This window comes from Thalia democratica, chromosome 2 (genome assembly GCF_965202585.1).
Source record: "Thalia democratica chromosome 2, ktThaDemo2.hap1.1, whole genome shotgun sequence".
NCBI classification, from domain to species: Eukaryota; Metazoa; Chordata; class Thaliacea; order Salpida; family Salpidae; genus Thalia; species Thalia democratica.
The window spans coordinates 28340860-28412948 of NC_139166.1; the positions used below are offsets into that span (position 1 = coordinate 28340860).

The window sequence follows — 72089 nt, forward strand, 5'->3', positions numbered from 1 at the left end:
ATAAAAAGATAACATACAGTGTGATCCTTTATTTAAGAAAAGTTCCTAGTAGCGTTTGTTATCTATCCAAGCTGATATCATTTATTGGTGTCGGTTGTGAGATATTTTTACTTTTTTGAACATGTTAGTCAAGTTCTTAAAACTTAAAGTTCGAACTATTTTAATGAAAGTCTGAAAGTTAAAAAGCGAGTCACTTTGCAAGATTTGCAAAGAATTCATAAATGCTCAAACAGTGAGTTAAATAATTGCGGCTTTTTATTGTTGGTAGTAGATGCCTAGTGCAGAATCAGAGTGTCGATCATCCACTGAAAGATAGGAATTGAGTGATAAAGGGCCGCTACCAGACGAGCAGTTTAAGACAGAGTCGTGGTTTATGGAGAGGGTGGCCGAGGAAAATCAGCCTGAAACAGTTGATCAAAATATTTTACAATCTTTATAACGATAGGTTTGATTTTGGGAGTTAAGTAAAAAATCGATTAATTTTAGCGACTTTAGATTGGTCATTACTCGCAGTTATTTTAGTCTATTTAGCCCGATAAAGGTTTTTGTTATTCATTCGTAAAAAGTAAATTAAAACACTACAAAGTTTTTACTTTGTATATATGTCGACTAGGTTTCGAGCGTATTTAAATTTTAACTAACACAGTTTTTGATGTTTTCATTAGGACCCCTTCGCCTCAGAGCTAACTTTTTTAAGTTATAAGAGACAAAAGTAAGATTGTAAAAGTACAAATTTTAAGTACTGTTTGTCTTAAGTTATTAACAATTTGAATTGTTTGTGTTGTAATAGAAAAAAATAAATAAAAATAAAAGCCGTATTAAAAGTCTAAGAACATATTGTAAAAATATTTAAAACTAGACATCTCAAATTTTTTTAAAAACAAAAAATATTTATTAAAAGGGCTATTTGATTCACAAATTGTTGATTTTGAATAGTGTTGAAACTTTGTTGCACAAATTTAATTGATAACAGTTTTTACAAAAAGTGTATTTATAACAATTTTACCTTGCAAAGTTTATTTTTTTTTTATAAAACTATACTGTAAACCAAAAATACCCTTATTTGAAAATTAACTCAGTAGATGAAAAGACCAATATAATACATCTGCTGCTTTGGTACACTATGAAATAGGAACAGGATGAAATCCTATAAAATAAATGGAGAATTGTTAAGTTATTAATTCATAAAAACTTGAGCATACAATAAAACAATGAAGTATTAATTCATAAAAACTTGAGCATACAGTAAAACAATGAAGTTTTAAATTTAGGTTAGTGATTATCAAAATTGAAATGATTTACATATAATGGAAGGTATATTGTTCAATTTTTAAAATAAGTGTTTTAAGAGGTCCTAATGACTACTTTAAAACTATCTGAGTTGAAAAAAGTAGGTAATTACCTAGCATGATGTTGCACCAATATCAAACTGAAATTATGTTTTATTTAAGGTCTATTTTAACCATAGTTTTAGACTAAAATCTATGTTTAAAGCCTAAAATTTTTTTTTAAAGGTAGAAAAACATCAGAAGAAACCCACTCTCCCCTCTACAACGATAAACGTTTTCTGAAGGTCTTGCAAGTGAGTTTCAGCTCATCACGTGTTATTCCACCTGCCCTATCTTTTAAATTTACTAAGAAAAAAAAATTACTTTTTAATTAAAAATAGAACTAAATCTGTCTAAAAACAAAAAAAAAAAAATGTTTAACTAACCAAAAATAAAAAACTAATCCTAACCCTTATTCAAAAAACAAAACCCTTGGTGACACGCCATTTGGCAGACACTCACAAGGCTAAAATCTCAACATCAAAAACCACAAAGTGTGGGAAAACGATGAAGCTCAAATCCCCAAGTAAGTATTCACCAGTGCTACAACAAAAAACACATCAACAATCCAATCATGTGATCACTGCCACCAGTGTGAACTCACAATGAGCTGTTGCAAACTCAGATAAACCAAATCTAATTAAGTATTTAGTTCTAGAAAAAACAAGCTAGATTAAAGAAAAACTGTAAGTAGGAAAAAAAGTAACTATTTGTATTAAAAAATAAAAAATATATATACATTAACACTAAAATCAATAAAATAATAAGTGTTTTACAACTTTTTTAGTATTAACTTAAATATTCATTATTCTCATTCATATGAATATATTCATTCATGTCAATCTAAAATGATACTTTGTTATAAACAAGCTTAATGAATAGATATAAACAAAACTTAAACGTTTAATTGCTTTTATTTTACAGATTTGTAGTCGATATAAAATACTGTATTGATATAATCAATTTATATTGTAAAATGAAAGCAATTAAATATTCAAGTTTTATTGTTTTATGATAAATAAGTTTGACTCTATTACTTATTTCTTTAAAAATGTCAGTTTTAGCCTTAAACTTTTTTTTAAAATGGACATTACATAAAATATAACTTCAGTTCTATATTGATGTGACATCATGCTAGGTAATTACCAAAAAGTAAAATAGAAAATAAGTGGCCAACATATATATTAGAAAAAAGTTAGTAACTCTAGAACAAGTTTTTCCAAAAGGGGCAATATTGCTCTCTTTTTGTCCCCTTACCTTGGGAACCACAGCAGTCTAGAATATAAATTTAGTTAGATTTTCTTAGACTACAATTTTTCCAAGATGTACCATTTGAATTCTATACAATAATTCTCTATATAAAAAACTAAAAACATTGGTGTATATTGTTCAATGATTAATATAAATGACACTTTTTTGATTTGTTTCATGTACTTCTGATTTAATTATAGTTACAGTAAAACACTTTATTTAACAAAATTACAGTAATTGCAACTATGAAAATTCATAAGCGTACTGATAAAAACATTTTTCATAGTTTTTAAATTTCAAGTAGATACTTTAGTATCATGACATCTCAACAAAATTTTTTTTTAGCTAAATACTTAACTATTTCCAAAGTAACTGCTCATATGGTTATGAAAATCTGTATATGAACTACTGATAATCTTTATTTCATATTGCAATGTCTAAATTTCAAGTTACTTTGTTTAATATTCATAAAACAACAACATTCTAATTGTTCAAAATTACACTCTAAATAAACTTTTAACTAAAATCTAATAAAAAGATTATTTTAGTTTTAGTTTATATCTAGTAACTTTTCAATTAGCCAATTACAGTAGTCTACAAAACTGTAATCTAAGAAAATTTAGCCCAAATGGAGACCGATCTATTAAATTTGGGAACAGGTCAAATATGCACAAAAACAATTTCCCACAAAGGGTCAAATATGCAATAGAGACAGTTTTGCAAAAAAATTTTTTGCACATATACTCTTTTGCATGGAGGGTCACCTTTGCACAAGGGGTCACTTTTGCAAGACCGCTTAACAACTTTCAAACACGCTTAACATAAAACAAAGGAGTTTTGTTTTCTTAAACATAATTAAAACAAGTTTAATGGTAGTCCTATTAGTGAATAACTGCTTGAAGTTTTATACTAAAAGTTAAAGTTGTTTTTTCATTAGAATATATTGATAACTAAGAATATAACTGTTCAAAATATAGGTTTAACCGTTTGCTAACAAAATTTAGAAATTATTTTATTTTAATGAAAAACATATATACACTTTTTTACAGAACCCAGTTGAAGTGTGTTGATTCGTTAACACACATAAACATATGTTGGTACAATAAAGGAAGATTACTGTACAATTTGTTTTTATTAACTAAGAATATATTGATTTTAAACTCAGGCTGGCTCAGGCCAGTTTATGAAAATTGGATAGTTTTAAGGTATCTGAAACTTAGGCCATTTATTTCATAGATTATGAATATATATAGTTGATTTAGTTATATTATTTCGATATTCCATGACAAATTTTATTTATAATTAATTAATGTTGGAAGTTTTTAATTTTTGTAAGTATCTGAAAAAAACTTAAGATGACTCAGGACAGTTTAAGATCATTCAAGACGATTTTTTTGACTAAAAGAGTTGCAATCCTATTTGTTCAGATAAAAAAAACATCATATGCACTTCATTCTAAAAGTTTACACTAAATTTGGTGTTCACTGCGTTACAAAGCTGGTTGATGTGCTTGATTTACTCTATTTGCATTGTTACTATTATTGGATACATTGTTAATGAATAATATTTAATTTTCAAAAACTTTTGTTGGGTTTTTATCACTAGTTTTTTTATTATTTACATAAATAAATCAGCTTACTTTTTACTGTTTATTAAAATTCAAAGTAACTTTTAAGATATAAGCAGTCAAAGCTAGAGAGTTCAATAGGTTTTTATGGGAAGTACAAGCTTAAAGCGCAAAATAGACATTTTTACAAAAAAATTCTTATTATGTTTTTTGAGATAAATACCTTAAGTTTTTAGGAAATGTGTCTTGGAAATGTTTCTTTCTAAGAAATTTTTTATTAATTTTTTTTTTTTATAAAAAAAAATGTTTTAATTTTAAACAGGGTTGCCTCACACTAAAATACTCTGGATAATTCAGGATATTCTGAAGTTTTTGAAAATATCAGGAGGCTCAAAAAAAGTTGAGGATAACTCAGGGTATTTTGAATTTTATTATTTAACTAAGGCTGACTTACGATAGTTTTGTTATGAAAAACTAAGGTTAGCTTTAGTTTTTTTAGATAATCTCAGGACAAATGAATTATTATAAAAAAAAATTTAATACAAATATTTTTATTTAAGTTATTAAAAACATATATAAAGTACTTTCAGAACAGTTTAAGGTCACTCAGGTCAGTTTTTGACCACTTGGAATAGTTTTTGACTCAAAATAGCAACCCTGTTACTGTTATACTTTTGCTTTTCTTTGTATGTGAAATTGCTAAAAGCAAACATTTCATATAATTAGTAAGATATAATAAGTGAAACAAATGCTTTCGATATAAGTATAAAGTATGTTTAACTTTCAAAAAAAGTCAAGTCCAAAAAAACTAGTATTTGTAAAGTTTAAAACTTCTACATGACATGATTACTGAAGTTTTCTTTCATTTTTATTAGAGATAAAAAAAATTTGATGTAGTTTAAAAAATAATAACAAAATATAGCAGTAACAAAATGTTTTGTTATAATAAAGTAAAATTTTTATTATTATCAAAATATTTATACCTTAATCAGAGAGTTTTGGATTGCGTAAGTAAAATTTTCAAAACAAAAAAAGTTATTGACCAAATCAAATACAACTATTTGTAGATTAAACTATTTTAGCTTTAAGTTATGAAAATTAAGTTTTTTTAATCAATATTTTTAACTTTAAGTAACAATTACAAAAATTTTCCTTAAATATTATAACATTTAAAAAAAGTAAAATATCTAATATATAATTCTATATATGCTAAAACAGTTATACATAGTTTATTTGTTCAAATACTATTTAACTAGTTTTATACATAATGTATTAATTTGTTTTGACGGGTTATTAGTTTAAAATGCGTTTTAACAGTAAAAGGTTGAACAAGACATAACAGAAAAAAGTTTAATTAGAAAATAATGATCTTTGTTGCATTCAGTTATATTATCATATTATTTTAATTACCTGACTTATAAGTTTAAAATTATTTAAGTTTATTTATTTTTGTTATTAAAATAATCCGAATTGAATGTAAAAAAAAAATGATTTAGTGTGCTATAACAAGCTTCTTATGTATTAAACTTAATTAAAAAGTTTATTTTGCAAATATTGTTAATTGATTAAACAATTATTTAATGCCTGTTATTTGCAAACAGTTGTTATTAAAATGTTAAGTATAACCACTGACTTGTTTAAAAAAAATTGTAACAAAAAGTTAATAAATAAATATTTAGAACATTAGTATTTAGTAAAATAGAAATAATTTTCCACAGATAATTTTGTACTTGTCTTAATTAACGTCAATTAACAACTAACATGTCTGAAGTCAAGTAAGTTATTTGTAATAAACTAAATGCATGAAGTATTAATTAAAATTTGTAATTATTTTTTTAAACTACCTTTAAAATATTGAAAAATGTTTTGGAACTGATTTCTATATAAACTAAGTTATAAATTGAATTTGTGTTTTTTTATTAATAGAAGTTATCTTATTTTTTTTTAAATGAAATTATTTATCACACAATAAACTAAGTTTACTTATTTTTAAATATTTAATAAAGTTTAAAGTATTTAAAATAGTTACTACTTGGTTAAGATTTGTTTTTGTAAATCAGTTAACTCAAATGATATCTAATTGTTCTTTTTAATAAATGTATATAATTTAATTAAGCTTACTAGCAAGCCATTACAGGATACAAACACAAAGGTTTAAGATAAGAAATGTATACTTAAATTAACTTGACTTTTAGAAATATTAAAAGTAATTCTCTAGTTATTAATAGTAGTTATCAGTTTAGTATAATAGCTTTAACTTTTTCCAATTCTTTTTGTTCTATATTTCGTAACTTTAAATAAAAAATGATATATTAAATGTTTTATTAATTTTTTAATAATGTACATTATTGAATTAAAAAGAAAATTGTATAAAATTTATTAATATTTTTTAAGTGTGTTTGAAACAATTTTTTTTTTAATATATTAGTTTTTTTAATAGCATATTTTTAAGAAAAAGCACATATACATTATAATTTTAAACCTCTGTTAAATAAATCATTAAATTTTCTTTACCATTTTTTTATTATTTATTAAAAATATATAATGATAATTAACATAAACTAAAGTTTATAAGTCTAGTTTTGTTTAATTATTACTTATATTTTGACTCGAAATTCTTGAATTCAAACTTATATACCTAATTCAAATTACTGTATGGAATAAGCTACTTTGTTCAGAAGCAATTTTTTAAATCGTAAAATTCATCTTTTGTTCTAGTTCTTTTTGCCTCGGGGTAAATTAACTTCTTTTTAGTTGCAATTCAAGTTTTCTCAGTTTCAAAAAATTCATTAAATAAGTTATGTCTTCGACCTTTCAGTTTGAAGTTTTGTATTATTTGTTGGGTAAAAGACGCAAAGATTAATATTAACTTTTAAAAAGTTGAATTAATAAAGCTGTTTTATTATTCAGATGGTTTTACTTTACAGTTCGTTTTTTGTTTCGTTTTAATAAGCAGCATATTAGTGTTTTAGCAACACAAAGCTCTCACAATGGGCCTTGTCCTGTCATCATCAGATGACGAAGGTATCGATTCATTTGATGACGCCATCAGTAACACTTCATCATCAGATTTTATGTTATCTAGCGATGATGATGACGACTTAGATTTTAGTAGTTATATTTTTGGCCTTGTAACGTCTTCAGAGTCAGAGCTGAGTGAAGATGAAAGCTTTCTTGATAAAAAACCTTTATCTTAGTAAGATTAAGATTTGAACTTTTCTGTTTGAAATATGATTATGGTTTAAATTTTTGTATACTTGCATTTGGTAAACATAGCAAAGATTTTAATAAAATTATTTTTATTATTATGTTATTAAACCTATTTGAAATAGCTCAAAACAAACACAAATTAATAGTAAAAATTAAGCTTGTGTAATTATAAAAATTAAAAAAGACAGTATGTTTAAAACTAAGTTAGTTTATAACTAAAACTATAATGTAAATTTAAGCAAGCATTTAAGTTTATTTCTGTTTTGTGTAAGTTTTGTTTGATCTATTGTTTATGGTTTTCCCTTGAGCCATCTAAGCTTAACATGTATTCAATATGTGTTATTGTTGAAAAATTGAAAATTAAAATTGTTGTGTCAATTAGCTAAATACTTTTGGTAGTAAAAGATATACATTACAAGGTCGTATAAATCTACATAATTTGCTGTCGTTTTTTTGTTAACGAACTGCATTATAAATAGTTGTACTTATTAAAGTATTAGAGATAGCCTTACATAGGCAATAGCTTTGTTTTTTTTTATAGTGTTAATATAATGTTTTTGCTAGTTAATAACGTAAGCTTAAATAATTAGTCTAATTAAAGATGCCTATCAATTAAACTTAGTAAAACCTATTTTTATTTTAGTGAAGGAGTTCTTTTTGGAATGGGAAACCCTCTTCTTGACATTACTGTAAAAGTAGACAAAGAATATTTAGCCAAGTTAGTTTCAAAATTTAATTTACTTAAATTTGTTTGATAACTTAATGTTATTTTGGTTGTGTGGTACCATTAAATTGCTTATTGAACTCAGCAAACAAAATTGTTTTAGTTGATCATTTTTAATTAATGAATTTGCAATCGATAACGTTTAACTTTGATACAAATTAGTACAAAAATATTGTAATATTTTATTAATTTAGTTCTACGTAGTATTAAATTAGAAACAAAATAAAATTATTTAAACATATATATAAACTAACCCATTAATAAAGAATGTTGAGATAACTTTAAATTTTTAAATTATATAACAATTTTTGTAGATACAAGTTGAACGCAAACGACGCAATTTTAGCAACTGACTTTCACGATGAGTTGTTCAATGAAATTGAAAGCAAGTTCGAACCTGAATACTTTGCTGGAGGTGCAACTCAAAACTCTATCAAAGTTGCACAAGTTTGTTATTAAATTTTTATTCTTTACAAAATTGCAGTTGTAAGGTATTTAACTATCTACAAGTGTTTCTATGTGAGTTAAATAATTACTTAATTAAGTATTTGGAACGTGTTTTATCACTGAGTTTAAAAGCATTATGGTTTATTGTTAGTTTCTCAACCAGCTAATATCAAATAGCATTTTTTATTAATTGTGAAATTAGAAATATATGAGGATGTTTTGTAAATGCTCTATATAAAGAAAATTATTTCAAAGGCTTTTTTAATATCATTATTAGTCGAAATGTTTTAAATAAGATAAACGTTTCAAGTACTTTCCTAACGTTTCTTTTAAATGCTCAATTTTTTATAAGTCTACTCTTATTAATATGTAAGTTTTTTGTAATTTAATCTTTATCAGATAAAAAAACGTTTGACTGCTTTACAATAAACCGCTAATTTAAAGAAATATCTCTTTCGTTTTATATTTGGAACAGTTTTAACATAAAGGTGATTTTAAGTTTTGCTTTATATCTATGTAAGTATACTAAGTTTAAGTTCAAAGACAAACATTAAATAGTTGGAAAAATAATGATAATACAACTTAATTAATGCTTAAGTTGTAAGTCTGTTGACTATGCAATATTCCAAGCTAAACAACAAAAACTAGTTTTAGTTGGTTTGAATAACTAAAAAGACATTTTTTTAATCAAATTTTTACCGCAACACTTTAAATACTTCATAGAATTTTTAAGCGCGTAATAATAACTAAATTTTATTACATTTGTACAAACCTATTGCTAATAAGTAGAGTATTATTAAATATTATTATTAAAAGTTCTAATTTTGTATAACTATACATGGTAAAATATAGGTGTAGCTCTTGAAATATCTGTATTAACTAAGTGCTTTTGTAAAAGAAAATCATTCAAAATTGTAATAAGTTGTACGAATTAAAATAAAACACTTATTTTAAATAAATTGTAAGACTGAAAAAAAATCTTCTTAAGGTTAAATTTGTTATTAAAAATACAAAATTAAAAGTTGTTTGTAAAATGTAGTATTTTTATGATTATATTAAAGTTGATAGAATCGCATGAACTTTTTAATGCTAATACAATACTGAATGTACTGCAAAAAATATTTTAATCTTAATTTTGTTAATGACAACAAACTACAATAGTGAAAAATTACGATTAGAAAGTAACCCTTGGATTATTAACATTCTATTTATTCAAAAATTACCTTTTATTTCTGCCCAAATATTTTAACCACAATGTTACACTAAATCAACAATCATTATAAGCATACTCTCCATAACAAAATTCTAACATTTAACAAGAGTGCACTGACAAACCTTACTCATATTTGCAGTGGATGTTGGGAAAGCCGAAAGCTTCCACATTTGTGGGATGCATTTCAACTGATAAGCACGGCGACTTGCTCGATGAAAAAGCGCAGGAGTGCGGCGTTGAGACGAACTACTTCAGAATCACCAAGGAAAATACTGGAAAGTGCGCGGCACTCATCACCGGCAACGACAGGTGAAAGGAGATTTTGTTTAAAAATTGTATGTTTTGGGATATTAAGTAGAAATAAGTATTAGTTGTTTTTTTTTCTATTGTGTAAAAAAGTCTATTTGAAAAGTTTTAAGTTTATATAGTTAATTAGAGAACATTTAAAGTAGCCAGTTTTTAAAGATATAAATATGTTTTAATGAAATTAAAAAAAAAATTTATAACTATGATATTTTCAGGTAATAATTTTTTAGTACTATGTTTTCTTTGAATTGTAGAGATATTAGTTAATTCATTATCATAAGTATTATTAATATTATTTGTAACTAATGTTATTTTCAAAAAATTACCTCTAAGCTTATTGTATAAATTTATATATTAGTTTTATTAAAAGTTGTTTTCATGTTTTTAAGATCGCTTGTTGCATCACTAGCTGCTGCGAACTGCTATGAGTTTTCGCATTTGGAGAAGAAAGAAAACTGGGCTTATGTTGAAAAGGCTAACTTTTACTATGTTGCTGTAAGTTTTGCTTGATATCAAAGTACGTTTAAGCAATATTTTTTTAAAGCATTTTGTTTTTAAAGAAGGCACGAAATGTAAAAATTATAATCTGCATACGTTTTTATGGTATTCTGTCTAATAAAATTAAAGTTTTAGACTTTAAAGCCGAGTACAATATATGTAAAAACATGTCTTTTTTCATTTCAAAAAATGTACTTAACTTATTAAAAGAAGACTTTTTGCAAGATAAGTGAAAGACTAGTGCTAAACTATAGTATTTTAAAGTGTCAGTAAAAAGTACATATTTTGTGAGATAAACTGTATCAGTTTTTTCGAATAGACTTGCACTTTAAAAATTTTAACTAGTTCAATTTAGTTTATGATTTTACACTAAATAAACTTTAGCTGACATCAAGTACTTGTTATAACAGCACATGATGTTGCGAATTTATTTTTTATTTAAACATAGTGCTACGTCTGTTATATAGATGTACATGCAACGGTTTAATTATTTTTGTAAGTGGTGTACTCATTTAAATTTGATGTACAAAGTTATCTTTTTTAATTATACACAGTCGTAACTAGTAGTACTAGTAAAATAGCAATAATGAATAATGTCAAAAATTATATTAAACATAGTAGATTTGTTTACTGTAGTTGCAAAAATAGTTTGTAATTAAATAAATAGTTTTACCAAGGGTAAAAAAGTTAATACTATTTTTTAAGGAAAGTCATCGATCAATGCTGTAATTAAGATAATCAAAAAAAAATTTTAATTTTTGTTCAGGGATTTTTTTTAACTGTTTCTCCTGAGTCAATGTTGGCAGTTGCAAAGCATTCAAGTGAGAACGGAAAAACTTTCTGCTTCAATCTTTCTGGTAATCATTTCTAATCATAACATTTTAAAACTAAAAAAAATACATAAATGTAGTTGTTTTATAATACAACGAGCTGGTTAGTTTTTTAAAGATATAATTTTACTTAATTAGTTATTAAAAGTTTTAAGTATAAATTAAAAGTATTTTAAAATTTTATAACTTTTGCAGCTCCATTTTTATGCCAGTTCTTCAAGGATCCAATGATGAAAGTTATTCCATACGCAGATATTATCTTTTGCAATGAAACGGTTTGTTATTGTTTCTGACAAATGTTAATTGTTAATATTAATTGATACAGCTAAATTGAGTATTTATATTGTTTTATATATCAAAACTTTAAAAATTTAGTTTAAAAATGTTAGTTTTATATATATTATTAATAATTGTGTGTTTTCACAAGAAAAAGAATTAAAAAAACTATAAAACTATTAAATCTTATAGTATCATTCTCGAAAATTAGTAAAATGTTTTAAGGTTGTTCGACTTATGAAAAAAAAATCTTGTCTGATTCATTGTTGCTAAAACCTGTTCATTGGATATTTAGATGCATACTGTAAAAATAATTATTTAACTTTGTAAAAGCTCAAATTGGTCTTTATACTAACTAGCCTTCGCAAGCGTCACGAAAAAGACTTGATAAAAAAATTGTTCTGTTATGATATTAAATATAATTCAAATATGTTTTCGATTTATCTAACAAAATTTATTACTAATTTGTAAACTCATACTATTTCAAACACAACTTATGCAATTATCAAGCAAAATTATAAGCACCGCATGAATCCTAAATATTTTTTTCTGTTGCTTTAGTTTGAGTGCTGAATTCTATGACTTTAAATTTACTTAGCTTTAGCATTTCTTATCTTTTAGCAAAATATGAAAATCTTTATAATTTATTTTTAAAGTTCTTCAAAATTATTTATTTTGTTTGTGAAGTATTTTACTAAACATATTTAATGTTTTTTAATTTGTAAAGACAGATGAGAAACTCAATATATTTTTTAAAGTACTTTAAAGTATATATTTTTTTGTCTTCAAATATGTTATTTATAATTTTGTTAAAAAATTCTGTAACTTTGCAAAGAATGTTAGATTATTTATATTAAAGTCGATTAGAAACTATTCATTTTTGAAAATTTTTGCCGTTATAATTTTAAGTGTTTAAACTTAATTCACGCGGCAACATAATTTTTCCATACTAGATTAAATATTAGTTCACTTGTGGGGATGTATGTTTATTAAAAGCTAATATTTGTACAGTTAACGACTGTTTAAAAATACTTATCATGTGGTTGCGCCTTGCTACCACGATGACTATTAGAGTTTATTTGCTAGTTATTTTTGATCTCTTTTTTCTATACTGACATTGAAAATTATTTCCTCTTTGAATGTAATATTTACAAAAACTACTTATAAACATGTCATTTCTATGTCTCTTAATTATTATAACTGTGATTTTAGGATGATTAACAATATTTATTTTAAATTTTATTTGCTGTAAGATCTTACTATATTCCAAATAGTTTAAGACGTTCACCTCAGTAACAATTTGACAGGAAGCCGAAACATTTTCCGAGCAGAACGATTTGGGTACAAAAGATTTGAAGGAGATTGCCAGCCAGATAGCCAACATGCCGAAAATAAACACGAACAAGCCAAGGACCGTAGTCATCACCCATGGATCAGAACCCACTGTGGTTGCAGTTGGTGAGTTTTCGTTAATATCAAGTTTAATGTTTTCAGATAACTAAACTAAATAAAGTTCAGTTATTTTACAGTAGTTTTTTGTTATGATTTTTTATTATAACTTCGTATAATAAAATACAAATTCTAAATAATTTGAATAAAAGTAAAACAAAAGTATGTAAAACTTACTTTAACTTATAGTGACTTTTTTTTCATTAGTTATCATAAGGTCGTATTACTAAATTAAAAGCTAAGTTCATAATAGTTTTAGCAATCCTTCTATAAGTTAATTCAACCACGAGATATTATTTAAACACGCCTTAAAAATGTCTTGGAGGTCACATTCAAGACATGGGCAGTTGTTTTATTAGCAAATATTAGCAAACGTTGATTGCAGACATATTTTGTTTGTTTAAAGTTGCTATTTGATTAACTTATGCTGTTAAAAAGGTTCACTGTTTGGTAAATTTTTATATTTCTGTTTGGTTAAAACATTTTTATAAAACTTTTGTCTAAAGCATTTTTATACATGTTTAGCAATTAGCAAATAATAAACAGACGGTTTGTATTATTGTCATAACTATTCTTTTAGGAAGTACGTTTAACTGTTAAAAATTTTAGTTTTCAGTAGATTTTTTTTATAAACTAAAAAATAAATACTTTGATATTAAATATGTAAAGTTTTTTATTTCTATCATAATTAGATTTTACTAATTAACAAACTAAACTAATATGGTATTAATAAACAACTGGCTGATAGAAATAAATTTGTAACCATTCATCAGATTCATATTCATCAGATTTTTTAGTTTTAAAACATTTAGTATACTACCATATTTCCAGTTTTGTGGTCATACGCAAATATACTTAAGTGTTTTTCTATGACACTAGTTTACATATTAACGAAAAACAAAGTAACTAGAAACAAATCTTTTTAATTTAAGGATCAAATGAAGTGAGAAGCTTCCCAGTTATATCAATCAAGCCAGAAGATATTATGGATACCAATGGAGCTGGTGATGCCTTTGTTGGAGGTTTCATTTGTTTTTAGTATTTATAATACTTGTATAATAATTATAATGGATCACGTGGTATAAGAAATTAGCGACTAATTTGTAAATACAGTTTCAGTTTTTAAAGTGGTAACAAAATGATTTTAAAATCGAGCAGGTTTTATTTTTAATTTTATATTTTAAATAATTGTATTTGTATAAAACTTGCCTGGAAATAGGCTAGTACAGTTTTAGATTAAGTTGAAAACCAGTAACACAATACTGTTTTACGTTGGTATAATGGATGTAACATTAAATCGAACTAATTTTTGGCTGAATTTTAACCGTATAATTATTAAGGGAGTTAATTTTCAACAAAATAGTTTAGTGTACATTTTTTCGTAATTTTTCATAACCTTACCAATTATTATAAATCATCAGGTTACTTGTCGCAACTGGTCAAGGGAAAATCGATGGATGCTTGCATTGCTGGCGGTAACTGGGCGGCAAACCTGATCATTCAGCGCAGCGGCTGCACTTTCCCCGCCAAGTGCAATTTCCAGCAGTAAAATGCCTCCTTCAAACCATTTGTACATTTTTATCATTGTGTTGCAATTTTAATATTAAATTATAGACTAATTCACCTACTAAACCAAATAGTCAATAATTTAGCGCAGTCGAAGTTCTATTTTAATTATTTTAAGCTTCTAAAAGTAGTTTTACATGAAATCAAAGATCAGTGGCATTTATTAATATATTTCTCATAACATACTTATAAGTTTATATTTATATTCAATTAACAAAGTTTAGATGAAACTAAATATTTATTATCTGGATTTAGCATATTTTGCTATGAAATTATATTTGTTTGGTGCTTTATTTACAATGTAGTCCTAATAAATAAAAAAAGAGCGTTAAAACCGACTTGTAGTTTTCCCTATAGCTCTTAGCTTTTTCATTAAATACATCTTAATAACTAAAGGGTATACATCTAAGTTTATCAATAAAGTATTTTCCTAATAACTAAAATGATTGTTTAATGTGAAGACAAAATCATTGATTTAATTAACTAAGTACAATGAAAAATCTATTAACATAATGCCTACCTAACTCAATAATTCCCCAACATCATTCAAATTTATAAATACTACCTAGACAGATTTAAATTAGAAACACATTTCTAACATTCAAATTTGAAAAACAGAAGTCTTGATCGAATAACTATGAGAACATAAATAAATTTTGAATTCCATGCTTAATCCTTTCTTGCAATTCGGAATCCAGCAGCAGCATATTTCTCAGAACCAACAAATATATTCATCAGTAAAATCACGAAGCTTTTAAATAGAATAGATTATTTTCCGTAATAAGACAATCAAATATACAACCCTTGCAGTGGCCACTAACATATTCCCAATTCATAAAAAAATATTTCGTCCATAAAGTTCATGGTAGTGTAGATTTTCCTAACTAGTTTGACCTTATAATCGTTACTGGTTAAAGCGTTTTGTTTCTTTAAAAAAAACTATTGGTTCTGAACAAACATTTATCGTTTGTAGCTATAACTTCTTGTCAATTTTCGCAGAAGTGATCCGCTCTAACTCGGAAGCAAACATTTGTTTAAAGGGTTCACCTCTCTGTTAAAGCTTTTCTAAATTCTGATGAAGCTCATCTTTGTTCAGCTTAGATATTTACCATCACATAGTTGAATTACAAAATAGGAGGGATTTGTCTAGTTTATGAAAAGTTCTATTTCATGTTTACGACCGGATATCTTAACAGTTTTTATACTCTTGTATTCTTGAGATAAAATATTTTATGTACTCCGAATGTAGGAAATAAATCATAAAAGTCTTGCAACCAACAGGAGTAAGAAGTTCTCTTTGATGTGGAAAAAACCGCTGACTAACTAGAGATAAAAATATGAAAGCCAAAAACAAAAAAGTTGTTTTTGGAAAACTAAAAAAAAAAAAAACGGCAAATATATTTATAAAAAGTGCTAAAGAAGGATCAGGCACTTCTTGTAGCAAATTGCGGCTGTAGCTCTGACAGTTGGTGCGCTGAATGTAATTTGTTGAGGTTGCGAGATGTTAAACTGATAAGCACCATTAATATGTACTAGCAAAGCAGAACTCCATCATTTAAATACAACAAATCATCATACTTAAATTAAGCTAACAAAAACTAACCATGTTCCAAGATTCAATTTTCCTTAATACTCTTAAAAGAACTTAATTGTTAAATGTCTCCTTTATAACTTCCTCCTAATAGGTTACTATCGAAAGGTAAAGATAGGTTTGAAAGTATTTTTATAAATAGTTATAAGTCAAGTTATGATTGCTAAAATTTTACAATAATAACAACCCGCTTTGAAATCTTTCTATCCGCAGAGGTTCAAATGGGCGTCAGTGTCAGCCAATGCCGACTTAATCCTGCAGACTTGTTTCTACTATGTTTAACTGCTTTGACCTAATTTGTCTTGGCTATACTAAACAATAGTTTTAGAGAATGATGATAGCTTATCTAGGTATCAGGTAGAAAAAACGAAAATTATTATCTTGCATACAGTTTTAAACTTATTTGATTGACTGCCCAAAATAAAACTTGAAATGTTTTTTATTTTGGGAACATTTTTTATTCAATAGTTAGAATATCGTGTCACAGCTCTGACAAAAAACATGATGAGAGTTATCTTCTACATTAAACCTTTTTTTAACGTAAAAAGAAGACACTGCTGATACACTGTCCGAAAGTTCTCAGTTGCATGGCAGCCTATTTTCTTGCTTCAGAAGAAGCAAATGAAAACAAATGTTAACTTAAATAATATATTCCCTGTACTAAACACTTTTATCCTAATGTCATCGTCCTCCAAACCTGTAACCATTACGTATTTTATTTCTTCTTTAGTGTAACTTGCTACAGTAGTAAATTTCTACTTTGTTTCGTACTTGAATGTAAAACAATTTGAAAGGTCCATGGTCCTAGTGTGTGCTCATACACAGTGGGAAATCAACTTGAGACGAGAGAAAACTTTTTTTTCTTAATAAATCATTAATAGCTAAAAGTCATGGTCCATTGAATGGTGGCATTTAAAGCTTAAAACTAAACCCAAAAATTCTTATAACAACATAACTTAAGTTATCACGAGAAAGTTTGAAAAGTTTTTGTATAGATGAGTTTTTGGTGTCTTTAAAAAACAGAAAATAAACCAGCAAAGGAGGAATCTTTTGAAAACTTTTTTTAAACGTTTTATTTTACTGAAAATTAGTTTAAAGTTATGTATTTATAGAAGTTATTTGAAAAATTTGATATTTTATGTAGAAAAAAAAGTTTTTTTATAATTTTTTATCCCTTACTCACTTAAAAATTTTTTTTTGAAGACTCTTATATGTTGATATGTTTCCGACAAACGTTGATTTAGTAGATATTAAAAAATTTATAAAAATATAGTAAAAAAATCCAGAAAGTATATGTCAAAATTTTTATAGGCTACGTGTTCTTCGATAATACCTTATAAAACTTAGTTTTTTTAATGTTTCATTTATTAACTTTAGTCAAAAATGTTCTTTTTTATTATCAAAAAAAATAAAGCAAACATCGGCGTAAGTCTATTAGAGCCAAAGTATGGACTTAAACATACCGTGAGTCAAGCTCAAGTTACAACAGAAGATTAATCCCACCATTTCGATCATCAGGCGACAAGATTTCAGTAGACTGAGACCCGAGTTTCAACTTTTCAAAAGTCTGTGGTTTGATGATCGAAGTAGTATGATAAAATCTTTATAGTTATCAAGATTTAATATTTAGAATATACTAAACATTTTCAAGCTGTAACAACATAAACTGATATGAGTTTAATTTGTCATATTTCTAAGTTTTTTTAAAATATCATGCAAAAAAAATATTTTGCTTATATTCTGTTTATTTTTAAGATTTTTTTATTGCTTAAAAATTTCAATAGTTTAAACTTGGGCTCCATTAAAAAAGATATTTAAAAGGATTAACAGTCAAATATTGTGTACAAAATTTACTCCAAATCTTAAGTTAGCGCAATTTCGGCCAATGCATAAGCTCTGCTCTTTTTATAACAATTGCATTCTAATAGAGTCTACAAATTTTGCTACGTAGATTTCAGACTTTTTGTTAATCGAGGATCATGCATAAGATAAACTTGTTTGTCTTGCGCAAACTGCCAAGTTCAAGCTTTTTCGGTGCTTACGTTTTGAACGCCTGTTATCTTTTGATAAACGCTAGCTATTTCTCTTGAACGGCCCTCCTTAGCAGAGATGCATTATTAAAATCTTCATGACTTGATGGACTAGTCATGCTTAATTTTGTTGATATTAAGATGTTACATAGAATAAAAGCTTATTTGTACGTTGTTCTATACTTTAAAATTCCGAACTTTATTGCAAACCATGTTACTCAGTTTTTGGACAAGATCGTTGATGAAGAACCAGCTCTTGTTTAGGTAAGTTTATTTAGTACTTAAAAAATGAACAAACTATAAATAAAACAAACAATAAATTAGAATATAAACAGCAAAGTAGCAAAAAATAATATTGAACTACTAAAAAGAGATTTCAAAAAGCTTGGTCCGAGGATATGGTGTGCGATAAAACCTTTTGATTATCGGTATATTGACTTCTTTGTTTGATGATAAGATGTTATGCTTAAATTAGTTTACAGTAGTGTTCGTATGTAACAAACTAATAGTCTAAACAAACAAAAGTAATGTAACACCTAAGTGTTAAAGGTTAATAAAATTTTATTAATATATCAAAAATTTCATTTGTTCTACAACTTGTGTCTTGGTTTTCTAAGAAGATTAAAAAAACTGTTTTTATGTTTATTGTACATAACTTGTAACTTAAGAACAGATGCAGTTTTACAATCTAGGTATTATATTGTTAAATATAGATTTTTAAGATATTTAAGTAGTATATCATTAATAATGTTTAAATAAAAAAAAGTTCTCTACTATCTAAGATAAGTTTTAAGTCAATCTGCTTAACTTTTATTATAAGGTTTTTTCTATAATTATGTTATAAAACTTGGTTTCAAATACGCTATGTTACTTTTAAGGCTCATTCACATTTAGGTAAGTTATTTAAAAATTAAAAGTTAATTAACTTGTTCTTTCTAGTTAAAGCGTTTTGATTTAGTTACAATAATGAGATTATAAAACCAAGTCTCTAATGACTAAATTTAAAATGTTTTATAAAAATTGTTTGTAATTTTTATAACGTTGATAAATTTAGGTATTGTTAAAAACCTATTATATAAAACTACTCTTTTTCTACTAATAATGAATGAAAGAACCAAAAGTTTTCTTCATTTTTAATATCTTTGTTTTAACTAAACTATAAACAAATTTTGGTACAAGCTATCTGTTTTTTTTTAATAAATAGTTCAGTAAATTTAAGACATATCTACGTTTGATTAGTACAAAGTAGCTAACTTCTAAAAATCTGAATAAGTAGCCAAAATCATTAAATGAATTATATCATATGGCTTCAAAGGAAACATACTTATGTTCTTAGTTTATTGAAAATACTGACCGGTTTTATTAATCAATACTAAATATTTAATTTGAAAATTTATGGTAAAAGTATAGTAAAATTTTGTAAGCAAAAATATAAGTAAATTATTTGTTGTAATAAAATTTTTATCCATTTCTTGAATTTATAGCTATAATCAATGAGTATATTTTGATATTCTTTTTATTTTACAATAACTTTTTTTTTATTTTGTTGTTTCTTTATACATATTTTTTGTAAGTCTTGAAATTAAATGTTAGATAATTCGTACTAACTATTTAATATTAAATTCGATAATCTTAATTCTGTTAGAATTTTTTTTATTACTTTATTATCAACTGATAATCTATTTTTTTAGTGAAACATTGATTTGCCAATAAAGTTCTAAAATGTTTGAGTTATAATATTCTTCTCATCAAAAAGTTAAAATCTTTAATTATTATTTATAATTTAATAAAAGTTTTACATTAAGTTTTAATAAATTAATGTCTTTTTTAGATGTACACACTTTTGTACAAATTTTAGAACTAACATTCTTTTTAATAAGTTTTTCAAAACTATTCTAATAAAAACTTTTAAAATAAAAAAAATAAAAAAGTGATATGAAACTACTTTCGTTTAACAGACTTAAAAAAAAATAGTTTTCAAGGCATTAAAGTAAACACAAGCGTAAACCTAATCCAAGTTTTACTTTTAATAGATCTTAATAGTTTTTTCTTACTTTTTAAAGTAAAATTTAGTATTAGATTAAGTAAATTCTATTATACTTACGTAAAAAATATAAGTATCTTTAATTGGTTGGCTAAAATTTTAGACATTTTGAAATTAATTTTACTGATACTTTAAAAAGAGGCCAAACTTATTAAAACTATATCAGCTAAATTGAAACTTTAAATAGCTTTAAAAAATCTTGTAGTATTGTAGCTTCTTCAGGATAGCTAAAAGCTATGCTAATTTCTTCTTAAGTTGTATTCATATGTTCATAGTAGTTAAAAAAGTAAAAACTCTATGAATGAGTTAGACCTAAAAAAAGTATTGCAATAGAAAAGATAAAAATCACACTAAAAGAAGTTTTTCAATTTGTGGAACAAACAAAGAAAATTTAAAATCCAGACTGTATAATTAACCTAAGTTCTTACAAATTGTCACTAAGTGAAAGATCAGCATTGATGTTTTGTTACAAACAAAGCATTATGCCTAAATATTGATATAATAACTAAATATATATTGATATAAAAACTAAAGCTTCAATCGAGAGTTAAACCAAAAAAATATGTTTCAAAGAAAACAAAACTCCAATTATTGACATGCTAGAAAATCTAAGAATTAGTACCGCAAAGTTTTTTTTTCTTAGAGCAATAAAGCATGTGCTACCAACAGGAACAAAGCTATACACATAACATTAATAAATCTCTCTTGAAATAAACACATCAGGTGCCTAACATGGAAAAATGAAACGAAGTTGTGATAATGAACACAGGTGATTACACTAATAAAATAAATGAGATTCTCAAAGATATCAGTAAGTTCTATGAACTAGACTTTATTGCGCTGATAGACAACTTTTCGTAAGAATCAAAGAGCATGTGACTTCAACTAATAGTGCAGTATTTAAACATATCGAGCACTGTGCATATTGTAAAAATTATAACAACATTTATAGCTGTTTTGAAATAATTAAAACGTACAGTTCTTATAACGATCTAAAATTTGCAGAGCGGTACTAATTAAAAAACTCCAACTAAATTTTAATAATCAGCTTGGTCCTGATTACGGATCAAGAGTAACTATTAACATAGTTAATTAATCCATTTTGTTTAAAAAATCCATTTCTGATAATTACTTGTCGTTTTAATAAATTTTATCTTATCATCTATTTTGTTTCACTTTATTTATATTGTTTTTCGTTAATTTGTTATTGTTTAGTATTTTTGACAAGGGAATTTGTGAGTTACGAAAAAGCGGTTAAATTGTTAATAAAAGTTATAATTGAAAAATTATTGTGTATTGCAATAAAATTGTTTTTAAATAAGTTACAACAACTTTTGACTATCTTAAATCTCTCCAATTAAAAATTTTTAGCACAACTCTGATTGTTCACCAAATGTTTCGCAATAAATTTTTTTTTTATTACATTCATAATTTTATTAGAATTCCTTTCTATTTATTTTTCTTTTCTAGCCCAATTCAAAAACTTATTAATGCAAGCAGATATACATACGTCTTTGACCCTCTTCTTCAGTTGTAAGACCGATGCAGCTATCGTCTCAATAGCACTTGAATTAGTATATAACCATGCTTTTATTAAATGTGGGTATCAGGTATTTGCCTTTAGGTTGCCAACATAGGACTTGAGGTAAAAACTACTCTGGGTTTTGCAGCTGAAAAGATAGAACTTATTAGTTGCTTAATGTTCTTCTTTAAATAAACAGATATTTTATATATGTATAGAATATCAAGGTGATTAAACATTTTTTTGGTCCAATTTCGTTATCTCTTTTTAAACCATTTAGGTGATATTTAACACTTCTACTTACTAACTCAGGAGAATATCCATTCCTATACAACAAAGTTTTAATGTAATTAACTTCTTATTTAAAGAATTCATATGTACAGATAAAATTTTTCTCCTTTAGGACTTACCTCAGCCAACATTTTTATCAAATTGATGGTGTCGCTATGGGATCTCCTTTAGGACTTACCTTAGCCAATTTTTTTATAGGCTTCTTAGAGTCAAAAATCATCTCTCAGGTTCAAGATAGAATGCATTACTTTAGGTACGTAGATGGTTGTTTAGTTATAGCAAAAAATGAACAGGAACTGGATAATTTCTACAAGTTATTATATGAACAGCATAATTCAATAAAGTTTTCTATTGAAAAAGAACAGAATAATAAGTTATCCTACCTTGATGCACTGGTGAAAAAATACTTAATTTGTTACTACTGTTTTCAGAAAAGAAACTTTTACAGGTTCAAACAAACAGTCTCATTGTGGTCTGAAACGAAAATTCAGTCTAATCAGGACACTGTGTCATCGTGCACATTTAATTTGTTCACATAAATTTTTTGAAGAATAAACTTTGAAGATATGTTTTTCAATAATAGTACTAATTTGCATAATTTAAACTAAACTTTTATAAGTTATTAAACATATAATCGAAACTTAAGTACTATAAGGATTTTTATGTTTGGTTTAGGATTGTTTATTTCGTTATACAAGTTAATCTTTATGCCTACAAATGTTTTCTTCTACTTTTTTTTAAGTTTTAGCCTTAGACTATATTTTAATTTACATATTATTAGAAAAGTTTTTGTGTACATTTCGAATACAAAGTTTCAAAGTAAATCTATTACATACTTAGTTTATTTTTGTTTAGTTTTATTTTACATCTTTTTATCGTTTGGTTTATTTGTTTAAAACTTTAAGTTGTGAAATTTGCTTGTTGTTAGCGCTTGTAATAGATTGTAAAAGCATCAACTAAACAAGATTCATAGTACATTATTATACACAAAGCTCACTTAACTTTTGTTTAGTTTTATTTTCTTTAATTTTTCATTTCGTTTAACTAATTGTTTTATTACTAAAGATTTAAATATTTAAATGATAAAAAAACTATGTTTAATAGCTCGTAAGAAACTTTATAAGCATGTTGTGTACAACTCGATAACCGAAAGGTTCCTTTGTACACCAGGTCCTTAGGCCAAACTTTTTGAGCGCTTTTTTATTGTTCAATAAACAATATATATATATATATATATATATATATATATATATATATATAATAAGGTTAATGTTTAAACTTAAACACTTTCAACTGAGCCCACTTGAAGGGCTTTTAAATAATTTATTCAAATGGCGATTTTAAAATTTCTGAGCATATGTTTCACAAAGCTTTAATTTTTCATAAAGCTTTGATCTTCAGCCAGTTAAATTCAAAATAAAAAGCACTGTACTAAACAAAGATACAAAAGTTATGCAAAAAAACAAAAAACACTATGACGTAATATTGTACATTACAAATATTCAGTACAAAAATCGATCTACCTTCTAACTAATCAAACAACTAAAATTAACGAAAACAACAGTTAATTGACTATAAAATGCTTCAAAATTTGTTGTGTTTTAAGAGAAGCTTTTTTATATGTCGACAAGACGATATAAATTCGCTTCTCTTATTTAAACAACCTTCCTTTTTTAACGCATACATAACGGCTGTTGATTCTTTTAAGCACAGCCTACAAACAGGGTTGTTACCATCTGCTATTGGCTGTGCTCTTTTTATCACCTCCCAAGTTAATTTAAAATCAATGTTTTTGCGCTTAAGGCCGCAAACATACTTCGAAAGCTCAGTTTCATTTTCGTATACACCACCTTTAAAGGATTTTTTATGGTTGGCATACCGAAATCTGAATTGAGTGGAGCATAAGCCGATGTAGAACTTCTTTTCAAGGTCAGAGTTAACTGTTGCCTTGTAAATAATGTTCTCTGACCGGCAATTGCCCCCCTTCAAATTGTATTTACAGCCACCGGCGCAATTACACTGATTTTTGATTGAATTACTTTTGTTTAAAATCCTTTGATTATGTGACTTGATTAATCTCTCCAAATTCGCCATACATGAATAACTGATTCGCATATTATGTTTGTTAAATATCTTTGATAATGGGTTATTTTTGTTGAAATGTTTTTTTACTAGATTTATAAATTCTCTGCCGATGTTTGTTTTAACTGAAGTACAGAATGGGGGATTATACCAAATTATATTTCGCTTTCTTTTACTTTTATTGGTCGTTTTGTTTTTTTGCTCCGTTGTTTCAAAATTAAGTTTATCATTGTAACCGCATTTTTTCATTATTAGTTCGTAATCTTGTTTTGTCTTTAAAAAGTTTTCTTCGTTGCTTGATCTTTTATTTAAACGTTTATTAATTATTTTTGGTATTTGGTTTATAATATGTTTTGGGTGGCTAGAATATTTATTTATATACATAATTTTTGCGTTTTGCTTTTTATAAGGCATATAGGAGAGATCATGCAAGTTGAGCTTCACATCCAGGTAGTCAGTCGTCAACATTGGTGATTCAATAGTGACTCTTAACCCCACAGACTTGAAGAAGGCGTGCGTTTGTTTTTTTAGCCTTTCAACTATAAAGCCAGAAGAATTGGGCAGTACAGCTAGACCATCGTCCCTGTACAACCCAACTCTTTCTAAACCAAAGATATTCTTCAACCCATCTAACAAAAAAAGACCTACTAATTCACATAACTCTGCACCCATGTAACCCATCCCTGCGCTACATCAAAAAGAGAGCTGGTGTTATTTGCTCTCTTCTTTTGCCACAGGTTTCCTTGTTCATAAAGTACTGATTTACATGCGTTTTTTATTAGACTTAAATCTTCAGTAGGTACGCTAGTATAAATACCAGCAAATTTTAGTGATTTTATTACCAATTCTTCGCTGATAGAAGGATAAAAATCGACTACATCAAACTTAAAAAAGCTGTACGTTTGTTTTTCCAGACCAGTGAACCAATTTAAGACTTGGTCTGTATCAGTCCACTGCATAAGTTTAGATTTTAAACGCACAGCCTTATTAATACAGTCAATCTTAACCTTAACTATGCGACCTACATCGGACTTAGAAGTATTAATCAATCTACATTTGGGATGTGTCAAAAAGTTATCTTTATGGTCTTTGACCGTTATGTATGCGTTTTTTAAAGGCAATTTTTTAATCCTATCGTGTATTTTTAAGTTTTTAGTTAAATTTTTAGCTTCTACATTAATATCATTTAAAGTTTTATCAGTACATTTTTCGTAATCTTTAGTAATATTGTCTTTTAATAATTTTTTATAGTCATTTACTGAAATTTCGTAAAAATTAGAAGTTTTATCAGAATGCACAATCAAATTTTTGCACTTACTTATGTCCTGCACAATCTTTGAAAGTTCATTTTGGAAACGGCTTCTACTTGTTCTGAACTCCACGTCTTGCACCATTTTTATTAGGTCTTCTTCAAAGGTTTGTGCACCATTTATTTCAAATGCCTGTAGATGAACAAGGTTTGATCATACCAACTCGATCATCAGACCACAAGCTTTGTCTCAGATCTCAGTCTACCAAAAGCTTGTGGTCACGGCATATGAAAGCCCAGGCTTCGGTTCTATAGACTTTCGCCAATGTTTTTGTTAACTTTTAAGTGATTAACTCTTAAAAACAGATTATAGTTTATAATAGGTAAAATAATTTTCTTTCTAAACACAAACTTTAGTACTAATGATAGTTAAATTTCTTTTAAATTCGTACTAGATTCCCATTCAGTTATTTAGGTTTTGATGGTGTAGTTCAGAAGTTGCTAATTTTAAAAGATATAAATTATCAATATTTTTGATCGAAATGATAACGATTTAATTTAAGTACATTTTAAGTAAAATTTCAAACTTATTAAAGTAGTTCAACGTTTTTTAAAATTGTTTTTCTAATATGTAGATTAATTTATAACATAACTTAAAAAATATGGATGAAATTTTAAAAACAGTATAAGTGACCATTTATACCATGTCCTGGGCATGACGTTTAACTATTATGGTGTATGACTCGATAACCGAAAGGTTTTTTGTACACCAGGTCTTCAGACCAAACCTTTTGAACGTATTTTTTGTAGCTCAACTAGTTCAATTTTTTGTAGTTAATTATAGAAATTAAAAGAAGAAAGAAACAGTGGCTTTGTAAAGTAGTCTTTTTAATAAAACTAAAAATTCGCTGGAAATTTTTAATAAGCAAAAGTTTGCTGTTATTTGTTAAAATTTTATTTTAAAGTGAATCACTTAACAAGATTTTGCTAAACCATACTAAAAATAAAACGCTGCGTTTTATAAATAAAAATAGTATGTATTACTTACTTTTTTTTAAATTAATAATAGATGTTTACTACTTTTTAAATGAGTTGATTTTCGGTGCTGTATTTCTGGTTTGTTTTAAGAAGCTGCCGCATAACCTCACATTTTGAACCAAAAAGGCAGTGATCACATGGTTTGATGTTTGCTTACAGCGCCGTTGAACACTTGCTTGGGGATTTGAGCTTCAGGATTTTTCCATACTTTGTGGTTGTTAATTATTATATTTTAACGTTGTGAATGATCTCTAAATGGTGTATCACCAGGAGTTTCATGTTTAAAAGATAGACTTAATTGTTTGTTCAATTAAAAGTCAACGATGCAGGTAAAATTACACACGATGTAACACATTCGCTATTGCCCACAAGACTTTAACCATTAAACCGATAATTTTTTACCTTAAAAAAATCAGGGTTATATATGTAGATATGTAGCAGGTACAAAGAACCATGATAAGTTTGAAGTTGGGCTTTGAAGTATGCGCAATAGGCCTTTTTGTTTTTAAATGTACAGCCTATTATTTTGGCTAGAATGAATGTTGTTGACAAAATAATATTATACTATTTAATAGTAGTAAATACATAAATAAAATGTAGATCACTAATTATTAAGACAAAGAACAGACTATCAAAGCTGCATCATTATACGCGGAAAGTTTAATAAGTAAGTTTTTGTTTTAAAATCACTAGCATTTTTTTAGTATATTCAATTTTACTTTCAAAAGTATACTAAATAAATATTTTTTATTCAAACTGCACGGGTGCACGAAAATTCAAATTTAAAAAAAAATATTTAAGTGCAACAACTTAAAAAGTAATTTATATATGATAAAAACTAAAAATACGTATGATACTCTTATTAATATCTACAAGCCATTTTTCCTTTTTGTAAAATATCAAATATTTTTTTCAATATAGCTAAAATAAGTTTCAAAGTATACTTAGTTTTGTTATTTTTCAATATCTTAAGAAATATCTAATATTTTACAAAACGAAAAAATGGCTTGTAGATATTAATGAGACCAACATACATGTCTGTTATTCTTTTCAAATATACAATACTTTTTAAGTTGTGGCTTTTTGAATTTTTTTTAAAGAATTTGAATTGTCGGAATTTGAGTTGTCCGAATTTGAATTGTCATGTAACCAAGCTGAACTGCATAGTTTTTTTAAACAAGAGAAGTTATGCTGGTTAAATTGCGCAAGAACTGTAAATTAAAAAATATACACTAAAAAAAATTTGCTCTACTGAATGGTTAATTTTAAAATTAGTTAAGTATAAAAACTAAGTGGTTTCATATTTCAAACAGAAATTTTTCTAATAAAAACTTTCAAAATTAAGAAAATAATTTAGAATTACTTTCGTCTAACAGACTTCAATCAAAATAGACAATTTTTTGGTTAATGAATAAATATTAATTTCAGAAAACCAGATGAGTACTTCAAAAAAAAGAGCTATATAAATACTTAGTAACAAGTAGTAATTATTTTTAATTTCACTTTGGAGTCTTGTACAATGTAGAATATTTTTGTGTTTAAATTTATACTTTTAATTGGTATTTATATTAATTGAACTTTTTAATCAGATTAAAAATACTTAAAAGTTATATGAGATTAATTACTTCATATTGCATGAAATCAATTGCAAAAACTTTATGAAATATATAAACAACTAGTGATGTCATTCAAACTTAAAGATTTTGAATAAAAATATTTTCAAAGTACAGCACCTTACATACTTGATTATACTTTGGTCAAAGAACAAACTTCGTTGAATTACTCTAAAAATAAAACTAAGTTTCTTTATATCACAAAAGAAAAAACAACTTTTAAAAGTTACTATAATACATAAAATAAATTGTTACTTGCCAGAAGATATAGCATCACAGTTGTTAATTTAATTTATTAGTTTTTATGTAATATACCTTTTTGTAAATTTATTTTATTTACAATAGTGACCATATTTTTAAGCATATAAAAAAAAATTTTTTTAATATGTAATTATTAACTATACACTAAAGTATTTAAATTTGAATTTAATTTAAACTAATATGTTTAATAGAGTGATATATTGTTTTATAATGGAACTCTTTGAAATAAAACGTTTTTACTTTCATTTCTTTTTAAATATAACTTTAATTTGTATGCATTTATTATTTGCTATCAAAATTTCACTCAAAATCTCACTACGTGTCATTAAGCAGGAACAATAATTTAACAAAAGTTGTGTCATTTACTTTCAAAACATTGTCAAAATTATAACTGTTGTTTGAACAATTTATGGTTATGTTTTAATTAATAAAAAAGATATTTTAAATTTATCTCGATTAAAGAAATAAACATTGCACAATAGTATTACAGTACTTGTAAATTTCTGCATTTGAAAGTACAAAACTGTAAAAATAGTCATCAATTTTACTTCAATGCTTTAAAGCAAATACTTTAGTTAAACAATGAAAACTTTAAAGTTATAAATATAGAAATTCTACCTTTTTTTGTAGACTTTATAAACTAATACAAAACTATATTTAATAGAATTAATTAAAAAACTAGCTACGAGTTTAAAAGCGATTTATCAACAGAAAGTCATTTAGTTTAATCCACAGCATGACAATGTTACTGAGATTTTTATCATAAATACTATGAAGAATATAAAAGGCAGCTAAATTGATTTAAACATTTTAAAAAGTTAGTAATAAATTTATAACACAAAAATAATTGTTCCGTGCTGAAAAAAAGGGCAGGCAATGTAATTACAGCTTCCAATATTATTTTCTTAGTTCAGACTATAACTTTTTTTTTTAATAAATTACTTGCTTCTCCAATCTACAACTTGTGCATTTTGCTCTTTGGTGACAATAACATGACTGCATTCCTGTTGTTTATTTTTTTGTTTATTTGGTTTATACTACAAATGGAATAACAAAAAATGTTTACAAAAGATGTTAATTAAGACTCTTGTACAAAAGGTAAACAATCAGTTATATTTATAATAACTAAAATTCACTGGAGAAAATTATACTTTTAATTTGGTAAGAAAGATAAAGTTGTTGTTAAATAAAGTTTATAATATTAAAAAGTATTTTAAAAAAGTTAAAAAAATATGTACAGTCACCTCTCGCGAATCTATGCACATTTTGTCCACAGCAAAAGTGCGTAACTCAACGAGAGAACGTAACTAAACGAGAGGTAGCAAATGTACCAACTATACTAGCTGTTGTCTTATAATGTATTTGATTAAATGCAGTTTGAGGACTTTCCTACTTTTAATAACATTTTTACTTAAGTTCATATATGTATGTAGTTTAGTGCTGTAATAGCTATCTTTCTTTAAAAAGACACTGATGAAGTAAAAGATATAAAAAGTTGATAAGAATTGTAAATACTTTTACAAAAACAATACAGAAAAATAAATAAATAACTTTTAATAGTGTTTATTCCATATATATTAACTAGTGATTTCTTCATTTTTCTAATTGTAATATTAATTAATTTTATTTCCCTACGCCTCCCTTTAACAGGCTATTAATTTACTTTTATAAATTTTGTACAAATGTGTTTGTATGTACTAAGTTATCGCCTTTTATATCTAGCAAATAAGTTTAAACTTGATAATGAGTTTTTTTATGATTCTAACTTTGTTTAATGCTTTGTTTATGTTTATTTTTTGTTGAATATAAATGTATTTTATCTTATTTTTACTTTTCTCATTCTGTGTCCTGTTTAAGTGGCTCAGGTTTTGATGCCTGAGTCCAATATTGCACAATAGACAATATAATAATAATAATAAAAATAACATTATGTATACAATTTTGTTTTGTAGTTTTTTCCTTGCCCACAAAAATTTAAGCTTTTCTTGAATAGTTTTAAGGAAAGATTAAGGGATTCATTGAGTTTGAATGAATGATGAAACCTTGTGCGGAATTCAGTATTATACCTTGTTTAACTTAAAGGGGTGTTAAGACATCTAAGATATTAAGGGCAAAGCCATAAAGCTCAATAAGATTCTTATGGAAGGAACAAACTAAAAACTCAAAAATCTAAATTTATTAAAAATCTATCTCCTCTTATCTTAATCAAACTATTAACTTAAACTTTTCGATTTTTTTTTGTGTACTCTAAAATACGTAACTAAATGAGTGCGTAGATTCGCGAGAAGTGACTGTACTAAAAACTCTGATCTATAAAATTGTTATCACTACGTATTATAGTACTTTTTAACTATTAATTTAGAGTTAACATTTTTTTTCAAAGTAGCTAAACTCTTGATCAACCTCGAACAAAGGTGGGTTGTTTTGGTGTGGATGAAACCCCTTTAACCTGCAATTTCCAATAACTTTCATCCCATGATCTGGTGTAAGCATGAAGTAGCCCGTCTAAATACATTACTTTTTATTATTGATAAGTAAAATCTGAAAATAAACAACGTTTTTGATTTATTTATTATGAGACAAGCATTATAAAGCGTTTATGCTTTAATGTCATCAAATTATCAATAAACAAAACTAAAACAACTCATTAATACAAAGAATAGTTAAAGGAAGTTATTTCTGTCATAAAAAGTAAAAATCAAGGTTGCCAAACCTTAAAGCAAAAATTTTAAACCTGAGTTGGCTTGGGTTTAGAAAAATATTTAAAATAACAATTTGAGTCAAAAAAAAAATACAGTTTATTAGTCTTAACTACCTAAAAATACCAAAGTTATAACATAAATTATTAACGTAAAATAATAAAACGACTTAATAAATAAAAACGGTGTTTAAAAAATAACAAAAAAAGTCAAAAATACTAGCGTGACATTTAGGAAGAATATTCTAACTAGACTGAGTTTTGAACAAAAAATAATAAACTAGCCTGAGTAATTTTTTTTTACTCAAACTAGCTTCAGTTGGCCTGAGTGTGAGGCAACCGTGGATTATTTGATTGCAACTAACAACATTTTAGCCGAACATTCATAAAACTGTATTGATTTTTTGCAGTTTGTGTTAAAAAATTAACTTAAATAACTTATTACAACAACTATTTCAAAACACTTGTTAGGTTCATCGCAAATACGCACCTCTTTGTATTTATCAGAACACACAATGGCCACACTTTCAGGCAGGATCAACTGGTTAGGGTAGTGAGTGTGCATGTCTACTGATGATAAGAATGCTGTCTGGCTAGGGTGGGTCTGTTTACATCATTCTATTGATACTTTTATACACATACACTAAATTAGTTTACTGTTGAACAATTTTTAAAGTTTTTTTAATACTGTTAAATAGTAATATGTTTAATCATAAAAGGTTAAGTTGAAAAACATTAAGTCTTGTTTTTTAACTTATATCACCCAAAAACAAAAATAAGGTATTTAATGTAGAAAAAGAATACGTAAGTCTTGATCCGGTAACAGCTGAGCAATGATCTACATAAAAAAAGTAGTTTTTTTAATGTGAATATACTTAAAATATTTTTTTTTGATCTTTTTCATCTTAAGCAAAATAATTTAAAAAAAATTGAAGTTTAATTCCGGATATTAGGTAATTTAAAAACAACTAAGATGTGCTAAAAATACACAATCGAACTGTTAAAAACTTACATGTATCCATCCAAGACACACGCCTTTGCAATATTCTGAAAACTCAAACAAGTCTTCATCTCTTGTGACGTCACAAGAGTCTGGTTTTCCGGTCTGATGCGGAACTAAAACGTGGGTTATCACAAAAACACCATTTTTCTGTTATAAAATTTTTACTAGTGTGAAACGCTTTCCATAAAATATTTTTTTACTTGAAAATGTTTGTACAGGGGCTAACTATTGAGCTTGATAAAAATGTATAATAATTGATCATAATATATTGTTTTCCATAAATCAGGATTGACTAAGGTTTTTAAGAAATTTCTTCCACGTTTTCAAAAGTACAAGTTTTTGGGTTTTCTAAAGTATAAAATTAAATTTAAGGTAAAAAAGTTTCTTAACTAGTATTAAAAAGATATTATAAAGCTACTTTATATGTGTTAAAAATATAGTAAAATTATCAAAAAAGAATTATCTGTATGACGAATTTTCTGTATCAAATCGAAATTTCATAGCTTTACAAGTAAAAGTTGTTTAAAATTCCAGGTTTATCCAGGTTTTTAGGGATTTCGTTCAAAATTTCAGGTTTTTTGGCAACCCTAATAAATGGACTAAACAGTTCACAAGGTAATACTTCGGAAAAACAAATAATTGAATTTTTTAACCAAATACAGTTTAAAGGAAGTACACAAAATTTATGAATTTAAAATATATATATATTATATTTGCTCAATTCAGTAATGTCTTTATTTGTACGACTTTTTTTACTGCTGGTCCAATACTTTTATATATTTATTCCAGATTCAAGGTTTTATGTACTTATTAGCTAGATACAACTTATAAATAAAAAAGTATATAATATACTAATGTTTTTAGAAACCATAAAAATAAATAGCAAAATAATACAAACAATATTTCCGAACAATAATCCACAGGTTTCTATATTTCTAGCAGTGTTGTTAACAGCTATCCGTCTGAAGTCTCGGTCGATATTTGCCGGACAGAATATTGTCCTCAGTCCGTACTTGTTGTCAGTTTTTGTGAAGGAACTGTAGACGTTTAGAACTACTAATTAGATTAAACTAAGTTAAAAAATAACATTTGATGTATTTTTTGTTCTGTATACTTAAAACTAAACATCATAATACGTTTTTTAGTTTCTTCAAACTCATTATACAAATTTAAAAAATTACAAGTGTCTAGAAAAGGGGTCGGCAAACTGCAAGCCGCGATGTAATTTCTAGAATAAAAAACTGTTTTTTAAAACAACATAAAAGTACTTTGTGGTAAAAACTTGCAAACCGTAGGCTCTTAATCTAATAATTAGTAACAGCTTGAATATAAATTATAGCTTTTATTGCATCATATAGTTAGTTGAAATAGTATTTTTTACTAATTACTAAATATTTTTCATAAACAGCTGCGGCCAACAAGAGGATTTTTTCTATATTGTACGGCCCAGAAGCAAATTTCTCTAGAAAACATAATTCAATGGTATACAACAAAGTTTTTTAAAGTGGGTGGTTTTAAAAACACTTTATGCAATAAATCGTAATTAGACAAAGAAAGGCGATTTCGAAATTTTTTTTTTGGATTTGTGCTACCAAAGCCTGATCTTACTAATTTTATGAAGTAAAGTATAAAAATGGTAAAAGAAAAATTTTGTGTAGTAAAATTTACTAATACATAATGTTTTTATCAACAAACTAAGTTTGTAGCAAGCGTAAGCTTTAAAAAACAAGTATTTCTTGATACTTAGAAATGGGTTGTCTTTTATAAATTATCAGCCAATTAGAATAGAAAAAGAGTTGCAAATGGTTTTATTATCGTAATAATTTCTGTCTGTTTTCTATTCTAAATTGTTTAAACCCATTTTTTAATTTTAGTATTTTTAATTAGATATGTTTTTTTAAGTCAAACCCAACCAGCAGTGAGTACCTAAGAAAATTTTGGTCTTTAATTACCTACATTAAAGTCTAATACAGACATGTTAAAAACCACTAAAGTTTATAAATGACTCTTAAAGCTAAATATATCATGGGCTATGTAAATTTCAACTGCACAGTACATTATTTTGTTAGTCTAAATTTTGTTTCAGTTTTTTATACGTTTTTTACATCTATGTTTCAATCATTTGGTATGTAAATGTTAAATTTACTGTTTATTATTTCTCTTTTTGAATTTTGTATGACTTTTAAGTATTTTTTATTCCTCTAATTCAATCATGGGGTACTTAAATTTAAATTTCACTGTTCGTTATTTTCTTTGAATAAATAAATTGTAATATGTAAGATATGCAATTTGTAAGTTTGTAACTTATTTTCTGGTTCATTTAGTTTAAATTTATATAAATTTAATACAGTACAACATATTTTAAAATATAATGCTTCTTTATTACTAGTTATAGATTTGTTTCCAAAGTTAAAAAAAATTGTATTTTGGACACAGTCTAAAAAAAGCATACCATACTGGCAGTTCGTACCTAGAAAGTGCGTACCTAGTTGGAAGGTTACTGTACTTTAACCTGAAAGTTGGCAACTTTGTTGATGAGTTTGGAAAATTTATTTGTAAATAATAATAGAAAAATTATATACATTTCTTTAAACAAGGTTGTCAGCAATGATCTTATTATATTTATTCAAAAATTAAAATAGTTTATTACAAACTAGTGATAGCAAAAAAAGTAGTTTTTTCAACTTTCAAAAACTAGTGAAATAAGATTAACTTTAAAATTATAATTTAAAAGAAGCATATTATTTTGATAAGTTATAAAAATATTAACAACTTTTATTTTTAAAATATACTAAACTTTTTATTTGTAGGTTCTACTTAAAAATGTTAATTATACATAAAATTTATAAAGAAACTTTAAAACATTTAGTAAATTTTCTTTGTGGCATATGATTTCGAGGGAAATAAATAATTTCGAAAGGTGAATTTCGAAAAAAAAATTTTAGAAAGTGTTATTGTAAATGGTATTTGAAAAAAACCTTTAATTTATTTAATATTTTTCTTTGTGGCATAATAAAAACTTATGTTTACCACAAAGTAAAATTTAGAAAACTGTAATACAGCTATGCGTATTAGACTCATTTATATAATAATTCAAGAATAAAAAGCTTAACTTACGTTTTTATTTATATATAACTTGACAGACATGGTTTAAATCTATTTAACTAAAAAGTGCAATTTTGATCGTTAAAACAAGTTTTAGAATACAAACTAAAACAAAATTTTTACATTGTACAAGTTTGTTCAACTAATTAAGTAATACAAACTAACGCTCCAAAGGCAGCTGTGCTTGGTGTAGCATCATAAACAGGCTTCAAGTTTCTATCAATTCCTGGTTTGTTATCTGAAATATTAAGTTATTTGTACTAAAACTGTATACAAAAACACAATAAATTTAATTAATATTTGCATTAACAATTTATTTTTTACAGTTTCTAGGCATAACAAAACTTGGTTTTATAAACTACAATTAATTATATAACAAGAAACTTATTATTTTTATAAAACTTATTTCACAACTTAAGAAAAAAAAAAAAACATTTTTTACAAAATTAATAAAAATACTGACAAAAGAAACAAGTAGAACATAAACTAACCGAACTAAGTGTAATTAAGTATTAAACCGAGACATAACTACTTAATTTAAACGTAATCATAAAAAGTACTAAGCACTAATCCAGATGCCTTATCAGGAAAAAAAGTTGTTATTATTTGTAGTTGAATTCAAGTATTTAATACAGTAAGAATTTTTATATGAGAAACAGCATAAATAAAATAAAGCATCAAACTCAAAAAAAGTAAAAAACTGTGCTAACAAAACTAGTATTATCAATTAAAATTAAGTACTTCTTTTATATAGATCTCAAGAATAAACAAGAACCTACAAACAACTTTAGTAGTTTCCATAATTGGTTTAGTTGTTGATAATGCAGGTTTTGAACTTCTGGAAGGAACTGAAGGATTAATTTTTCTAGGCATTGGAGTTGGTGGCGTAGTATTAATTAAAGAACTGGAAGAACTATGTTTAGTTGGAGGAACTGTAGGGATCTGAATCGCAATGTCTAGGGGGACTAAGGGGCTATCTTCGTCTACTAGCTTAGTTTTAGGCCCAAACCTAAGAACGTGTTATTTAAATAATCAACTTATATATTTTTTAAAGCTTATAATGTCTGTGAGCTTTTTAACGGAATTTAGTAGTTAATGAAAATGTAACAATATTTTTTCTTTTATTGCAAATCCTTAAGTCATCAAAACTAACTCAGCTTCAATGGCTAGTCTTTCCAGTTCGAGTTTCTTTTGTTCCTGTATTCGTACAAATTCATCCATTTCTTTTCTCTCAATCTCAAGTTTTCTTTCTTCCAGATCCTTTTTCGCCTTTTCCTCCTTTTTACTTCTCTGTTCTTCTTCAAGCTTTCTATTTGCTTCCTCTTCAAGAGCAAGTGCAACTGCTCTTGCCTGTTTGTAATTTGTAAGAATAGAATATATCGTAGTTGACACAAACTTTTTTTTTTCAAAGGTTTTAATTTAAAAAATATTTTAGTTAAATCAAAAGCTTAAAACTTAACAACAATTTAAATTACATATGTTTAATACATTTCAGTTTTTGGTTGCAACAACAAGCTTTACATTTGTTGTTGTTAAATATATACTTTTTTATTTAAACTTACCTAAATAAAGCAGTTTTCTTTAATTTACGAAAACTTAAAACACACAAACTTGCTGTTCAAGGTAAGTTTGGTATTCCTCTTGGTACTTCTGCTTTATTTTTGGTTTCAGTTGTTCAGCTCTGTTAAATGCGACCTTTAAAAGTTTTTTATTTGCCTTTTTATCAGCTATTGGCACAGAGGAGTAATCCGGATGCAGTTTTAACTTCTCAAGTGATAAACTAAATAAATATTTAATCATGAATTAAGATTTACTTGAATATTTATTAAAACTATTATTTTTAACGGCAATAAATTTGAAATTAAAGCTATATAAAATTACTTTTTATTTTTTGAAATATCATGCACTTAATAAAGTTTCTTACAAAAACTACAGACTGCTTTTTTTTTATTTAACACCTTATCAGTCAAAACATAGAATAATAAAATTTTAAAAAATTGATATACAAAAACATGAATATTTGGTGATGTTCTAAATTGCAAACACAACTACTTTATAAATTTAAATAAATACAAGTAAAAATTTAAAATTATAATAACTCCATGAAAAAAACAAATATGAAAAACTAAAAATAATACATAAACTTTTAATTTTAAACGTTTTGTAAAATAAATAAAAACACTATCAAAGTAAAACATGATTCTAATTAAGGGCTTTGATACTTTTGTAAAAATATTTTTTATTTCAAATAATAAAATATAAATGATGATCCACTTTGAATTACTAATTAAAGGTAGGTAGATTAATATTATGTCAGAGGCTAAACTATTTTTGGTAAAAGTACAAAATTGAAGTAAAAGTTTAGAAGACATATTTTATAATAATATTTGATAACTTTGATGAAGTAAAAGATATACAAGTTTGGTATGTGTAGCCTAGAAGGTATTGCTTAATTTACTAGCTGTAAAGAAGTAATAAAAAAAAAACACCCTAAGAAAATCAGAAATAATTAATACTTAATTTGTTTTTAACAAAAATCATAAAATAACTAGGAAAGAATAATAAAAATTTTAGTACTCATGTATCAATCAATTATATTTTGTTTAATTAAGTTTAGTTTTTTACTTTATCACACAATTTAACTAACACAATTACTTTAGCATATAAAATGTAGGAATTTTCCAGGTTGTTTTCATCATAATAAACTCCCGCCTAAATTTAAGATTATTCAATAAGATTGAAACTTATTTAAAAAGTTAATTGCCAATGTGAAAAGCATTCACTGCACCATACAGCAAACTGGATGAAACTAAAAACATAATTACAAAGTTCATAGTATTAAAAAAAGTTAAATAAAATACTAATTACAATCTATTCTTTATTAACCAGTAGAAAAATTACTTCACTATGTGTCTGTTTATTAAACTATCTATAGTAATTTTTTAAATTGTTATTGTTAGCTAAAAATACTTTGAAAAATACTTATATTCATCAAAAAGTAATTTTTAGAAACCATTCTCATAAGTTCTTGGCAAGAGCGGTAGTACCTTCTAATTGGAACTCCAAATTCAACACTCACAGACTCACCAAGAGCAAAAAGTTCACGTATCCTTTGGTCTGGATCAGCATCACTCATAGTTGTAATTATCAAACTCTGTAAAATGTAACAAAGTTGATTAGAAATTTAAGTATAAACAAAGAATACTAAATGAAGTAAATAAAGTTGAACCAAATAATTAAACATAAAATTTATTTTGAAAATTATGTTGCATTTTTTATTGTTCTTCACAGTAAAATGAAAACTTTAAAATAAATACAAGTTCTTTTCTATTTCTCTATTTTGAAATCAAAATATCATGCAAATAAAATAATTTAAACTTTATTCAAATGGATGAAATTATATGTGTTAACAATTAAGTAAACTTTTGAAACTTTTTAATGCCATATACAAAACTTAAACATGCTCAATAAGTTAATAAACAACAAAAAACATCTTTCAAAATCATCTTAGTTTAATTTGGAAGTAAAACATTTTCTAAACAATTTTTTTTAACCATTTCACTAGATAGATCTAAATTGGCGGTTGGAAATGAAAAAAAAAATCCTAAGTCAAGTTGGTAACTGGTTTATTGGAAATTATTTTTCAAGGTTTTCAAATTTCTTCTCAGTATATTTAAGTCATACAAGTTTTTTTCTCCCTCTTCTTAGTGTAAAATTATTTTAATGGTAAAAATTAAAAGTATATAATTACTAAACACTGTATTTGTGTTTAAAAGTGTTTTATATAAAATATAACTCTAAATAGTCTTTAAATTCCTTATTTTATATGTAAGTTATTTCTCATCTTAACTTATTTTCATTATTTAACTTATAAAAGTTGATCAGTAGTCTAGATCAGTGCTTCTGAAATGGGGTTCCGCGAAACCTTTCGAAATTTAAAAAAGAACATTTATTTAATTAAACATTTTATGTAAAATTAAAATTAGGGGTTCCGCAGAAAAGTTGAACTTTGGAAAAGGGTTCCGCCACTAGAAAAAGGTTCAGAAGCACTGGTCTAGATCTTTCCAAGTTTGTTTCTCAGTAATTTTTTTATGTTAAAAAAACATCAGTGTTGAATTCTACTCCTTGCAACTATACACTTTTCTTGGGAGTTATCTAAATTTTATGTTTTTTTTCAAGAAATATCAAATTTAAAATTATTTCATTTTAGATAACAGTTAATTATTTTTATTTTTGGCAAAATTACTACAAGCATAATTATGCTACCTTATTCTAATTTTAGGTTGATCCTTTTGGTAATTATGATTTCATACAGGGTTCCCAAAAAACTGGGAATTTAAGAAGTTTAGAAAAAAAACCTGGAATTTTGAACAAATATCAAAAAGAAACCTGGAATTTTAAACAATTTTTACATTTTAAGTAGAAAAATTTTAAATTGACTAAAATATCTACCAAATAGATGAAAAAAAATTGTTATTATCAAATAAAATTTATATTATAAAAAAGTAACTTTTTTCAATCAATTAGTCTTTTCAATCTTGTTGTACTACTTAACAGTTTTTAACTTTAAACTAAAAACAGACCTAAAAGAGTTTACTTTTAAAAACCTGGACGAAATTTATCAAAAATTTTTTGGCAGCCCTGTTTCATAGCAAAAACTTTTTTTTTTAATCCAGACTTATTTTTTTTATGGATGCCTCAAAAACTGATTAAGGTAAAATAACAGCTTCTGATATTAATTTTACAATTATATTTCAATTTGCAATTACAATTATATTTTGTTGATATAGTTGAAGTAACTTTGTCAGAAATAAAGTTCTTAGTCAGAAATGCACGAGCATAAAGTTAATTTTATAGACAAATTTATAAATTTTTCAAAAAACATAAAACTTTAATGTCAATTATTTTCCTTATCTTAAAAGCTATCTAAAAAAATTTTTTTTTATCCTTGAGAACGCACCTTTGTCTTTAATTCAAGAAAAAAAAATTTGGTTTGGGGTTTGAATTATTTCATGGGGTCCCTCCAAAAATAAAGGGTTTTTTTTTGTTTTTTCTATTAAAATTGCTTTATAACCAAAAATAATTTTTTTTTTAATTTTTTTTTTTTTGATTTCCCTTAGTTTGCATGTTATTTAAACTCTTTAATAGTTATTTTATAAATAATGTTAATATCTTTTACGATTTGGCCCCAAAACAAAATGATGTATATTACACTATCATTTGCCTTGGCCATTTCCTAAATAAAAAATTGATAAAAGGAAAAAAACAATTAATAAGAATGTGAATTACAACAAATGCAATTAAATTATTATAGTTTAAATAAATTTGCTGTAATTTACATTCTTATTAATTGTTTTTTTTTCCTTTTATCAATTTTTTATCTATGAAATGGCCAAGGCAAATGATAGTGTAATATACATCATTTTGTTTTGAGGCCAAATCGTAAAAGATATTAACATTATTTATAAAATAACTATTTAAGAATTTAAATAACATGCAAACTAAGGGAAATCAAAAAAAAAAAAAAAAAAAATTTTTTGGTTATAAAGCAATTTTAATAGAAAAAACAAAAAAAAAACCTTTATTTTCGGAGGGACCCCATGAAATAATTCAAACCCCAAACCAATTTTTTTTTTCTTGAATTAAAGACAAAGGTGCGTTCTCTAAGATAAAAAAAAAAATTTTAGATAGCTTTTAAGATAAGGAAAATAATTGACATTAAAGTTTTATGTTTTTTGAAAAATTTATAAATTTGCCTATAAAATTAACTTTATGCTCGTCAAAAATGCACTATAACTGTCCTCTTATGATATAATTTCCAAATGGGAAGATAGTAATTTTTGTTTTTAACTAGAACAATTTTTGCTTAGCAAACTTACTGCATTATGTCAATTCAAATTTGGATACCTACTATTGATGACCAAATTAAACATCTTTTAATTTCAAATTAATTCATTCAGCAATAACAACATCACAAAAAAACTAGTATAGTTTATTGAACAACAACAAAAATGCTCAAAATATTTAGTCCTAGGACCTGGTGCACAAAAAATATTTTGGTTATTGGGTTGCACACCACTTGGATACCTTTTAACTTCTTGTCCAGGATAAATCTAGGACAAACGTTAAAATCTCAGACAAGACATAAAAGAATCTCATCTACATTTAAGTTTAAAAACAACTTGTTTGACAAACAAGTTTATAAATGCATTTATAGCAATGAAAGGGCACAAGCAACCTTGTGGGTTTTTATTTTGAAGTTATTTTTGTTAAGTATTTTAAATAGTATTTAAACAAAAATGTTTTGGTCAAAATTTTTGACTTTAAAGTTATAGTTTAAATTATAAAATAACTATAAAATATTATAAGTAAAACAATTCAGAAACGCTATTTTTGGTTATTACTAAAAAAAAGTATAAAAATTTGTTTATGAACTTAGATAGTTACATTTTAGTTTATATTTTATACATATATTCTTTAGTAAATATATTATTAGTTTATAAATATAGTAGCTTTAGATCTTTTAAAGTTTATTTTTAGATAAATTACTTAGCATGTAATTTGTATTTTACTGAAATAAAATATTTATAAATACCCATTTCTAAAACTTGTAGTTTTAAACAAGAGTCATTTTTTGTTTGTTTTAAAATTAAAACTTTTAAGCTTTTCATAATACTCTATTTTAATTAAGTCAATTCAATCTTGGTTATTTAATTAGCGATAAGTGACATTTTTATGTTGTTAACTTTTTTATAATTTTTGTTAGCTTATTTTATAGCTTAACAGTGAAACTTAAAAAAAATTCTTATAAGTGTATACAAATTTTATATTTAAAGTAAAAATAGCTTAAAGTTTAGTGTAATTAAACAGCAGTAAAAGTATTAAATTAATAAAACTAAAAATCTCAAGCAAAGAAAAAAGGTTTATTTAATTTCTACCCAAAACCTGTCATAATGTTTATTTCCTTTTACTGTAATTTTTAGTAACATTACAAATGTTATTATTTTTAGATTCACAAAAAACCTGAAACAAACTTTTTATAAAAGCATAAGTTTATTAACTTTAAGTTTTTATCTTTAGCCATGTTATATTATTAACTTGTGTTTTGTTTTTTATTTAAACAGATAATTGATTTTTTCCTTTATTTAACATACCATTTGGTTTATAAAATGAATTTAAAATATTATACAACTACTAGATTAAGTTAACTATAAGTCTGTTCAATTAAATTTTTAACCTTTATTTTTTGTTTTAAAAACAAACAAGCATTTATTATACAAGCATTATTTATTAGTAAAAACAAAAAAATTAAAAACTTTTGCCCTAATCTTTAACTTTAGTTATTATTTTTAAAGGAAAGTTTTGCACTTATTTATACATCTAATTTTATTAGTCAAAAAAATTAATTTGTGAAAATTTATAAGTAAAAACTTAATGTTTTTTTTTCAGGAGTATATAGGCTATTTTAACAAATGACTTTTGTAAGTTATAAAAAGTTTTGATTATTTTGTTTGGTTTAAAACAGTTTAATTTATTTAAATATTAAGACTATAACTAACTGTATACTTTTTATTTTACAGTTAAAATATATCTATAAACTTAAACTACTTTAGAAAAAAAATTATGTACTTCTTGTTTTTAAACTATGTCTTTATATACTTAAAAGTAATGTAAGTACTAAGTAATTATTTAGATATTTTTTTAAATAAAACATGTTTAATCTTAGAAAACATAAAGCAGTTTTTTTAATTTTTTGACTATGTTTGACTCAGTAAATTTTATTTATATCTTATGTTTAATAAACTTGCGTTGTACGGCATTAATATTATTTTTATCAATCTGCATTTTCTCTTAAATTAATTAATTTATTACAGGTTATTTATAAAGTTTGGCTAAGTATTAGTACAAATGCACTGACTATTTTTTAATTGATACAAACTTTAAATTATAATCTTTATAAAAGGTAAAACTTATATTATTGGTCATTAGATAAGTTAGCCTATAGCAACAGTAACTTTTAGTTAAAAAAATAATTTCAATTGTCTAGTCTAGTCTTAACGGGTAGACTTATTAAGATATACACTATGTACAAATGTTAATTTTTGAGCGATTTAAATTTTTAAAACAAATCTTTAAAGCCTTAAGAGTGTTAATAACTAAAATTTACATTTAACTTTGTGTTTTCTTGATTTTTTTAAAACTGGTTTTGTAAAAGACGTACATTAAAAGAAAACAGAAATGATGTTGGTTAGTAGTATGTAGTGTATATGATATATGTTATTATTTTAGTAGTACAAGACGTAAGTTTTAAAAAATAGTATTTTTTAATAATTGAAATTAGTATATTTTTTTGTTTAAAAAATGAACAGCAAAAGAATTAAGTAAGAAATTGAGTATATAAAAAAACTTGTATAGGCACAAAGTGTAATCAGATTAAAAAAAGACTCGGTAACCAAGACGTAAAAAATGATAAGAATTTGCCGCTCGTCTGTATCATTATGTGTGTTCTTCCTGTCGTGGTACGATCAACTTAATTTTTGTAATTTTCGCACGCCCTAGGGTGTTATTACGTAATAGAGGATATTGAATTACCTGTTTCTGTTTCTCCTGTTGCTCTTTTTATCTATCAACAGCAAGACAGCACACACACGCGACCAATTGAAAGCGCTTAGTGAAGCTCACACAAGTGAGTTAACAAAGAGTGAAAAGTTTAGTTGATCTTTTTTCGGCTATCTCTCAAAAATTTTTGTATATAAAAACTTTGTAAGGTACCAGTTTCCATCATTCTATATGAAGGAAATCATATAAAATATATTCGCTGTATTTCAAAGAGTACAAAACTATTTACATGTTTAACAATTTCTACATGAGAACAGTACTAAAAATAACAATTACTGTTTTTATATGATTTTTTTCAACTAAGTTTTGTTAAAAAGCTTTTGCAGTGTTCATAAAGTATGCACTTGGTTAAAGTGAAAAATAGTTTGTTTTATTGTAACACAAATAACATTAAAGGTAAAAGAAGTATATTTCAAGTAGATCTAAAGTTGTTTTTAAAGTCAATTGTAAAGTTTCTAAAGGTTATAGTATTTAAAAAAGCTTGCAATAAAAAAAAAGAACACTGTATTAGAAATTAGAAAGTATGTTTCAAATTGACTGTTGTGCAGAAGCTTCTTTAAAAATACTGAGCAGCTTTGCATAACACTATAGAATTCTTTACCCCACTTAATTTTATAGTTCTTATAAAATGAAAGCTACTACAAACGATTACAATGTACATGAAGTTGTTACTTTCATATTAGAGTTTTCTGTACCAATTGTTATTAAAATGATACAGAAGCCTATAATATGGGAGTCATATTTTACTGTTGTCAAATGGAATGAAAACTTCTAGAACTGTTCAAAGTATATGAAGTTTTACTTTCATGTTAAAGTTTTTCTGTACCAAGTATAATAAATGATACAGAAGCCTTTAACATGGGAGTCATACTTTACTGTCTTCAGGTAAAATAGAAACTTCTAGAACTGTTCAAAGTATATGATGTTTTACTTTTATATTAAAGTTTTTCTGTACCAAGTATTATTAAAATGATACAGAAGCCTTTAATATGGGAGTCATACTTTACTGTCTTCATATAAAATGGACACTTCTAGAACTGATTAAAATATATGAAGCTTTACTTTCATACTAAAGTTTTTCTGTACCAAGTACTATTAAAATGATACAGAAGCCTTTAATATGGGAGTCATACTTTACTGTCTTCAAATAAAATTTTCCAGAACAGTTCAAAGTATATAAAGTTTTGTTTTTATATTAAAGATTTCTGTACCAAGTATAATTATTATGATACAGAAGCCTTTAATATATGAGTCCTACTTTACTGCCTTCAAATAAAATTGGAATTTCCAGAACTGTTCAAAGTATATGATGTTTTACTTTCATATTAAAGTTTTACTGTACCAAGTATTATTAAAATGATACAGAAGCCTTTAATATGGGAGTCATACTTTACTGTCTTCAAATAAAATTTGAATTTCCAGAACTGTTCAAAGTATATGAAGCTTTACTTTCATATTAAAGTTTTCTGTACCAAATATTATTAAAATGATACAGAAGCCTTTAATATGGGAGTCATACTTTACTGTCTTAAAATAAAATGGAAACTTCTAGAACTGTTCAAAGTATATGATGTTTTACTTTCATATTAAAGTTTTTCTGTACCAAGTATTATTAAAATGATACAGAAACCTTCAATATGGGAATCATACTTTACTGTCTTCAAATAAAATGGACACTTCTAGAACTGATTAAAATATATGATGCTTTACTTTCATATTAAAGTTTTTCTGTACCAAATATTATTAAAATGATACAGAAGCCTTTAATATGGGAGTCATACTTTTTACTGTCTTCAAATAAAATTGGAATTTCCTAAACTGTTTAAGTATAAAAAGTTTTGTTTTTATATTAGAGTTTTCTGTACCAAGCACTATTAAAATGATACAGAAACCTTTAATATGGGAATCATACTTTACTGCCTTTAAATAAAATGGAAACTTCGAGAAAATATGAATATATAAAGAATAGTTTACAAGGTAATCTTTTTTTGTCTTTAATCGTTGAATAAAGACACAGAAAACTTTAATTTTACTATAATTATTTACAAACTTCAATTATAATGGAAACTTCGAGAAACATTAAAAAAAAAGACTTTACTTTCATGTTAGAGTTTTCTGAAGTGTTTATAAAATGATACAGAAAACTCAAAAATGGGAATAATTCTCCATAACTTTTCAATTAAGTATAAATTTATTAAAAGATAAAATTATTACAAGTTTTTTTTTCATATTAGAATATTTCCGTACCAAGTGACTATAAATTGATACAGAAGACTTGAATATGTGAATAACACTTTACCAGATTTTGATAGTTAATTTTTTTTTAGAAAATATTAGATACTAGGTAAGATATTAAATTTTCTTTCCCTTCAAGTACTTTTGTACAAAGTAGATATATAATGGAACAGATTACTTCAGAACAAGCATACTAATTAACTATCTTAAAATAAAACTAAAATTTTTATTAACAATTACAGATGAAAAAAAAGTTTTGCTTTTATAACAATATTTTTCTACTAGTACTAATTAAAAACAAAATTATACAGAAGAATTTAATAATTGAATAATACATAAACAACTTTAGTTTATAAAAAATGTTGTATAAAGTACTTTAAAAATGTTAGTTTTAAAAAAACCTTTGTCATTTGTTTAATCAGTTTTAACATTATAAGAATTTTTTCAATACAGTTTTTTTTGTGATTAAATGTTTAAATGTCTAACACATTCTTTAAAACTTAAGATGATAATGTTTTTATATTTTTACTCTTTGATATGATAAGAATGTACACAATTCCAGTCTTTGTGAAATTAAGAGCCTCTTTGTTTAGTTTTAATTTTTAAGCTAAGCTTTTTTCGAAATAAATGAAAAATTTTAACATAAATGTTCTAGATTGGATAAATTTTGTTCAATTTAAAAAAATTTAACTACATGTCGATTTTTGATCAACATATAGTTAAAACTCTTAATCAAAAATGACTGCGACAAGTACCGATTTTCTTTCCAATATAAACTGAAATAAAGAAAAAAAACAGCTCCTAAAGAAACCAAAGCAGATGAAAAAAAGATAGTCAGATGAATTTTTATTATTTTTTTGTTCTACTTTTTAGTATAAATATAATATTAATTTATTTTTGTTGTTTATTTTGTACACATTAAGTTTTTAGAGCACAATTCGCATAGTTAATTTCGACTGATAGTTGGCCTTTTATTACTTGTCATAAAACTCAGATGAATTAGAAAAAATGTTTTTTAGAAATAAACGATTAGTTGCAATGAAAACTAGATATTTGACAAAAACTTTAAATATTCATAATAAGAATATAAGATCAGAAACTGCAATGCAAAACATTAAGTGTAGAAAACATTTGAGCTGCTCTTTACTACTAATAGTGACCAAGCTAAAAACAAGTTTGTAAGATATTGTGTTTACATAGTAAATCAACTGTTAGCTATTTGAGAGGGAAATTTAAAGAAATTAAATTTAATGTCTTATTTTAATCTCAGGTCTATATAAACCTGTAGCTGTTAAAGAATAATATCAATAATTTTAACATTCTTAGTGTGTAGTTTAAATTGAGTATTTATTTGTTATTTACTCACTTCCTTTACCTTCAGAAAACGTTTATTGTTGCAGAGGGGAGAGTGAGTATTTTCTGATGTTTTTCTACCTTAAAAAAAAAAAGAAAAGTATATCAATTTTGATTTAGTTAAGAATATTGAAAAAAATAGAAAAAGTGAGCTGGCACTCTGAAAATAAAATGTTAAATATGTCTTTAGCAATTACATAACAAATAATGTTCCTAAAACTAAACTTTTTACAATGTTTTCCAGGCACCATATCTAATTTAGATGGTTGCCAAAAAGTATGTTCTTTTATCCTTTTACCAAATTTCCTTGAAGTCAAACAGACACAACTATCTGCACACAAGTACTTAAACTGGTATACTACCATAGTTTTTTTTATATTATATATAAAAGAAAATATTCCAAAAAGTATTGATGAATTTTGTAAAAGGAGTAATAAACAAAATAAATCTAAAAGAGTAGTATATGCTTCAAAAAGATCTGCTATTGCAGAACATGTATATAACCCTGATTGTTCAAGTACTTATAATTTGAAAGTATTTAAAACTAGTTGAAATTGTTATAGCATTTTTGATTTAATTCAACTTGAGGCTATACGTATTTTATTAAGGGCATAGGGGGTCCACCTTGACTTTTACAAGTTGATCTTATTTTATAGAGTTTTATCTGAGCTATCATACATTTTTAACCGCTTGAAAATATTCAAATTATTTTTTGAGATATGAGCAGTCAAACCCTTTATAGGTTTTTAATGGAAGGCTCAAACTAAAAACGCAAAAAAAGACCATTTCACTAAAAATTTATCTCCTCCTTCATTTTTAAAGCAATCTTCTTCAAATTTTCACAAAAAGTGTATTATTAAATTAAAAAAAAAATAATGTAGGATTTTTTTTAATTTTGAAAAATAAAATTTTTAATAAAAAAACCACCAATTTTTTGTTTTTTTATTCTAAAATTTTTATTTTTTAATATTTTTGAAATTCCAACATTCAAAGTCTTTTAAACTATAAAAGGAATGTTTCCTGAAAATTTGAGGTCTCTATCTCAAAAAATGAAGGAGAAGATAGGTTTTTAGTGATTTTTTAAATTTTTGAGAAAATTGACTCAAAAAACTTGCAGTCCATACGTTTGTACCGGAAACTTTTTATAAAAAGCACAATATCTGAAAAGTTAAATTATATTTTTAAATTCTATAAAAACTGGCTTGTAGTTTGTACTGAAAGCTTTCTTATAAGATCTAATGTTATTTTAAGTAAAAAAAAAAATGTCGGACCCCCCTATGCCCTTAAGAAACCTAAGTTGTGTAAACATAAAGATTTTGTTTATAATTTTTCTTTGTTTTCATAAATAGTTTTATAAATTGTTACAAATGTTTTGTTTATTTTTATTTTCATTGTAATTAAAACTACCTATGTATTGTTAACTACATTCTGCTCATTATTATTACTTTTACATTGATTACCTTTTGACTAGATAAGCTGGATTTGGAACTTTATTTTTAATGCTTAGTAAACAACTGAAAAGTTAAGCACAAAATATATTTTGTTATGAAAGTTTGAGTTATCTGTATCTCTGAAATAAATTTATGTTTAATTATTTATAAAAAGTATTTGTAAAAAAACCTTTTAAATTTGTATATCCTTTGTTTGGCTAATCATTTCAAAAACAGTTACAAAGTTAAAATCTCAACATTAAAAATTAAAAATCATTAAAACATTAAAATCACAAAGTGTGAGTATTCCTAAAGCTTAAATTGCCATGCAGGTGTTTGCCAACGCTGCAACTAAACAGTACTCCAACAATCCAATTGTATAATCACTACCACAATCAGCTATTACAAATTTAATTTAAACAATAATCATTTAAACAATAATCATACCACAAATAATAAATCATTATTTAGAAAACAGATTGTTGTTAAAAATAGTGTACAAAACATTCACTAATGTAAACAGATTTGCCTTACACTTAGAGTATTCAAGATAACTCTGACTAGTTTTAATGAATTTAAATCTAGTTTTTTCCTAAAAATTCTCTTTTCATTAGGTCCATATGTTTTTATTCTGTTATTTTTTACTGTCTCATAAACTCAGGTTGCATAAATTGCAACAAAGAGTTGTAACCCTGTAATAATTTAATTATATTAATGATGAAACCCTATAGTTGTGGTAAACTGTATCTACTTTTTTGATCTACAGGTCTCATGTTGTTAGGAAACATTCTCTAAATAGATTAAGATTTCTAGTTTTAGAATTTTTTTATTTAAAAAATAATAATTTTTAGAAAAAAAGTGAAAATAAGTTAGTTTCACAATTTTTTTTATAACTTAATAACTTTATTCTGTATAACACTTTAAAACTTGATAGTTGACACAATATTAAAATTTGAAAGAAAATTTGTTGAAACAATGAAAAAAAAAAAATTTTTAACAAAATAAAAATTTTTGACTGTTTTGTTTGTGCCTTTTTATAGAATCTATTGATCTAACTAACTTTAATTTCTCATATTTCAGAACTTAATTAGAATTTTGCTAAGAAATTAAGTCCATAAGGGTGTCTACATAGTTTTTCAATAGTTGATCTTATTTTGTTAAGTTTTTTCATATACTTTTAATAAGTGAAAGTTTGAAATAACTTGAAAAATATAAGCAATCAATTTCAGTGAGTTCAAAGCGTTTCTTGTATTAGACTAAAATAAAAGGTTAAAAGTAAATTATGCTCTATACAATTTTTAATCATTTTTTAAAATTTCACAGTTTAGTCCATTACTACTAACTAAATAAATGTTTCCTAAACTCATTTTTATAATTGCTCAAATGTTAGAATTATAAATTACTATCTATCAGTCCTCCCCCTTTATAACATATCGCCTCTTTACTTATTGATTACTTGTTTAGTATTTTGTCCATTTACTAGATATTGCACACTCTGTTACAAATCATACTATAAAAAGCATTTTCTAAAAAAAAACTTTCAAAAACAAAATTAAAAGCTTTTATTTATAAAAAATAGTTTTAATTATTTTAATTTTAACATTAATTTTTTTAAAACCTCTTTAACTTTTTGTCTAAAAAAATAGAGATCTATTACTCAAAAAGTAAAGAAGTTTTTAGTCAAGTTTTGACATTGATGGTGAAAAAATTGAGCTCCATACGTGTAAAGAAAAGTTCTTACAAGAATTAAATTATCTAAGAAGTAAATTGATTTTTTCATTCTATAAAAACTGGCTTGTAGTTTATAGTTTGTGTTTTCATATAAGACACGATTTTAGTTTTGTAAATAACCTTATGATTTTAAATGTGTCTCTAAGTAAAGCTAAGATAGAATTTTATTAAGTATAATTAATCTGAAAAACAAGGTTTAATCGCTATGGCTTTAATAAAAAAACACTTTTACACTGCATATATGTGATTTGATATTAAAGAATAAATTCTTAATTAATGTATCAAGTTAATCTAGTTTTAATTAGTGAATGATCTGGAAAGATAATTGTAGATTATAACAAGGTTGCCACACACCCCAGAGGATATTTTGAAATTTTTAAAAATCTCAGGATGACTCAGGCTGTTTTGAATCTGTTTCTTAAGCTCAAGATTAAACTATAAATAAAGTTTATTTTTATACCTTTGAAAAAAGCTGTTTTTGTATTTTATCTAGTCAATAAGTGTTTTTGTATTTCTATCTAGTTAATAAAAAATAAATAAATTAAATTACAAATTTTTATAATAATATATATATATATATACTTTTATAAATACAGTTTTAGAAGTTTAATTTATATATTAAGTTTTGAAAATAATTTAATATATATATATAGTGTTTATTGAAGAATAAAAAAACACTCAAAAAGTTTGGTCTAAGGACCTGGTGTACAAAAAAACCTTTTGGTTATTGAGTCGTACACCACATATAATTTAAAAAAACAATATTTCTCAGAAAAGTTAGTTGTTTTAAAGTTATAAAAATCATTGAAATTTTTTGTTTATGCAATGTGTAAAGTTAAAATATTTTACTTTGTGGAAGTTTTAACAAACTTATTTTTATATAAGTATATTTTTAATATTAGTAGTTATTATTTGAATAGTTACAACTGTTACTAACCTTAAAACTATTGTGTGACTTCTTAATCTTAATAAATTGTTTATCAAAAATTATGTTTTGCACCTAACATTTAGTGTTTTTTTGTTTCAGCATTTATAGGTTAGTAAACTTATACCTAATAATGCCAAGCAATAGCGAGGTTGAATGGATAAAGCAAGCTGAGGATTATCAGCTGTCTTTTGTACCTGGTGTAGATGTAAGCTCATGTGAAACAAAGTACAGCAAAAATAAAGACAACCCTGCATTTATTAAAAGGTTAACTAACATATTGGAACAGTTTGAAAAAAAATCAGACAAATTAAAAAAGAAGTCTGTTTCTCTCAAAGATTTATGTGTTGAAGACAAAAAGAGAATTGGAAACCTCATACAAGAGCTGGCTTCTTTGCAGGAGGAGAAAGACGAGATAGATGATAAACTTGAAGAAGAGCGTGAAATGTTTCAAACACAGTTGAAAGCTTTGGAAATTGACAAAAATGAAATAAGCAAGGAAAAAGACGAAATCAAGGAAAAGTATGTTGAGTGCCAAAAAATGCTGCATGAGTATCAGGAAAGCATAATTCAAAAGCAGAAGGAAACTACAGAAGAAATAAAGCAGCTGAATGAAAGTGTTAAGCAGTATGCAAGCAGAACACCATTGTCAATTTCTCCCCATCAATCTAAGCCTTCTGTTCTGCAGACTAAACAACACCAGAGTATTTCATCAGAGAGTTCCTGTAAGGAAAATATTAGTCCGAGATTAAATAGCCCTCAAGTAAACTCACCCTTTCTAAAGTTTAGTGATCATCCCAATGAAAAAGAAGAAAATGAAATCGACACTTATATAAAATTGGGAAATTGCTTAAACAGACTAGGTTTGGCAGAAGACATAAGTAATGTTTTTAAAGCAAAAAAGTTTAAAGAAAATCAAATGGCTCAAGGACTAGACAAGTATGATGCACCTTTAAGTCAAATTGAAAAACAAAGTGATCATGAACAAACTCTTAACAGAGTTGTACAAAGTACAAGTAATAAAAGAAAGCAACTTGCAGTTCAAAAAGCTGCATTAGAAAGGGAACAGTTTGAGTTAAGAAAACTTCTTTTAGAGCAGGATGAACTTCTGCTTAAAAGAGAGCAACAAGACTTGCAACTTTACAATTTAGCTCAAAATAGGGCTGCTAGAAAACATTTGTATTCCAATAGCAATTCAGGTTCTTCTATACAAACACAGTTACAACAAGGTACTGGCCTAAGCAAATCATTAAATTTTATTTCAAAAAATCAAAACCAAGTTACAAACTTTATAGGCTCCCCAAAAATTCAGTCAACAATGATGCATAATTCTGATCTGTATTCATATCAACCACAAATTAAAAGCTCATCACATCATAATATACCATTTGCTTTCAATGATTCAGAGTCTGTAGTCTCTGGAAGATCAAGAAAGAGCAGTAAAGTTTTGACAGATAGCATAGCTGAAAATCATAGTGTAAAAAGTCACATCTCTTCTAAACGAAATCGGAATTCTTCAGTTTCTAGCAGCAGAACTACTTCTGAAAGTAGGTGTTCATTTACTTCAAGGTCCAAGTTAAAAAACACTCCTAAATGTATCTTGCCTAATGCTTATTACACTAATCTAAACTGCACAAGTACATCCTCTGTAAAAAGTAATGTTGTTGATGTCACTGATATAATTGATGAAATTGAGGAAGAATTTGAAACACAGGAGAATAATTTGTATTCACCAATACATCCCATTGAGTCTGTAGCTCCAATAAATAGCTCATCAATTTTTTCTCCAATCTTGGCCAATGAAAATGATGATTCCGAACTTTTAGAGGAAATATTTTTCATCAAATAGACAACTCAAACTTATAAATGTTTACTTTTTTCAATTGAGCATTTATAAACTAGTTTAAATTAATGGTGTAATGCTATGTGTTTTAAACATAATTGTAGTATTAAATTTATTGTTTGATCAACCAATTTTTATTTTTTCCCGCTGGATAGATTTCAAAGACGTTGATGCTAAAATATTATTAATGTATATTTTATTATGTTTAACACATTTACTTTTTTGTTTTTAGCTTTAAAATTCTTGCCATCAATAATGCTTTTGTCACCACTTAGAGAGATGTTAGAAGAATATGATGTAATTTTGGCAAGCAGCTCTCCTCAGAGAAAAAAATTAATGGAACAAGTAGTAAGTAGTTTTCATATGAAACTTTGTTATAAGAACTTATTCTTTTATATTTTGAGTAGTATTGAAATTTAGACTACTAAATTTCAATAAATTTGCTAAATTTTTTAAAATAAAATCATCTAAAGATGACTACTGTTTTAAAATATTTCATTGTTACTAAAAAGAAAGTTTACCTAGCTATGTTTAAATATTGTTAAGCAATAAAGTTTATAATTTACAAAAATATCAAGAAGAATAACACTTCACTAATAGTTATACAATTACTATACAAACATTAAAATATGATAGAGTAAATAAATTAAACTTTTATTTTTTTGAATTAAGTAGTTCACTTAAAAAATAAGTTTTAAAACAATAAGCTGTGACATTAACATTCTAACTTACTAAAATAAAGAATATTTTGTGCTTCAATTAGTAAACATATTGTTTAATTTTTTATTAAGTTCTCATTACTTATTACGTTTTTATCAAAATACTACCAAATTTATATAATTTTTCCAGATAAATCAAACACATAGTCTTTAATTTATAATGTTACCCCAAAAACAACTAAGTTTCAGTGATTTGACTAATAGATTAATTTATAATATTATTACATCATATAATATTTTTTTTTTTATGAACTTAGATTTTAGTTTTATAACAAACGAATTTATGATGATTGCTTAAAGTTTTATACATTAAGTGTAAAACAATTATAGCTTTTTGTTTTTATTTAATAATAAATTTAATTCGCTTTATTTTGACAACAAATTCATGAGCACTCTATACCACATTTAATAAAAACAAAAAAAAAAACGTCTAAACAACTTTATATTCTATTTTTTGACTTTGTTTTGAATTAACTTGATTTTTTCTAAAGTTAGAAGTAGAAAATAATACTTTACTTCCCTACTATAAAAAGTGTATAGTTTTATTAACTATTTATTTATATATGATACTTTAAACTCACATGTAACTTTCATATTTTTACATTTAACAGTAGAGTATATTTTTGAAATTTATGTTATATTAAAAATACTCAAAGTATTTTGTTTAATTGAATTAAAACTTATTTATCAGGGTTGCCAAAAAAATCTGGAATCCTAAAAAACCTTAAACTTGACAATTTAGGCTAAAAATTCCTGGAAAAAACTGGAATTTGAGAAATTTTTATAAAAACCTCAATTTTTGAACTAAAATCACTAAAACACCTGGAAAAACCTGGAACTTCAAACAACTTTTACATGTTAAGTAGTAAAATTAAGATTTGAAACAAAAAATTTATCGCATAGATGATTTTTTTTTCATCATCAGAATTACTTTTAATTAAAAAACACATTTGAAGAAGCTTCAAGATATCTTTTCAAGTTGTTATACTATTTAACACATTTTTTAATATAAACTTAATTTTAAACTAAAAATAGACCCTAAAACGTGTAATTTTAAAAATCTGGAAGAACTTTTGAAAAGCTTTAGAAAATTTCTTAAACAGATTTGGCAATCCTGATTTATGTACAAAGGAAAATAAACAAATATAAAGTAATTTTTTTTTAGAATTATATAAACTTTAAAAGAAGTTTTATTGCTTCTGCTTTATATCTTAATACCATAAAAAACTTCTGCATTTAAGTAAGTGTTTGTTATTACAAGTTAGTTAAAAACTTTCATATAATTGAACTTAGTTTAAAAAAAAAGCTGTTTAGGTGTTGTATTAATTTTTTAAAGTTTATTAGTTTTAATTATAGTTAAATCAAAAAAATTATTTACAAAGTGAGTTGATTATTTGTAATCAAAATAATCTCAATTTTTGAGTTCTTTGTTGTAGTAGGAACTTTTGTTTTATACTTGTAAAAAAATTTAATTGTATAAATTAATTTTAACTGCGATCAAGCTGCAGTAGTAATCAAAGTTTTCAGTATACTATAGTAGTTTTTTTTATATATTTTATATACTATAGTATATGTTAAGTATTTTAAAAATAAGTTTATGTGAAACCATATTATGGTTCTACTTAATATGTATAATAACTTTAATAATTTGTTTTGCAGTAAAAAATAAGTGTTAGTAATTTATAATATAAATTTAATCAAACCACCATAGATTATATTTTGTTGTAATTAATACATATAGTTATCTTGATAGGTCTTTTTATTTAGTAAATCTTATTTTAGTTTGTTTGTAAACTTTCAAACGTTAAAACGTTTTATTTTTGTATACTAAAATCTATACAAATCTAATGATAAAACATTTATTTATAAAACTTAATTAAAAAAATAGAGAATAGTAAATATTTTATTACTGCGCAAACACGTTTAAAAATTTTTTAGGGCTTCAAATTCAAAGTTCAACCTTCACCTTTCAATGAAGAAGCAATAAGCAAATGTGAAAGTGAAAGTCCTTCTTGCTACTTAAAGACTGTTGCAACGGGAAAGGCATTAGAAGTTGCCAAGCAGCACACCAGAAGTGAAAAGCCAGTTCTTGTCATCGGTGCTGATACTGTTATTGTAAGTTTCGATGTAAAACATTTGCTTTATTGTATGTTTTGTCTTGACGTCATTTTATACATTGTAGTTTGAATCTTTAGCCTAGTAGAAGTCTAATATTTTAAAAACATACCTTTGAACTTTTTTTTTTTTATTAGAATTATCCCGCCTTTTGTTTACAAGCTCGCTTTATTTTGTGAGCTTTTGTTTCAGTTGTAAAGTTTTTCTAGTTTCTAATAAAAATATTTTTTTTTTAAATGTATGATTTTTGGTGTTGGCATTTTTGTATACTCTATATAGAAAGTACAAATTAAAAAGTTTAATATCACTACTTACTTTAAAATCTAAAAACTCAGATAGTTTTACTGCCATCTGTAAAAATTTTGGCAGTTAGTCATAAAAAGTAACAAAATTGTTTAAGTGTAACCTTTTATTTATTAAAAAAATATTTCCTTTAAAAGGTAGCCTATAATAAGAAAGGCATCTTTGAAAATTTAAAAATTTTTGATTTTTTTTATCTATATAAAAATACTTTCCTAAAATTAAATGTTGCTAAAGCAGGTATGGACAATGTCCGTACTGGTAATAGAGACCTCTGGCCCGCTGTAAACACAAGGATGTTTTTATGGGCTTAAAGGGATCCTATGCTTTTATATTTTGCTGTTTTTATTACTTGCTAAACTGTAAAAGTGTCAAGATGCATAAATAAACTTATAAAAAATACATAAACTTGTAAAACTGTGAGTAAGTCAACATATTATTGCTTTAGAATTAAAACTAACTTCAGTTTGGTTTTTGATACCGTTGAGTATTAATATAAATTATTTTTATTAGTTTTAATATTTAAAAAATGTTGTTTTTATGTTTTTTTAAATTTTATATTGTTTGTTTTTGATATGTAAGTTGTCCAAAGCCATTAACTAAAATTTGTAATGTTTTCAAGTATTAGCAGTAACGAATTGTCATGTAAAATATTATGGTTTTATACTGTAACTAAACTACTTATACGTTTAAATTCAGGTTCATGATAATGAAATTATTGGAAAGCCTAATACAGCTTTTAAAGCAAAAGAAACACTTGAAAAGCTGAGTGGGAGTCAGCATTATGTTTATACTGGTTTGTTTTATTTTTTTGTGTAATAAACTTATGTGTTAAATCAGGGTTTCCTAAGAAAAAACATTTTTCTAGCCTTTATTGTAATTTATTTTGAAAGTTTGTGCAGACTTAGTAAGTCTTATGTTTTTTAAGGGTTTATTTAGTGACGTAATAATCCTGAAATTGTTTTGCTTACTTCATGTACATTTTTGTTTATGTTTTAAGATACTTATATAATAAACAAACTTAAGAGCTGTTCTGTCTAACAGAACAGTGAAACAATTGTATTTGTAAAACGTAGTGTTGTCTTAATAAAAATCTAGCTATATACTAGTGATGTACCGGACCCACAATTTCGGGTCCGGCCGGACCCGGATCCGGACTTTTTTTTCAAACTAGAATCCGGCCGGAACCGGATCCGGACTTTTTTTTCAAATTAGAATCCGGCCGGAACCGGACCCGGACTTTTTTTTCAAATTAGAGTCCGGCCGGAACCGGATCCGGACTTTTTTTTTAAATTAGAATCCGGCCGGATCCGGATATCAGACAAAAATGGCAATATCCGGCCGGACCCGGATAGTGAGTCCGGTACATCACTAGAACAAACTAGCCTGAGTCAGAATGAGGTTTTAAAAAACTGAAAAAAAAGAACTTTAATCTAATAATAAGTAGAACAGCTAGCCACAAGGTTTAAAAATTTAGGTGTTATTTACAATTAAAAATCTGAAATCAAGTTCTTGAACAAAATACACTAGAAAACTACAAAATATTGAAAACTGGATCAGCTCAAACTCATTCAAAATCTAAAAGAAAACTAGCCTGAGTTTTTATAAAAAACTAAACTAGCCTGAGGCAGTCCAAAATTTTCTAAAATTCCCAAAATTTTTCAAACTAGCAGGGTTGCCACTGTTTAAGTCAATAGAACTAACTAGAGTGAGTATAAACAAGCCTGAGTCAGAATGAGGTTTTTAAAAACTGAAAATATTACTTTAATCTAATAATCAGTAGAACAGCTAACAAAGGTTGACAATTTGGTAGTAAAGTTGTGGACTGATTGTGGTACACTTAACTTATTAGTACTACCCATCATAATTAAATCCTACCTTATTTAATTAATATCTAACAAATACTAAATTCTAACTGAGACTACTTTCTATAATCAGACACGACAGTTTTGAGTGATGAATCTTTTATATAAAACACAACAAGAAATACTAGCATATACAAAACTATTAATTACTTTAGTAACACTTTAAAAACTGGAAGCTATTTAAATCTATAACAAAAGACTTAAGAAAAGACTAAAAATTAAATAAAACTTTTAGTAAACAAGAAACTGTAAAATTTTTAATAAACTATTAAACTATAAACCTGGCTTAAATATTTAAACAATTAAACACCTGTTGAAATATTCACTTTTAAGACAAAACACTATTTACAATTAGCATTCACAAAAACGTTCAAGATATCTTGTTGCTTCAAGCTACACACCAAACTAACTAACTGCTTACATATAAACTACCTGTCATGTTCTGATGTTTTGTTGCATCAGTATTTAGTTTGAAACATTTCGTCATATGATTCTCATTGGCTCGTACATTCAACCGTATTAACTCTAAATATTCTCTGAGCTCGACTTTAAACAATAAATAATGCAAGTATTCATTCCAAAGTTTTCAATTTTATAACATATGTAAAGAGTTACATTTCATGAAATGTTTATTTATAGTTTAAATGTAAACAAATGTAAATTAGTCACGTGTACAAAATGAGCCAATCACGGTAGGTGTTTAGTTTTAACTGACGAAAATGACTCTTATTAATTTTCACAGGGTTTGTTTTTGAAAAAATACTTTTCAGTATGCTCTTTTTTACTAACTAGATCCGGGTCCGGCCGGATCTCTGTTATGATCCGGCCGGACCCGGATCCGGACTTTTTTTTCAAATTAGAATCCGGCCGGAACCGGACCCGGACTTTTTTTTCAAATTAGAATCCGGCCGGAACCGGATCCGGACTTTTTTTTCAAATTAGAGTCCGGCCGGATCCGGATATCAGACAAAAATGGCAATATCCGGCCGGACCCGGACCCGGATAGTGAGTCCGGTACATCACTACTATATACTAACTTATAGTTCATACTTCAAGGTTTCGTTTAAGAGTCAATTTAAGTAAAAAATGTTAGATACTCTATATGACCTTAAATGTACTAGTTTTTAAGTGTGTTTTTAAATATCAGCTTAAATTGTTTAGAAAGTTTTTTAAGTTATTATGTAATATTAGCTAACATAATATATAAAGTTTTATACTAGTTAGTATAACCGATCTAGGTAGTTAGTAAAAAGCAAATGTTTTTTCATTTGTTGTGATTTTATTTATGATTGAGTTAGAATAATTATAGCATTTAATACAAAAAAATATAAATTACACGTTGTTTGAATATAAAGCACTTTAAAAAAATTAGCTTTTTTTTACTTAAATCAGGGTTGCCACACACTCAGGGAAACTCAGGGAATTTTGATTATTTTTTTCAAACTCAGGGAAACTCAGGGCAGTTTTGATTTTTCTAAAAACTTCAGGCAAATTTTAAGTTTTAAAAAAAATCTCAGGGAAATTCTTTTCTAGATCTAGAATGAGATTTACTTAATCCAGTTTCAAAATTTTGTTCCAAACAGTTAATTTTATTTATTTTTAAGTACTTATTTAGAAATTTTTAAGCCTTGCGACTAGTTCTTCAAGGTTCTTAGAATTAACATTGTAATTTTTTAATAAATAATAAAATTTTTAAGGATTTAAAAAAAACTCAGGGAAACTCAGGGAAGTTTAAGGTTACTCGGGGAAGTTTCTAGTCACTCAGAGAAGATTTTTTGACAACCCTTTTAAATGCAATTAGTTTTGAAGGTTTAGGAGGTTTTGGAGATTTTAAATGCAATTAGTTAAGGGTACTAAGTCGGAGATTTCAAAAAGTTTATTATTGTTATGTTTTATTTAACGAAATTGTCACAATTTAGTTGAATAAAACTTAAGTGTGTAAGCTCTATTTATACTTATAATAGAGCTCTATATTTTCATATATTTTCATTAATGAAGGTCAAATTTAAAAATGCGGAAAAAAACAACTTCATCAAATTCAATCTCCTACAATTTGTAGCAAACTTTCCCAGTATACCCTCATTTTAGGATCAAACAATCGTGTTTAAGGAATTTTAAAAACTTAAAAATAATTTATTTCTTATTATGTTTTTAAAATTACTTCATGTTTTCAATTAGTTACTATAGAATATTTTGCTATAATGCAAAAAATCTTCCTAAAAATCTGAAGACAGTCACTATAAAAATTAAGAAGATAGATTATTAGTGTACTTTAAAATTTTTCAGAAAACAAGCAACGAAAAAGGTTAGTTTTATATGTTTGTATCGGAAACTTTTTACAATAATCACTGAATATCCGAATCATTTTTAATTTTTCTATTCCATAAAACTGACTTATAGTTTAAACTTTATAATTTCATAAATGAGCTTTAGTTAACTTTTGTTAAAAAATTCCCTTACCCCCAATGCCCTTAATGATGTTGTCAAGTGCATTATTTCGTTGTATATAAAAACAAATTTTATTAAATATGTTGTAGTTTTTATGCAAAATAGTAGTACCATGATCCATTTAATCAATTTTTTTTTTCAACTAAAGTGTCGACGAAATATGATGGTTCATTTCTCATGTAAAGTATAAGCGATAACCTCCCCTTAGCTTATCAAGTACTAATATAAAATCACTATGCTGTAGAAAAATAAAGGTAACAATTACAAAACACACTCAGACCAGTTAATTTTTTTAAATTTAAGATGACTCAGGCCACCTATGGCTAGTTTGATTGCTTTCTAGAAACTTAGACAATTTTTTTAGATTTCTGTTGCTAAAAAGTTAATCAACAGGTTAATACTTTGTCATTTTTTCGTTAATTTGTGCTAACTATTTAGTTTTATTTTGTAGTGTTGGAATCAATTATTTCATCGGGTGAAATTTTTTGTCTTGCAACTAACATTAGTTTAAAAAAAAAAAAAATCTATACCAGTATTCAAGCTAAGATTTATGATGGTAACATAAAAAGTTCAGATTGAAACAATAAAGTTGGCGTTTCAAACTTAAGGTAGCTTGTTATATTCTAAACTTAGTTGTTTACTTTCAGTAGAACATACGCTTTAGTATTTAAGTTTGTAGACATAGAAAGTGAAAGAATACAGTTGTGCCGTTGGAGGTTTTTAATAAAAAATAACTGTATATAAGCTTAAGGTAAAATTGAATTGAGGTTGAGACGCATAAACATTTAAAAGTTCTTTTAATAAACTCAGGGTGATTTGAACTAGCTGTTTTTTTTTCAAAGAGTGGCGAGCAACTCTGAAAAATAATATTTTGCAGCTGTTTCACCTTGTAGTGTTTATGGCAGTTCATTGCTAAGTAAACTTTTATTTAAAGTAATTAATCAGTTTTGTAATTTTTTTTAACAATATAATATAAATTTATACCACTGCTGTGGTTTGATGTTATTAAATTAAAAGAAGCTAACGTATATATATATATATATATATATATATATATATAATATCAGGTGTGTGTTTGATGGTTTGTGGTGGACCGTTAGGCGACGGGGGACCAACTAGAGCTTTGATAAGGGATCATTATTTTGAATCGAGCACATTGGTGAAGTTGTGTGAGTTAGACGAACAATTAATTGACAGCTATGTGGCCACCGGCGAACCTCTGTTAGTTTAGTGTTTAGAGAAATTTTCATAACGTTTTTAATCGCTATAATATAACTTTTTACTCTACACCTTAGAAAAAGAATTTTTATAAACTTATAAAAGAATTTTTGTGACTGTGTTTAAAAGTTTATATATACATCTTTTTAGCGTATGTATAACAACTATTTACAGATCTGCCTAAAAAACCTGAATTCCTGAAATTTAGGCAAAAAAAAAAAGGAAAAACCTGAAGTTTTAAACAAAAATCACTATAAAATCTTGAATTATAAACTGTTTTTACATGTAAAGTTATGAAATTTCAATTAGATACAAAAAAAAAATCATATAAAGAGTGTTGTCAAAAAACCTGCAATCCTGGAATTTGACAATTTAGGCTAAAAAACCTGGAATTTGAAAAAAAAAAAAAACTGGAATTTTGAAAAAAAATTACTAAAAAACATAAACTAAATTTCAAACAACTTTTACATTTTAATTAGTAAAATTTTGATTTTACTCAAAAATTCTATTGTATAAATAAAAAAAATTTATCATCATCAAATTTTTATATATTAAAAAAGATATCTAAAGAAGCTTTAAGATATCTTTTCAATCTTGTCATACTTATTAACACAGTTTTTTACCTTGAACTTAATTTTAAACAAAAAATAGACCCTAAAACGTGTAATTTTAAAAACCTGGAAGACATTTTGAAAACCTGGAGAAAATTTGCCAAAAACATTCGGCAACCCTGTAAAAATAAATGTTTTTGTATTGTTAATTTTTTTATTAAAAACACATTTAAAGTAGTTTTACGGAGACTAGTAAAATTAGCATGAAGGGTCGTTTTTGCACGAGAGTAAACAAAGAAATATAAAAAGAAGAAAAAAAAAGTTACTGACCAGGGTAAAGGTTAGAAATAACATTGATAGTAAAAAAGAAAAAAAAAGTTAATAAGAAAGGAAAAGTTATCGACCGAGGGTAAAGGTTAGAAGTAAAAGTGGTAGTTAAAAAAGAAATAATAAACTTATCAGTCCGTGCATAAGTGTCTTTTGTGCAAAAGTGTCTCTTCGTGCTTATTTGAAACATACCCAGTTTTACAGTATCTTTGAATATTTTTATATTACTTGATACTTTTTTACCTTGAATCTAACATTATAATGAAAATTGTCCAAAAAAGTTGTTTTTAAAAAACTTGGAAGAAATTCATTAAACGTGAAGAAAATTTTCAAAAATCCTTTGGCAACCCTGTATTTAGTGTAGTAAATGAGCATAGTTTTTAAATATGTATAAAATACGTTTTTAGGCGTACTATGAATGATTGCTGCCATTGTTAATTTTGTTTTTGTATCTAATGTTTTTAAATTACGTTTTATTTTACACTTGATGGTTCTGCTTGTAACGTGACGGTATAAATGTTAAAACCGCTAATTTGAATTTAGATAATTTTCATTTATATAAATGAGCCATTAGTAAATCAAAGTCACCATGGTCTTCTTAGTTGTGATGTAAACTTACAAGGCTACTTAAAAACTCAAATTCTTCGAAATGTTTTAAGATTTATTTTTATAAAGTTAAATATTCAAAATCCTAAGATAATCGTCTGTTAATAAAGATTCTAGCGAAGCAAGTTTGCTGGAATATATAATAAAAACAATTTGCGCATTACTTATATTTTTTATTATTTTATTACTTATTATTTTTTACAGAACTAACTTAAAGTGTTTAACTCGTTTAATATGTCAGTTAAATAAAAGAAGAACTGCACAACTTGTTTTAGTTACTTTATAAATTTATAACTTTCGAAGTTTATTATTGAATAATTAGAAAAAAATGCACTTTTTAGCAAATATAAGCATTTTAATTCTGCGTTTTCAGTAACAAAGCTGGTGCATACGGAATTCAAGGAGTCGGTGCCTGTTTAGTGCAGTATGTGAATGGCGAATATGCAAACGTAGTTGGACTTCCCCTTAACCAAGTTTTTAAGCATGTTGAAAACTTTTTAGACGACATTCACAGGTGCAACTACAACAACACCCTTTGAATTGAAAAACTGCCTCATAAAAGTCACTTTCTCTGTGCAATTTTCACCTCACGTTATACTAAGTTCAATTCTTGTCGTTTTTCTGCTATTAAAGTTAATCAAATGTTCATGTTGACATTTTTTTACTAATATTTTGATAATAAAAATTTTTCAAACTGTTTTTAAAGTTGTTACAAATTAATCTAATAAATTTCACAAGTTATTAACTCACTAAAAAGCCTGAGTTTAAAGTTTCGATCTATTGTATTTCAAGTTAAGCTACATATAAATTTTTAGTACTTGGAAAATAACGCTGGTTTTAGTTAAAGCTTCTTTATAGTTTAAAAACAATATTTAAGTATAGTTTTAGTTAATAAATTCTAAAAACTGAACTATCAACGACTTAAATGTCTAGTAAGATCAAAAACTATTTCTTTAAATTAAAACTACTTCAAGGTCCGTCCGATTAGTTTTCATTTAAGGCAGAGGTCGGCTGCCTTTCAACTTGGGGACTAATTTTTAAGAAAAAAGTCTTCTGCGAGTCGCAGTTAATCAAAGTAGTTACTGGAATAAACACAAAGATAATATTGTAAACCAAAAGAGTGATAAAAAGCAATAGTAAAACACTAAAAATTACCAATCATTAAAATAAGAACCTAGTTGTAAGTTATTACTATAAAGCTAAGCGCATTGGGGATCCAATTTTTTTATTACAAAAATTAATACTGGCTCCTATTTAAAACCTTAGAGTACATAATTTAAGATACTTTTTATAGAACAAAAATAAATCGATTAACTTATGAGATATAACCAGTTTTGTTAAAAAAAAACCGATACAACCTTATGGAATAAAAAATTCAAGGTCGATTTTCTTAGAATTTTGAAAAACACTTTACTTCAAATTTTCAGAAAATGTTCCTTTCATTGATAAGAAACAGATTTTGGAAGAAAGACATCAAAAAACTATGAACAATATTAAAAAAAGAATCGACTTGTTTTGTTTATTTTTATTAAAAAACTATTTACACAAAAATTAAAAAATATATTTTCCTACGAGTTTATTATAATTTATTAAAGATTACTTTGAGAAAGTTTTAAAACGAATGCTCAAAAAAAATGAAGGAGAAGATAGATTTTTAGTGAAATAGTCTATATTTGCCCTTTTAGTTTGCGCCTCCTATAAAGAACCTATAGAACTCTCTGAATTTAATTGCTTATATCTCAAAAGTTACTTTGAATTTTAATAAGCCGTAAAACGTAACTGGTAGATTTAATAGTTATAAAAAGAATTGAAAAAAAATGTAATTACCTCACTATTCCTTTTAATATTTTTTAACTAAAAAGTACATCATGGGTCGAACATTTTTGCTTTGTGGCTGCAAACTTCCTATACCTGAATTTAAGGCCATAAAGAAGTACAATTTTTTTTTTTTAAATAACATTGAAAATTGTTTGAGAGCTTTAGGTATAAACTATAAAACACTTTTCATAAAAAGTATGATTTAGGAGTATTTATTGAGATAACTTGTTTACAATAAAAAGGATTAGATAAAATTTTATTATGATAACATCTCGAAGACTAGAAAAAAATGCTTTAATATTACACAGTTTTACACATAGAATTATGTATAATGCTTATATTTTCACAAATTTTACTCAATAGTTTAAAGTTTTTAGACTATCTTATCTAACAAGCGTTAACTTAGCTGGATTACAATTTTTTTTAAATGTCCAAACTTTAGATCCAATTATTTTCCTTATCTTTAAAGCTAACGAAGATTTTTATTATTTTAGATAATGCTCTTGTTTAAAAAAAAACATTTGATTTGGGTTGACTTTTTGAGTGGGGCCCCTTAAAAAAAAAATTAGCCAGAAAATATATTTTTTTTAATTCTTACTTTGTTGTGTTTTCAAGTGTTGTGTTTTTTTTTTTTCAAATTTCTAATATTTCAATAATATATACAAATATGCCTGATTGTAAACTTCAAAGACTCAAATTTTCTAACGATCACTTAAACAAAAAAAGTTTTATAAAACTTTATTAAATACACTTAATTATGATTATTTTAAAAGATTAATGCTTTTTTAAAATCTAAACTGTTTTTTTTTTGTAAAATATGACCCATGCACGTTTTACTAAAATTATCATTTTTTGAACATGAAATCCCTCATAAAAGAAATATGAGGGATTTCATGTTCAAATAATGATAATTTTAGTAAAATTTACCTCAGGTTAAAAATCGCTGAGCTAGACCAATGTTTTTCTGCTTTTGAACACCTTTGCTCTCCACACTGCAAATTAGGTAACTTAAAAATATTCATGTGCACGCAAGATTTTTAAGTGAAGACATTTTTAAATTGAAAACCTATTTTTATTTTTGCTTGTATGTTCTTGTGACTACACTAAGTGAATGAAGTTTTAAAAACTATATAGACATTTATAAGGTATGACTTAAACGTAAACTATTTTACAACTCATCTAAACTTCAGTGCCTAGTAAACCAACTTTTTGGCGTATACTTTGCAAACTTTAAGAAACACTATCTTGAGATCTAAACTGATTGAAAAACTTCAGCAAAATATTTTACAGTATTAAAATACGCCTTTACGCAGCTAATTTTTAAATATCTTTCTAATAAATTGATGTAGAAAAAAAGATAGCATTTAGAGTATTAAAACTTTAAACAGTACCTATTCAATTTGCATCATCAACATTGTTTTTTTATTATTAATTTTAATAACCTGCCACAAAAAAAATATAGTCGAATAAAACTCTGAGCTTATAAGAATTTTACAGTAAATATTTACGTTCCTGCAATTATTAGTTTTTATCTCCAATTAAAAAAGTTCTACCATAAGATTCTCTTTATAAATTCATAACAAAAATATTCATTCTTAAAGATTTATTTTTTAGTTTTCTCGTATACCTATTGCAAAAGTAATGCAATATTTTCATATTGTGTACTTTAAACACATTTTACCTTTGATACCTTGTGTCCAACATATTTAGTACAATAAAAATTTTGTCTTATTTTGTACCTTAAAGTATTTAGAATATGTAAAGTACTAGTTTTCACAGTAAATAAAATCAGTGCACACTATACTGGAAAACATTCAGTATACCTTAAGCTGAAAACTGCCCTCTTTTATATTCTTCATTTCAAACCCAGCGTTCGCACGTAAAATTATTTTGCAATTTTAGACTGAAATTCTTCGATTTAGACCACCATTTTTCCTAATCTTTGTTTGTTAATGTCCAGTTTAGCTTACAACCAGATAAAAGAACGTGACATAGCCAACTTATGATAGAACTTTTTAGTATTTTTTTTTTTGAAAGTATTTAAAATGATAATATCGACCCATCCGCTGAAAATTATCATTAAAAAATTAGTTTTCGGAGCTAAAATTACAATGTAACTACTAAAAATACATTTAACATTTTATTTTTAAAGTGCTAGCTCACTTTTTCTTGATATTTAAAAAATATTTAAGTACATAAACTTGGTACACTCAGTTTATGATACTCTCCTCTCATTAAAAAATGTACTCACTTCTTTCGAAAAAATTCTTAAACGCGTCAATTGAAAGTTAACTTTATTGAGTCAAAACAAAAATAATCTCAAACTTCCTTTGATATTCAGAAATTTTAAAGCATTTTACTTAAGAGATTGCTTACAAAAACCAAATGCTTATTAAAAAGTAACTCACAATTTAACTTTATTAAGTCAAAACAAAAATAAACTCAAACTTCCTTTAGAGTTCAGAAATTTTAAAGTATTTTACTTAACCAAATGCCTACAAAAACCAAATGCAAAAGTAACTCACAATTTAAAAGTCTACTCAAAATTAAAAGTTTGTTTTTGGAATTAAAAAAAAAAAAAAGCGTTTGAAATAAAAAAACCACTTTCCTAATTTTAGTAAAATTAAGGATACAAACACCAAATTAAAAAAATGTTTCATCTTCTTCAGCGTTTAAAACACGTTCGTCGCAAGGTTTTTGTTTAATCTTAAATAAAATATTGTACTTAAAATGTTTTATACAAAGTTTTACTAGGTAAAACCTATTTTTTATGTACTAAAATTATAAATGCCACTTATGAAAAGTCGAGAATTTCTGTTATCTTCTACGAACTTTACAAAGCAAGCAAATTACAGTGTATATATAAAATAAATTGAGTTTTTAATTCTTCAATAACAATGATGAATAAAACCTTGTTACTAAGGGTTTAGTTATTAAAAAGAACTAACTCAGTGACCATACTAGTATTATTTTTTTAAATTTGTTAGATAATAATTGGCAGATAAAAACACAGCGTCGTTACAAGTAAATTCAAATTTACTTGTTTAAAATTTTATAAATCTTCTCACTTAAAATAAAACTAAAAAACACAAGCTAATAATAAGCTAAATTTAGAATTCAAAACATGAAAATATAATTTAATGTTAAAATTAGAAGTATAATATTTAGTAACAATTATACAGTGGGTTTAACTTGTTATGAAGTAGAAAAAGAAATATTAATATTCTAATGAAGACTAGTGTTATATATAAGATATTTTTAGTTCTTTAAAAAAATAAAACATTGGTTTTCTAAAACAGTTTTTACAATAGGCTAAAAAGTCGGCTTACTTTCTTTCTGGTGTATGTAAAGTTAAACCAAGTGTTATACAAAGTTAAATAGGACTGGATTTCTTGTTTCAAAAATAACTTTATTTTCTGCTTCAAATATTCTAGAAGTTATGTTAGTTTTACTCCAAACAATTTCTGCCATTTTTAGTTCAAAAATTAGCTTGCAGAAAAATACACAAAAATACCGGAAATGCTTATACTGTTGTTTACTCTTTTTACCATTTTTCTTGAATTTAGTATATACATATTTTTGTATGTTTTTAAAATTAGCTTTGATAAATAGTAAATAGTAAAGTATTTAGATACTATAAGCATAATAGAAACCATTAAAAAAGTAACTTTCATTAATACGTTTTTTTCCATTTACAAAAGTGTCGTTAAAAGTTGTATTTTTATAGTCTTATTTAAGTACCTTAAAATTATAGCAAACATTTTAAAATACTTTAATAATGATTTGTAAATTCTGTGATTCAATCCTATCTCACTAATGTTTTGGTCGATGACTGAATTTTTGGTTTTCAAATTCAAACTTTAACAGATGTTTATATATATTTTTTTAATTTTCGCAGATTTTTAATACATTTGAACTTGTAAAATTTTTAGTACTTGAGTTCAGAAATTTATAATAAGATCTCATATGACCTGTTTTTAAGTTTTTTTCATTAATAATTCATACTTATCGAAAAAAAAATCGATGTTAAACAACAAAGTATTACTTGGGGAGTCAATCAAGTATTATAACAATGTAGGAATTATTATTCTGGAAAGTATTTTTTGGCATCAAAAAACAAGTTTTAAAGTTTATGTACTGTTTAAAGATTAAATCATAATAAAAAAGGTTTTATTCTATCAATATTAGTTAGTATTACATTAGTTAGTGATTATATTTTTAATTGTGTATTATTTTAACAGAAAAAATAACACAAAAGATAAATAAATTAAAAAAAGATGAATTTCATGAAAATAAAAACAAAACTTTAAACTTATTTCTATAAAAAGATAGCTAGAAACTTCATAAGACGAAAATATCAGCAAAAAATTAATCAAAAATGTACATTAAACTTTTATCTAAACTTTTAAGTTTTAAAATAAAAATGTATTATTAGCATCTTTAAAGGATCGTACATACTTCTTCTTGAAATTTTACTAGAACTACAAAATTTTAAACTTTACTATTAATACTTTGTTACATTTGAAGAATAATATAGTAAGTAAAGTTAAATAAAGGTTATTTTAGCAACAAGTACCAGTTTATGCATATTAGTCTACTTTGTTCTAAAGTTTTTTTCATACATTTCTTTTTTGTGCAAAATCTTATATCAAAGGTTTATAACACTGGCTGAACGTGTTAGGAAAAAAAAAGTAAAAATTCAAGAGTACGGTGAAATGCTAAAAAATATATTAACGTAATAAAATTTTAGCAGATAACTGAATACATAAATAGTACAAATATATTACTACTAATAGCGGTCTACATTAAAGTAACACTAGAACAATTTGTAACAATAAAAACACTATATGGTTTCTGCTTGTTTCATAAATAACAGTATAAAGGTTTTAAAAATTTAAATAATTCAATAAGTTTATAAAAAAACGAACATCTATATTACTATACCTATTTATAAAATCAAAGCGTGTTCATATATTTTTCTTTTTAATAAACTAAGTTCTAATAACTTTTTAAATGATAACATTATTTATAAAAAAAGCTTGTTTCCAGTTTTTATTTTTCGCAAAGAAAATTTTTGTAAGTATTAAAATAAATAAACACAACGTTTGAAAAACTTCAGTCCTAAAAACAAACAATTTTACCTACTGTGTTTTTATATAATTTAGTTTTTTAACATTTTTAACTGAACAGTGGTATTTCGTAGTTTGACATAAACTTTGTTATCTACGAAAGAACGTTATTATAGAAGCATTCTGGGTTTTCTGTTGCATACAACAAATTGTGTACACTTTTTACGATTCTTGGTTTCACAAAGTCCAACATGGGAAAATCTTTAAACTTGTCAGTTGTGTAATGCAAGTAGTCAACATTGATTCCGTTTAGTTGCCTGCAAATTTGGCACAAACCGTACCGCTGACGATAACCTCTCATTTGTGTCACATTGGACTTTCTCCACTCAAAATACTCCAGGTAGGCAGTTTCGTTGTTGTCGAGATACTCAAGGTAGTCTGCTAGAAATCCAATAGACTTGAAATCTTCCACAAAAATTGCGCTTTTTTCCGGTATCACTTTTAAGTAGTCGGATTTTTTCGCGCCCCAAACAACAGGCACTGCTTCCATTTTGAAGCTGTTTTGAAACAATTTTTCGGTGATGTAGTCTCTGCAGTGGTAGGAGTTTTCAGCGGCAAAATAAAACTTGTAGCTTTGAATATTTTGAAATTCAGTTTCACTCAGCTTTTTACCGAAACATCCACCAAATCGATCGAATCTGTCCCCAACTTTAGACGCTTTTATCATGTTGCTCAACTTCAAACGAGCTTTTGCACCAGGGTTGTATCCACAGTTGGAGACCAGCCAAACTATTAGTTTGCTTTTTTTGTTCATTATCTGGCCTATGCCAGCGTCTTCGTCATTTTTGTATTTATTTTGAAAAAAGCTAGTCAACAACTCCATAGATGTTGAAGGGAAATCAAAATGTTTATTTTGAGGTTGAATTATATCAGAGTCTCTTCTGCAACGTTAATATAATAAAAAAATTTAGTTGTAATTTAAAAGCAAGCAGTGTTATATTTAGTCATTTAAAATATGCTAATATTTTGATAGTAAAGTAAGGTTATGTAAACCTTTTTTCATTAAGTTAAAATGAAGCAAGTTTGTATATTTTTAAAAAAGGTACAAACATGTTTAAAATAATTAAAACTAAAAAGTAAACAAAGTTTAGAATTAAAAAACTGGACATTAGTCTAGTTAATTTTTAAAAAACGATAACGTAATATTAAGGAAAACTTTACAAAAATATTTTATAATACTATGATTATTTTTTAGAAAAATATAAACTGTTTAAAACTCAACACAACTAGTTAAAAAAAGACGTATTTTGACATGCTGTATTCAGATAACTCTCAAATAAAAAAACTTTTTTTTAAATAATTTTACAACCTGTATGACATTGTTAAGTTGAAGAAAATGTCGTACGTTTTGAAATTAATATTTCGAACTTTTATTGAACATGTCGATTCAACAGCGTTTAAGATGTATAGTTGTTCAGAGTTTCTAAAAAAATTGTTCTGTTTAGCTAAAAAATATTTGATCAAAAAAAAAACTGTTCACTTTTTAAATAACTACAAAACAGTAAAACAGGTTGTAGGTTAGTAAATAATTTAGAACATCTAACTTAAGTTATAATACTTAGAGGCTAACTTTTTAAAATATAAATTTTGTTATTTTCTGTTTCGGACAACTAGACATTCATTATCTTCATTAGAATCTCTTATAAAAAAGTTAAAGAATGTTTT

General features: G+C 25.6%; 5 protein-coding genes across 7 annotated transcripts in view; 3 read left to right on the top strand and 2 right to left on the bottom strand.

Annotated features, from left to right (window-relative positions):
- The first annotated feature begins 5862 nt into the window (after nt 1-5862).
- Nucleotides 5863-14722, top strand: LOC145829805 (adenosine kinase-like). Of its 2 annotated transcripts, none has more exons than XM_082937672.1 (10): nt 5863-5921; nt 8000-8074; nt 8395-8527; nt 9880-10049; nt 10436-10541; nt 11311-11401; nt 11570-11649; nt 12958-13108; nt 14032-14121; nt 14521-14722. In XM_082937672.1, exons 1-10 carry the CDS (start codon nt 5908-5910, stop codon nt 14646-14648), a joined length of 1038 nt encoding a protein of 345 aa, XP_082793798.1. In that variant the 5' UTR covers nt 5863-5907; the 3' UTR covers nt 14649-14722. The 2 variants fall into 2 exon arrangements, with proteins under 2 accessions (XP_082793798.1, XP_082793797.1); XM_082937671.1 differs by lacking the exon at nt 5863-5921 and adding an exon at nt 6988-7342.
- Nucleotides 14723-28665: 13943 nt separating this feature from the next.
- On the bottom strand, nt 28666-38339 carry LOC145829220 (STAM-binding protein-like). Of its 2 annotated transcripts, XM_082936958.1 has the most exons (11): nt 38206-38339; nt 37840-37904; nt 36804-36972; nt 36346-36542; nt 35972-36201; nt 35358-35430; nt 32986-33124; nt 32097-32234; nt 31575-31688; nt 30790-30891; nt 28666-29390 (listed from the first exon to the last, which is right to left on the bottom strand). In XM_082936958.1, exons 1-11 carry the CDS (start codon nt 38326-38328, stop codon nt 29325-29327), a joined length of 1416 nt encoding a protein of 471 aa, XP_082793084.1. In that variant the 5' UTR covers nt 38329-38339; the 3' UTR covers nt 28666-29324. The 2 variants fall into 2 exon arrangements, with proteins under 2 accessions (XP_082793084.1, XP_082793085.1); XM_082936959.1 differs by lacking the exon at nt 28666-29390 and having other exon boundaries at nt 30867-30927.
- Nucleotides 38340-51601: 13262 nt separating this feature from the next.
- Nucleotides 51602-53467, top strand: LOC145829454 (uncharacterized). Its single transcript, XM_082937245.1, has one exon. The coding sequence runs from the start codon at nt 51619-51621 to the stop codon at nt 53332-53334; it is 1716 nt and encodes a 571-aa protein (XP_082793371.1). The 5' UTR covers nt 51602-51618; the 3' UTR covers nt 53335-53467.
- A 98-nt stretch (nt 53468-53565) lies between these two features.
- LOC145829942 (dTTP/UTP pyrophosphatase-like) lies at nt 53566-64077 on the top strand. Its single transcript, XM_082937830.1, has 5 exons — nt 53566-53676; nt 55986-56162; nt 57162-57258; nt 61843-61996; nt 63851-64077. Exons 1-5 carry the CDS (start codon nt 53584-53586, stop codon nt 64014-64016), a joined length of 687 nt encoding a protein of 228 aa, XP_082793956.1. The 5' UTR covers nt 53566-53583; the 3' UTR covers nt 64017-64077.
- A 6441-nt stretch (nt 64078-70518) lies between these two features.
- LOC145828508 (3-galactosyl-N-acetylglucosaminide 4-alpha-L-fucosyltransferase FUT3-like) overlaps nt 70519-72089 on the bottom strand; it is a 2728-nt gene continuing 1157 nt past the window's right edge. The window contains exons 4-5 of the mRNA XM_082936264.1: nt 71734-71847; nt 70519-71305 (exon numbers count right to left, since the gene is read on the bottom strand). Coding sequence (XP_082792390.1) covers nt 70519-71305; nt 71734-71847 — 901 coding nt within the window. The remainder of the gene's footprint in view (nt 71306-71733; nt 71848-72089) is intronic.

What these genes read in the sequence shown, in the direction of transcription:
- LOC145829805 (XM_082937671.1), top strand. Translation starts at nt 7,137, where the DNA reads ATGGGCCTTGTCCTGTCATCATCAGATGACGAAGGTATCGATTCATTT. An exon ending in CTCATCACCGGCAACGACAG is followed by an intron (nt 10,050 to 10,435) that starts GTGAAAGGAGAT and finishes CATGTTTTTAAG; the next exon opens with ATCGCTTGTTGCATCACTAG. An exon ending in TGGTGATGCCTTTGTTGGAG is followed by an intron (nt 14,122 to 14,520) that starts GTTTCATTTGTT and finishes ATAAATCATCAG; the next exon opens with GTTACTTGTCGCAACTGGTC.
- LOC145829220 (XM_082936958.1), bottom strand. Translation starts at nt 38,328, where the DNA reads ATGAGTGATGCTGATCCAGACCAAAGGATACGTGAACTTTTTGCTCTT. An exon ending in GCCAAGAACTTATGAGAATG is followed by an intron (nt 37,905 to 38,205) that starts GTTTCTAAAAAT and finishes TCTTAAATTTAG; the next exon opens with GCGGGAGTTTATTATGATGA. An exon ending in TGTGTCTTGGATGGATACAT is followed by an intron (nt 31,689 to 32,096) that starts GTAAGTTTTTAA and finishes TGATGTAAACAG; the next exon opens with ACCCACCCTAGCCAGACAGC.
- LOC145829454 (XM_082937245.1), top strand. Translation starts at nt 51,619, where the DNA reads ATGCCAAGCAATAGCGAGGTTGAATGGATAAAGCAAGCTGAGGATTAT.
- LOC145829942 (XM_082937830.1), top strand. Translation starts at nt 53,584, where the DNA reads ATGCTTTTGTCACCACTTAGAGAGATGTTAGAAGAATATGATGTAATT. An exon ending in AAAAATTAATGGAACAAGTA is followed by an intron (nt 53,677 to 55,985) that starts GTAAGTAGTTTT and finishes AAAATTTTTTAG; the next exon opens with GGCTTCAAATTCAAAGTTCA. An exon ending in GTGGCCACCGGCGAACCTCT is followed by an intron (nt 61,997 to 63,850) that starts GTTAGTTTAGTG and finishes CTGCGTTTTCAG; the next exon opens with TAACAAAGCTGGTGCATACG.